Source organism: Wolffia australiana, chromosome 5 (assembly GCF_029677425.1).
Source record: "Wolffia australiana isolate 7733 chromosome 5, ASM2967742v1".
NCBI lineage: Eukaryota > Viridiplantae > Streptophyta > Magnoliopsida > Alismatales > Araceae > Wolffia > Wolffia australiana.
The window spans coordinates 22694439-22764512 of NC_135839.1; the positions used below are offsets into that span (position 1 = coordinate 22694439).

The 70074-nt window shown below is 42.6% G+C and overlaps 7 protein-coding genes across 8 annotated transcripts; 4 read left to right on the forward strand and 3 right to left on the reverse strand.

Moving 5' to 3' along the window:
- Positions 1 to 1745: 1745 nt before the first annotated feature.
- Positions 1746 to 6711, forward strand: ABCC3 (multidrug resistance-associated protein 3). Its single transcript, XM_078576243.1, has 6 exons — positions 1746 to 4189; positions 4276 to 4902; positions 4990 to 5154; positions 5237 to 5531; positions 5618 to 6442; positions 6514 to 6711. The coding sequence occupies exons 1-6, from the start codon at positions 1835 to 1837 to the stop codon at positions 6624 to 6626; spliced, it is 4380 nt and encodes a 1459-aa protein (XP_078432369.1). The 5' UTR covers positions 1746 to 1834; the 3' UTR covers positions 6627 to 6711.
- Positions 6712 to 6764: 53 nt separating this feature from the next.
- Positions 6765 to 7749, reverse strand: LOC144703938 (transcription factor HY5-like). Of its 2 annotated transcripts, none has more exons than XM_078576244.1 (4): positions 7556 to 7749; positions 7294 to 7474; positions 7064 to 7220; positions 6765 to 6933 (listed from the first exon to the last, which is right to left on the reverse strand). In XM_078576244.1, exons 1-4 carry the CDS (start codon positions 7632 to 7634, stop codon positions 6865 to 6867), a joined length of 486 nt encoding a protein of 161 aa, XP_078432370.1. In that variant the 5' UTR covers positions 7635 to 7749; the 3' UTR covers positions 6765 to 6864. The 2 variants fall into 2 exon arrangements, with proteins under 2 accessions (XP_078432370.1, XP_078432371.1); XM_078576245.1 differs by having other exon boundaries at positions 7294 to 7477; positions 7556 to 7744.
- A 15087-nt stretch (positions 7750 to 22836) lies between these two features.
- Positions 22837 to 24632, reverse strand: OCP3 (overexpressor of cationic peroxidase 3). The gene is made up of 4 exons (XM_078576246.1): positions 24134 to 24632; positions 23598 to 23924; positions 23136 to 23444; positions 22837 to 23067 (listed from the first exon to the last, which is right to left on the reverse strand). The coding sequence occupies exons 1-4, from the start codon at positions 24587 to 24589 to the stop codon at positions 22921 to 22923; spliced, it is 1239 nt and encodes a 412-aa protein (XP_078432372.1). The 5' UTR covers positions 24590 to 24632; the 3' UTR covers positions 22837 to 22920.
- Positions 24608 to 25566, reverse strand: LOC144703446 (uncharacterized). The gene is made up of 2 exons (XM_078575608.1): positions 24666 to 25566; positions 24608 to 24615 (listed from the first exon to the last, which is right to left on the reverse strand). Exons 1-2 carry the CDS (start codon positions 25564 to 25566, stop codon positions 24608 to 24610), a joined length of 909 nt encoding a protein of 302 aa, XP_078431734.1.
- Positions 25567 to 42701: 17135 nt separating this feature from the next.
- On the forward strand, positions 42702 to 44521 carry PID2 (AGC (cAMP-dependent, cGMP-dependent and protein kinase C) kinase family protein). Its single transcript, XM_078576247.1, has 2 exons — positions 42702 to 43443; positions 43527 to 44521. The coding sequence occupies exons 1-2, from the start codon at positions 42866 to 42868 to the stop codon at positions 44335 to 44337; spliced, it is 1389 nt and encodes a 462-aa protein (XP_078432373.1). The 5' UTR covers positions 42702 to 42865; the 3' UTR covers positions 44338 to 44521.
- Positions 44522 to 44864: 343 nt separating this feature from the next.
- On the forward strand, positions 44865 to 47683 carry LOC144703943 (uncharacterized). Its single transcript, XM_078576248.1, has 8 exons — positions 44865 to 45977; positions 46082 to 46168; positions 46266 to 46418; positions 46505 to 46668; positions 46741 to 46888; positions 46945 to 47067; positions 47152 to 47239; positions 47363 to 47683. The coding sequence occupies exons 1-8, from the start codon at positions 44925 to 44927 to the stop codon at positions 47527 to 47529; spliced, it is 1983 nt and encodes a 660-aa protein (XP_078432374.1). The 5' UTR covers positions 44865 to 44924; the 3' UTR covers positions 47530 to 47683.
- Positions 47684 to 47694: 11 nt separating this feature from the next.
- LOC144703944 (uncharacterized) lies at positions 47695 to 49398 on the forward strand. The gene is made up of 6 exons (XM_078576249.1): positions 47695 to 47836; positions 48120 to 48468; positions 48562 to 48644; positions 48728 to 48839; positions 48909 to 48983; positions 49064 to 49398. Exons 2-6 carry the CDS (start codon positions 48124 to 48126, stop codon positions 49280 to 49282), a joined length of 834 nt encoding a protein of 277 aa, XP_078432375.1. The 5' UTR covers positions 47695 to 47836; positions 48120 to 48123; the 3' UTR covers positions 49283 to 49398.
- The last annotated feature ends 20676 nt before the right edge of the window (positions 49399 to 70074 follow it).

A 70074-nucleotide genomic window follows, 5' to 3' on the forward strand; every position in this document is an offset into this window, starting at 1 on the left:
TGCCAATGAAGGTCTCAAATTCCCAACAAGTTGATCATTGTTGCATTGAAGATTCTTACTTCTCAACTTTATGAGTTACTTTAGGAGAAGCCAGCTTCATTCAGATATCCCATATAGCTCATCGGTCAAACCAACACATCATGGGGGCTCGTCTCTTCTTGTTGTGTAAATATCCCATGGTGTGCAAATATCCCTTATAGCTCGTCTCTTCTCAAAGTCACAGAGATAGCCTTTTGGTATGAAACTCTGTGAGCTAAGAACGCATCATGGGGGCATGTTTTCTGATGGTTACGAAGGCACTACTTTAGGAGCAAGAGTTCTTAAATAAGTCAATCAATAATGGCGTGAGATTATGAGAGGGAACGAAGCAGAAGCAACGCTAGTACATAGTAATGCAACAAAGGTTCTGATCTAAATTAGAGTCATGAGCGTACCACCTTTGATTTTAGTCACACTGTAGTCAGTCCTAAAAGGTCCTTCAACTTAAAGAATGTAACCAGAAAAATTAGAATGAAACTGCTTCTTCAACTTGACATGTGTAGAATGGAAAGGGCAAGGCTGACTCTCTGTGCGGCTTGGGTTCACTCCCTTCCTGCATGACTAGAAAATTTATAATCTCAAGAACATTTCCTACCATGGGTCGATTTAAGAAAGGAGTATTTCTTACCTAGCAATAACCATGAAAGAATATCTTCAGAGTTTAATGAGATTAAGAGAAGATGCTTCCTTGGTCGTGAGGAACATGGAAGAGCATTAATACACTATTTGAGACAGAGTAGGGGCTCTTCTCACCTCTTCATCTGGCAAAAAATAGTGTCCTTGTGGGACAGAAGAACTTATGCAAGGGTTTGCTGTCTTCAATTTTCCCCTCTAAGTCTAAATCAAAACTTTATTTACTACCACATTAGCTTTTATGGCTATGATTTTTGAACCTGAAGAAATTATATAAGGCTTACAATCCAATCTAAATTTGTTCGCTAAATTATACTAATTTTGCGTCATTATTATTATAATGGTGTCCAAGAACATATCCAATGATTAGAAAACTTATGATGAGATGATAATATATTCATCACTCATCACCAAGCATTACTTTTCTTAGGACATTCAAGAAGGACATCTAAATATCTTAAACAAAATAACTTGTGCTCAAAAGTCATAGTGCTAGCTTTAACAAGAAGTATGGCTCGACCCATTTAAACCATTGGTGCTGACTTTCTAAATATTCATAGAGGGTGCACTTTAGAGAAAATTGATTCACATATGAATCAAATCCTAGGGCAGTATTCTACTTGGCAAACAATCAGGTTGGCATCTTGCGATGATTGTTTAGCTAGTCTTCAGACTGGCAGTCGTAGAGTGACTGAGTGGCCAGGGTGTGGGGGGGGGTTTTGTGGGTGGGGGGAGACCCCCACGTGTCATTCAAGGAACAGAGAGTGGCAAGCTCCTCGCCGAGGAAGAAACCAACATCCAACAGTGTAACCTTGTCGGCATCCCTGTGGTTTGCGGTGGGCCTCTGGTCAAGAAAGGCGGGGCCATGGAATAGAATCGCGACGGCGTCGGATCTGCCGAACGACCGAGGAGGAGCTCTCCACCCTCCGTCTTTCTCCACGCCCAGACTCCTGCGAATATTCGGGCCTTCTGTAGTGGCCCCCGTGACTCTCCCCCGCAGAGACTCACGTCCTCATCTTTCTCCTTTTTCCACTGTTTCTCTTTCTTGTCTCCTCTCCGCCGTCGTGCGGCTCAAGAAGCCGCCAGCCCCATAAAACTGTCCCCACTACGGTCACCCGGAACAACGCCGCTCGCCTGCAACTCTCCCAATCAGAAGCAAGGCATGGGCTTCTTCTTCTACCTGCGGGCTCTCTCGGCCTCCTTCCACCTCGCGCTGCTTCTTCTCCTGTCAGCAGTCTGGTTTCGCCGGGTTTGCCGCCGCGGGAGTTCTTGCAAGAGCGATCACGGAAGAAGATTCAGGCTCTACCCGGCGGCGCTGTTATCGTCCACGTCGCTGGCGCTTCTCAGCCTCCCCCTCGCGGCGTTCAACCTTCTCCGCGTCCCGCCGGCGAGATGGTCGCGAGAGGAGCTCGCCATGGGGGGGGACTTAGCCGCCAGGGCTCTGTCTTGGACTGCGATAAGCGCCTACTCGTGGGTCGAGCTCCCGCGCCGGGAGGGGAGGAGATTCCCCGCGTTTCTCAGGGTCTGGTGGCTCTTCTTCCTCTTCATGTCCGCTTCCTTCCTCCTCCTCGACGTTATTCAGCTCGACCAGAACGACGTTCCTATCCACGTCTGGGCGGAGGACATCGGGTCGCTGCTCTTCGGCGTTATCCTGGCCTACGCCGCGCTGCGAGGCGGGAGAGAGGAAGCCCACGACGGCGGTGAGTCCCGCGAGCCTCTCTTGAACGGCGGCGCCGTCGCGGCGGAGTCGCCGTTCTCGAGCGCCGGAGTTTGGAGCCTGGTCACCTTCTCGTGGATGAATCCTCTATTCTCGGTGGGATACCGGACGACGCTGGACCTGAACGACGTCCCCTCGCTGGCGGCCAATGACACGGTGGACGGCGTCTTCCCCGTCTTCTCGGAGAAGCTCGACGCCTACGCCGGCGGATCGTCGGAGGGCGTGAGGACGGTCCATCTGACGAAGGCGCTGGTCTTCTCTTCGTGGCCGCTGGTGCTGTGGACGGCGTTCTGCGCGCTGGTGTACACGGGCTCGAGCTACGTTGGGCCCTGGCTCATCGACTCGTTCGTGCAGTTTCTGAACGGGCGGGGGAGGACGGCGGGGCAGGGGTATTTTCTGGTGGGTGGGTTCATCGCGGCGAAGATCTTGGAAGGGCTGTCGCAGAGGTACTGGTTCTTCAGCTTGCAGCAGGCGGGGATAAGGGTGAGAGCGTGCCTGGCGGCGGGGATTTATCAGAAGGGCATCTCCCTGTCGAACAGCGCGCGCCAGGGCCGCACGAGCGGGGAGATTATCAACCTCATGAGCGTGGACGCGGACCGAGTCGGGATGTTCACCTGGTACATGCACGACCTGTGGATGGTCCCGATCCAGGTGGGCTTGGCGCTCGCGATACTGTACGCGAATCTGGGGACGGCGGCGCTGGCGGCGCTGGCCGCGACGGTGGTGGTCATGCTGGCGAACCTCCCGCTGGGGAAGATGCAGGAGAGGTACCAGGAGAGGCTGATGGCGGCCAAGGACACGAGGATGAAGACCATGGCGGAGATTCTGAGGAACATGAGGATACTCAAGCTGCAGGCGTGGGAGATGAAGTTTCTGTCGAGGGTGACGGAGCTGAGGGAGAAGGAGGCCTCCTGGCTGAAGCGGTACGTTTACACGTCGGCCATGATCACGTTCGCGTTCTGGGGTGCTCCGACCGTCGTCTCCGTGGCGACCTTCGCGACGTGCATGCTGATGGGCGTGCCGCTGGAGTCGGGGAAGGTCCTGTCGGCGCTCGCCACCTTTAGAGTGCTGCAGGAGCCCATCTACAATCTCCCGGACACGGTCTCCATGGTTATCCAGACCAAGGTCTCGCTGGACCGGCTCGCGGAATTCCTCCGCCTGGAGGAGCTGCGGGACGACGTCGTCGAGAAGCTGCCGGCGGGCGGCGGCGCCGCCGTGGAGGTGGAAGAGGCGGCCTTCTCCTGGGACCCTTCCGCCGAGGAGCCCACGCTCAAAGACTTGAACTTTGAGATTCGACGGGGGATGACCGTGGCGGTGTGCGGCGGAGTGGGGGCTGGCAAGTCTACCCTGCTGGCCGGCATCTTGGGAGAGGTGCCCAAGACGTCGGGGTGTATCCGGCTGCATGGGACGACGGCGTACGTGTCGCAGTCGCCATGGATTCAGAGCGGGAAAATTGAGGAGAACATACTCTTCGGGAAGGCGATGGAGAGGAGCAGGTACGAGCGCGTGCTGGAGGCCTGCTCGCTGAACAAGGACCTCGAGATTTTGCCGTTTGGCGACCAGACGGTGATCGGCGAGCGCGGGATAAACCTCAGCGGCGGCCAGAAGCAGAGGATTCAAATCGCCCGCGCGCTGTACCACGACGCCGACGTCTTCCTCTTCGACGATCCCTTCAGCGCCGTGGATGCCCACACCGGGTCCCATCTCTTCAAGGAATGCTTGCTGGGTATGCTCGCTACCAAGACCGTCATCTTCGTCACGCACCAAGTGGAGTTCTTGCCGTCGGCAGATCTCATTCTGGTGAGCGGCAGATCTCTTTCAAAGCTCTCTCTCATTCCTCTACGGCCTGTTCATGCTCCTCCTCTTCTCGCGCGGGGTTTTCGCAGGTCATGAAGAATGGGAGGATCACGCAAGCGGGCAAGTACCAGGAAATTCTCCGCTCGGGCACTGAATTCATGGAGCTCGTCAGCGCCCACAGGGAAGCCCTGTCGGCGCTCGACTCCGTGGACATCTCCGGCGAAGGCGAAGTCGCCGCCTCCGGGGACGCAGAGACCCATCTCAAGAAGAAGAAGAAGACCCAGAGCGAGGACATCAGAGTCGAGCAGGGCGGCAAGTCGCAGCAGCTGGTGCAAGATGAGGAGAGAGAGAAGGGAAGAGTCGAGTTCGCCGTCTACTGGAAATACCTCACGACGGCTTACAAAGGGGCCCTCGTGCCCTTCATTCTCGGAGCGCAGATCCTCTTCCAAGGCCTGCAGATCGCCAGCAACTACTGGATGGCGTGGGCGGCGCCGCCGGCCGCGGACGCGCCGCCGCCGGTGAGCTCTCTGGTTCTGATCGTCGTCTACGTGGGCTTGGCCATGGGGAGCTCGCTCTTCGTCCTTTGCAGGGCGATGCTCGTGGCCACGGCCGGCTACAAGACCGCCACCTTGCTGTTCCACAAGATGCATGCGTGCATCTTCCGGGCTCCCATGGCCTTCTTCGACGCGACGCCCAGCGGCCGTATCCTAAACCGGGTGACAATTATAAACTAGAACTATAAAACTAGACGAATTCTAGACAATTATAAACTAGATTAGCTGAGGTTATCGCTGTTTCCGCAGGCGTCGACGGACCAGAGCGAGGTGGACACCTCCTTCGCGCCCCAGATCGGGTCCTTCGCCTTCTCGGTGATCCAGCTGCTCGGCATCGTCGCGGTCATGTCGCAGGTGGCGTGGCAGGTCTTCATCGTCTTTATCCCCGCCATCGCCGTGTGCGTCTGGTACCAGGTAATCCTTCTTTCGAGCCCGACCCCGCCGCCTCGCGCTTTGTATATCACTCACTGAGTCACTATCGGCGGCGCGCGCGCAGCAATACTACATCGCGACAGCGCGGGAGCTGGCGCGGCTGGTGGGCGTGTGCAAGGCGCCCATCATACAGCACTTTGCGGAGTCGCTGTCCGGGTCCACGACGATCCGTAGCTTCGACCAGAGGGCGAGGTTCGTGGAGACCAACTTCCATCTCAACGACAAGTACTCGAGGCCCAAGTTCCACAACGCGGCGGCCATGGAGTGGCTCTGCCTGCGCCTGGACGCGCTCGCCACGGCCGCCTTCGCCTTCTCCCTCGTCTTCCTCGTCTCCATCCCCGTCGGATCCATCAGCCCAGGCAACTCCCTCTTCCTCCTCTTCCTCCTCCTCTTCCCCCGCCTCTCTCTCTCTCCTGGGCTGACTCTCGTATCATCGCCATGGCAGCCATCGCGGGGGTGGCGGTGACGTACGGGCTGAACCTGAACATGATCCAGTCCTGGGTCATCTGGAACCTCTGCAACCTCGAGAACAAGATAATCTCCGTGGAGAGGATTCTGCAGTACACGAGCATCCCAAGCGAGCCGCCGCTCGCCGTGGAAGGCAGCCCGGCGGAGACGAGCTGGCCGTCGCGCGGCGAGGTGGACTTGCGCGGGCTGCAGGTGAGGTACGCGCCGCGGCTGCCGCTGGTGCTGAGAGGGCTGACCTGCGTGCTGCCCGGCGGGAAGAAGACGGGCATCGTCGGAAGAACGGGGAGCGGGAAGTCGACGCTGATCCAGGCCCTGTTCAGGATAGTGGAGGCCGCCGCGGGGGAGATCTTGATCGACGGCAGAAACATCGCGACCGTCGGTCTCCACGATCTGAGATCCCGGCTGGGCATCATCCCCCAGGACCCGACCATGTTCGAGGGCACTCTCCGGAGCAACCTCGACCCTCTCGAGGAGCACTCGGACGAGGCGGTCTGGCAGGCGCTGGACCGGTGCCAGCTCGGCGACCAAGCCCGGAAGCGGGGGGCGCTGCTCGACTCGGCGGTGACGGAGAACGGGGAGAACTGGAGCGTCGGGCAGCGGCAGCTGGTCTGCCTGGGCCGAGTCATACTGAAAAAGAGCAAGATCCTGGTGCTCGACGAGGCCACCGCGTCCGTCGATACCGCGACGGACGGCCTGATTCAGCGGACGCTGCGGCTCCACTTCTCCGGCTCCACCGTGCTCACCATCGCCCACAGGATAACCTCCGTCCTCGACAGCGACATGGTCCTCGTCCTCGACAACGGTAACCCTCTTCCCTCTTCCTTCTTCCCTCTTCCTCTGTTTCTGAGCTTCTGACCGTCGCGGGTTGCGCAGGCGCCATTGCCGAGTTCGATTCCCCCGCCCGCTTGCTCGAGAACAAGTCTTCCATGTTCGCCAAGCTCGTCGCCGAGTACAGCGCCAGATCAAGCTCCAGCTTTCAGTTTTGACCTTCCTTTCCCCCTGTCGGCAGTAGCTTCTCCCTCCTTCTCCAGTATTCTCTCTTGCTCAACGAGATCAACAATTTTGTGTTCAGTCGATACCTGCCTGAGTTATGAGACTTGGCCGGGCAGTTGAGATCTCCGCCATGGAAGAGAAGACGCGGACTCAACTTCCGCGGAGACGAGAGCGAGAGCGAGAGCGAGAGAGAGGAGAGGAAGAAGCAGAGTGCAGAAGTATGAAGCTCTCTCAAACGGATCCCTCGCCGTGAGCGTTGGTCGGCGCTCCCCGCCGCCCAGCGGAAGCGTTCTTCAGTATCTGCCGATAAAAGCGAAGAAAAGATGGAGTCTTTAGAGACGGCAGAAGCAGACAGAAGAAGAAAGACCCCGGATAATCTCGGATCCGCCGGCTCGAATAGGACAGGTTCAGACATGGGGAGAGCACCTACGTGTCTTAGCATCTGGTTCTCGTTCTGCAGGGTGGAGAGGCGCTCCTCCAGCTCCGAGTTGCGCTTCTCGATCTCGCTCACCTTGGCCTCGAGCTCGGTCAAATAGGCCTTCTTCCTCTCTCTTGCCTGCTGCGCCGATACCCTGTTCCGCAGCAACCTACTCTCCCATCGGAAGAGAATAGAGAATTTCAGACGATATTCTACCGCAGGGGCAAGGCTTTCATTCTCACCGCTTCAGGCGCTTGTGCTCCTTGTCCGCCGGGTCTCTCCCCCTCTTCCGCAGGGCAGCGGCCTCGCTCGAAGAAGCCTGCCGCCGCGCCACCGAAGAGACCTCCCTCCCGGAAACCGAGGTCCCCGCCGGCAGCTCCCCCCCGAAATCCGGCACTTTCCTGATCTCCTCGTCGCTCTCCCCTCCTTCGCCGATTCCCAAGTCAGCCGCAAAGAAGAAGCGATCTGCGAGCAATAATCCTCGAAATCGAACGGGGATTTTACCTTCTCTCAGCTGGTGCACCGCCGAACTGGACGATCTCTCGCTGCTCGACGGTATCGAGCTCGTCGCCTGATCCTGCATTCTTCTTCCCCCGAGATCCAATTTCGATGCCGGCCGCTGGCAGTGCACGAGCGAGGTAGAGACAAAGTCCAGCAGCAAGACAGAGAGAAGGAATGGGATTCTACTTGCATCTCCGTGCCCTTTTTGAAGATATGTACTTTAGGAGCGTTGAACAGATACAGAGACTTGTCCAAAAGACGAAATTGCACCGGCCGTTGCGCCAGATCAAAGGGCAAAACCAGACATTTCTTTTAGAAATTTCTTCTCGCGCGGGGTTCTTCCTCTCACTGGCTACCGTCCCCCCCAGCGGGTAAAGCGTCCATCTGTACGTTTTCTGGCGGATTTTGAACCGTCCGATCATATCGCATCTGACGGTGAGGAAGCGTCCGCGTGGAATCATAATGTCCACCAGTCGCCTCTTGATCCAAGACTGTAGAATGAGAAGCGTGGAGCTATCTTATCCGTCCGCTTGAGTCGGTATATCCCACGGGATCCAGCCGATCCGGGGGTATCATACTTTCCAAAATGAATCCAACTTTGGATTTATTTACGCTTCGCCCTTCCCGACTTCTTCGGAAGTTTAGAATGTGAATTTGCTACTGGGCCCGATATCGGAATCAACTGTCCATTAAAGAAAATGAGGGACTTGTCCCTAGAGAGCTAGAGTAAATGCCAAGCGACCAAGTGGCGTGTCACTACTACAAAGAAAAACTAGGGGGCAATAAAAACCGGTTACGGGCCCACCGATGGGAGAAAATAGCTCATACCCTTCAGCTCAGGGCTCTTCATGCTGGCCCGATCCAGGACATGTAGCTGTCACTAGGCCCAAACAAAATGGAGAAAGAGGTTTCCACTTGGGTGCTACTGTTCAGATAATGCTTCCAAACACGGATATCTGATATCGATTATGATAAGGATTTTGTGCAAAACTTGTCTGCTACCAGGGACGCCATTATTGATGTCTGATGCCCGTTATCGGTTAATGGATACAGACAACGCTTAATTGTCATTACGATATCTGATATTAAATCTGTTATATGTTAGTGTTTCTCCATAAAATTGATTTTCGTGTGTATATATACCATATTGTTAAACAGCCATCAGATGTAGGATATTTTAACTTATTCAATAGATTTAAATATAATATTCTATTTTGACTTGGAGATATGATAAAGAGGGATGCATCCTTTGCATTTAAAGGACAGTAATCCCTTGCAAAGAGTGAGAGGTGCTCAAGGAGTTCGCCTTCATGTTCACATTTACAACATATCAAGTAAAATACAATTGACTGAGTCAATTGATGAAGACATCCTCCTCGTATGGGCACTACGATTTGACTGTCCCGATAGAGTCCCAGTTTTTAGCAAAGGCCTAAAACTTATCTACAGTCTGGACACGGTGTGGTCCCGTCCCATCATATTGACTAGTCCATGTCAAAGTCAAAGATGAAAAAGTAAAAAACAGCATGGACGAAGACACAAAAAAGGAAGAAGAAAATTAGAAGGAATAAGAAATATGAATAAAAGATGGATAAATGGAAAAAGGGAGAATATAAAAAGAAGAAGGGGAAACAAAAATATTAATAAAAGAGGGAGACAAGAAGAAGAAAACAAAAAGATAAGAATATAAAAAGTAAAACAAGGGAAAATGAAACTTTTAATAAAATAGGAAGAAGAGAAGAATAATAAAAGATGAAGAAAAGAAAAAGAGAAGAATATAAAAAGTAGAAGATGGGAACATGAAAATATTAATAAAAGAGCAAAGAAAAATGTAGTGAAGAAGAGAAAAATAAGAAAGCAAGATGAACATACTAATTAAAAGAACGAGAGGAGAAGAAAAAAAGAAGATGAAGTCAATAATAAAAGAAGAAGAAAAGAATAATAACACAAGAAGAGACGAATAAGAGAAGAACAAGAAGAAGAAAAAAAGGAATTGAGAAGAATAAGAAAAGGAAGAAAACAAAACACAACAAAGAAAAGAAAAGGAGAAAAGGAGGGGGTGGAGAGACAGACATTGCAGCCCCTCTGGAGGGTTTCTACACTGGAAGGGTCTTCCTGATTGACTGACAGATACACCACTAGTCCTTGTGGAATTTGTCACCCAAAGCATTGTGCACGTTGATATATGGTCGTGTGTGTTGGTTCTAGTCCTTAATTGAATTCTTGTAGAGAAAAATGTTCATGTAACTGAAGGTGGAAATGAATTCTCAATTTATCTCTAAATATAGTAAACCTAGAGGCGTTCATGTGCCCGCTCTCTAGAAGTATCCATGCGATCAAGGGACCGTTGAATCTCCTCTTTTTCGTCTCCAATTCCATGTAAAGATCTGGTTGATCTTCTCACCATTAATACATTCTAATGGAGTGAGTGGAGACTCAGAGATAGAATAAAAGGGGTCCATATTTAGCTAGCATGGGCACCTACAATGGGTGACACCACCAGTGGTTATCGTATGTGTATAATCCTTTCTCCTCTTGAGACGCTCAAAGGACTCAAGTATGGTTAGTTATCAAACCCTAATCTGTCATTCTGTTGGTGTTGATGCTTAATGGGGATTATTGAATACCTCCAATATCCCTATTACCCTGCCCATGTATTTGATGCATCTTCTTCCTTGATTCAATATCCTCTTATATTGAGGGCAGACGATCCCATTTTGATCACTCCATCACTTTCGTGTATTAGTTACTATGCATGAGCTAAGAAATATTTAAATACTATGATCAGGGACTTGTGTGTCTTAGTCAAAATATGATTATTTAAACACATGATTTACTTGATATTTCCTTCTACAACTTTGAGATGAATCAATGTAATTGACATTTAGGTATAATATAATTTAGGGATTCATACAGATCACTTTTGTGCACTTTGTCTCAAAAGAGAACCCATTGTATGTCCTTAATATCTCTACACTAATGGCCACATGATTAGCCATACTTAATTGTATAAGTAGGACCAGATAGTGGTATTTTATTTGGATATCTCGACTTTTTGTCTCGAGTATCAAAAAATAGGAATATTCAAAATACCTTTTAGTGATTGATGTATTATGATCTAATAATAATAGTTCATTAGATCACTGCACATACTCCTGTAACTTCATTATAGAAGTCACACCCTATTAATAATGAGTAAATATTAATTTCAAATAACTTAAATAAATCATGGAAGTGTGATTTGCTTGACCACCATATAATATCCATCAATCCACCACTTGGACTAAAGCCAATCACCCATATGCAACAATCCCATTATTTTATAGTGATGCTTAGAAACATCGTGAGCTAGGGCCTTCATTAGTGGGTCTGAAATGTTTTTAGTTAATGGAACTCTTTTCATCACAATGTGCTTTGACTTTTAATTAGGTCCGTGGCTCTTTCGCTTGTGCTATTGATCCATTTTTTTCACACAACAATGGTATAAGCTCTGAGATCTAAAGAAAAATACCAAGCTCATAGATGACTTTATTCAACCATTTTGCTCCTTTTTCAGCTTTGAATATTGAAAAAAATAGCCAAATAGTGAGAGTGAACAAAAAACACTTGATGCAATCTATCGAATTATGGCCACATTCCTATGGTCCAATTATGAGGGTGAATAAAAAAAGATACATTGGATATAATTGAAAATTTTATGATTTTCGAAAGAACCAATGTCTTGGGAATTAGAAACCTAGAGGATATTATGAAATTATACAGACAAAAAGAGCATGAAATTTCCACAAAAATGAAGCTCCTTGGGCCAAACTAATAAGACCCAAAATTGGGCATTGGGATCTAGAATTAATAACTAGACATTTGCCACAAATAATTCAAAAAATCACAGACATGTGATAGGAAATGTTGAATATTATTCATAGGAATATTGTACAAGGCCAAGTGATTGTTTGGAAGACATATTAGATGGCTCTAGGATGCATAGGAAAACTACCTAATATGTTGATCCGAGAACCAGCTCTTATAGTCCAACAACTCCTAGATCAGGATTGGGGAAACGTTGAGACAATCTATTATACCAGAAATCTTCATTGAAGAAATTAGAAAAAAATGCTCAACTTGATAATCACTTAGACTTCATTGTATGGTCTTACACCACCAAGAGAGTTTACAACAAAATGAGTTATGGAGTATTTTTTATTGATAAAACCAAGTACATGATATCCGTTGGCATATGGAAAACTGTTGTCCTAGAAAAGATAACATTCTTCCTATGGAAGATGCTTAGGAATAGGTCGCCACAGAAAATAAAAAAACAAAACTTATCACACTTTACACCATACTTGAAACATTTGATGTAATAGATTCAAACACACTTTTGTATAAACACTCGAGTGCATTAATTCTGACTATGTATTATTAACTATATATTCCATCAAAATTTTCTATTTCAAATTTATAGAGTGTTTGGCCAACAACCAAAGTTAAGATGAGTTCAAGAAATGTCTTTCATCAAGGGGTAGTGGTAAAATTGATTTAGCCATCAGAATTCCTTCAATGGTGATTGTTTAAGTCACCCATTCAGTTTTTTGTCATTATCTCACTATGCGTCTACGAATTTTTTTCATCCATATAATTACTCATTTTAATGTATTTCCATAAAGACTACCTCATTATATTTTGTTGTAGACCTGCTGAGAGAAATTCACAAATAACAGATTAAAATGTAGCTGGGGAAAACAAATCCCACTATGAAGAAGTATGTGTGTGTTGTCATAAACATTCGATCCAAGGTACCAGACCATAAAACTGAATTTGGTAGTATAATTTATGTTTATATGAATTGAATGGAGTACAGAGGATTATTATAACTTTCAATAGGTGAGTTACTATATGCATCCTAGAAAATGCAGATAATATCTCTATGTATCTCTAAGATGAGTAGGATTTTTCTCGTTTGCAACTCTAGGAGATGGAACCGCTTGAATTGAAGATGGGTTATAGGCGTGAAAAACACTTGTCATGTGTCACCTCAAAGATATGATAAAATGTTGTTGTAAGAAAAGTCATGCTATTAGTATTATTATTTCCTTCTGCTGTCCACGAATGAAAAAATCATCATATCCTTAGACCGACAAATGATTCTACGTCATGTAATTAGTTTGAACCCCCTGAGCGGATGATTCTTTTGTCCACCTCAAAGATATGATAAAATGTTGTTGTAAGAAAAGTCATGCTATTAGTATTATTATTTCCTTCTGCTGTCCACGAATGAAAAAATCATCATATCCTTAGACCGACAAATGATTCTACGTCATGTAATTAGTTTGAACCCCGTTCCGTCAACGTTCATGCACTATAACCAGAACCACTTCCACATAAAGCTCTCTATTTTAGTCCTCACCAACCATAGCAGCAAGAAGGTAGATATTGAAGAAGAGGATACATCCAAATCAGAAAATGCACGTTTCTCAATGTTGGAGCATTCTTCGATGCCAAAATTATATATCTCACCTTTGTGGTATTTGCCATTGTGGCCTCCTACAGAATGTATCAACATGTTCACATCATTGAAATGTTACCTTAAAAAGAGGTAAATATACAGATACACATATGGAAAAATATACAGACATACATATTGAAGATGAAGGCAAAGTACGGTGTTAATTTTAAAATGTATTTTTGAATAAAGAATCTTGCTCAAATATATATTTTAGGAGTGAGGTTGTTCCCATAGTATCTGGCCTATAGAGATGGATCTAATAGTTGACTCAGTGTTAGGGAAACTAAGATGATAATAAGTATAATAAAATAGATTAGTTATATAGTTGAGTAAGAGAAGGGATAAGGTCATGTAAGGAGAAGACAGTAAAAATGTAGAGGGTTAGTAGTAAGTGGAAGGAAGGTAGGGAGAACTAGGGAAAGGAAGGTATGCCTTAAGTTTAGACGAGCTTACTTAATCAAATAAAAAGGGAGAGAATAATACAAGATAATAGGAATTAATAGGAATGATTAAAGGATCAATGTTTATACTATGCTACAGTTAATAAGTATTTGTAAATATTTTTATATGATTAAATTGGGAGGAAATAAGATAAATTGGTTGTATCCATGATGTGTTTGTCAAAATGCCACAAGAGACCCTACTAGAAAACAATATTCAAAATTAGATTTCTAACAAATTATAGATTTATAGACAGACAGACAGACAAACAAACAAACATACATACATATATATATATATATATATATATAAAGATAGACAAACACAGACAGATAGATAGATATAAAAGAAAAAAGCCAGTATTTGATTCATTCTCTTGTTATTTTGATAGGATTCATAAAACATTGAAGTCATACATTATAGCTTCACTTTATTCTCTATCATGGTTTTCAAAATTTACCATATTCAGAATCCAAAGAATAAGCTGGAAATGAGTTATAGAGGAAGGAGGAGGAGAACATGGGGTCTCTTATGTTCACATTGGGAGTGGCATGCACTTGCCACTCAAGGAAGTAGAGCATGGTTTGCACCAATTATTATTCACCATGGTCAACTAATCAGGGAACCTAAATCAGCATGGAAAAATAGGAGAGCACTACTCATTCAAGTGAGGGAAATTATGAGAAGGCATGAAAAAAAGTATAAGTAAAAGGCTATCAAAAAGGAAAGAAATGGCCAAACCCAGGTATCAACACAAACAAAGAAGCAGAAACACATATGAGAAGGCACAAGCAAAATAATAAATCAAGCTGGCATCAACAAGGTGGAAAAGGCCTGAAAGAACGAGCTGCAAACTGCAAAGTGTTTCCTTCTGATCACACCAACATAGCCAGCTCATCCATCAAATATTGAAGCTAAACTCCTACAGTGACTATGGTCTCTAGACCTGAAGCTAGGGTGAAAGGAGTACACAATGAGTGATTATTTGATGCAAACCATGCACTACCATGTGGATGACAAAATATGGGCCTCTCCTCAAGAGACCATGGGTGGTATCTTCTTCTCTACCTTCAATAATCGGCCTAGCTAAATCTCTGAGGTCTTTACTGGTGGATGTGATATTAAATCATTCTAACTTATTAATATCTACAGATATCATGGGATCTGTTTGAACAATATCATGCATTTCTGTTTCGATCAAAATCTGGAAAAATACATGAGTATACTCATACATAAAAATCTTTTCATATTTTCACTTGACATTGAAGTTATCTTTCTTTTTTTAAACTATTGATACAACAACAAGAAGAGACTGGTGAATTAGCAAATCAGGCTCTGCACACAAGGTAACAATCTAGAGAGGCAAAGAAAAACCTAGGAAGATGAGTACTAGAAGAAAGGAAACATGTAGCAACATTAAATGGATGGACAGAAATGGTAGAAAAGCTTCTCCTACAAGAGGAAACCAAGTAGGAATGAAGGAGAATCAACCAAGCAATCATAATTGATACCCACAACAATGATCCCTAGGAGCTTGCGAATTTCATATTCACAACTCCGTTTCCGCTAGAAATCTCATATGAATGGTTCTTGGAAACAAAGCATGTTAAACAATGTATTATTACGTTCCTATTAATGACTAATTTATTTGAAAAAAGATAGATAGATATATAAATAAATACACAAAACAAATAGAAAGATATTTCTACATTCATAAAAACATTATCGAAAGATAGAGAGATAGATAGGACATATAGATAGATATATTGATAAACAGGTGGATAGAGGGATTCACAGACACACAAACAAATAGACAGATGGATAGATAGATAGATGAACTTTACAAACCAGGCATGCAGACTTCTTTTAATTCCATAGATGGTTTGTTGATGCAAATGAACATTTGAAGACTCCCCTTACGTGATATAACTAAAGGTTTATTAATAAAGACTTGTTCTTCTAAGTTATCATAAAAGGAAACAGTTATTCCTATTAATGAAATTATTTATTGTGATGCATGACAAATGACACCATGGTGTGAATAGAGTTTAACAAAATGATGAGTGAGAATATATTTACGTAGTCAGTTCTTTAAGCTTGATTGAAGCAATGAGCAACTGTATGATCCTTATGACGAGTGATGGAGGCATCCAAATTATACCATAATGTGAAGAGACACTTTTATGCCACAATAGTGCCATCAGTGGGGCCAGGATCCACTGTCCAAATGGCACGGGCAATCTAGCAATAATCTATAATCTCTATTGCTGCTTTCTATTCAAGAGCTTTGTGCAATGCAATGGGAAGGTGAAGATCATCCATACACGGTGCAGATGGAGAGTTTGAGGGCAATATTGATTCAAATGGAGAATATGGGAACGAATCTACCACTAGTACCAAATCATTGGCAGATGATGTAAGAGGTTGCAATGTCAACAATGAAGGTGTAGGAGAAATATGAGGTGGAAGTCTAGGAATCACAGAAACAGATGCATGAGTGGCCCATGATGGTAGACAGGCATAAGGAGACGCCTCATGGAAAGTAATCCAACTGATGTAACACAGTCACAAGTATAAGAAAAAACATGATGAAAAAGTTTTTAAAACGAAGCTTACTGATTTTGAACAAAAGCATTGCATTGAAGAACTCAAGGGGGTACGAGGAAAAGTGAAGCATTGGAGAAAATATGATAACTGGGATTCAAATTCCTTAAAGGAGCTTACTGAAGGTTACCACTATTTGATGGTTCTCCAACAATTCTACTATGAGAACAAAATCTCACAGTAACCTGCCAGAATGGAAGGAGAGTTATACACACACACATATATGTATGTTTATATATTTGTATATAGATGTACATATATATATATATATTTATATATATAAACTTCGCTTAAGTCCATAGATGGTTTGTTGAAGCAAATAAACCTTTGAAGACTCCCCCTAAATATTATACCCTGAGGTTTCTGAATACGGACTTGTTCTTCTAAGTTACCATCAAGAAAGGCAACACTTATTCCTAGTAATAAATATATTTATCATGATGCAGGAAAAATGAGAGCAGAGTGTGAATAGAGTTCAACAAAATGATGATAGAGAATGTATTTATGTAGTAAATGCCATAAGCTTGGGCAAAGCAACGAGCAATTGAACGAGGCTCATGACAAGCGATGGAGCCATATAAATTGTACTATGAGTTGAAGACCTACCTGTATGGCATTATGTTTCCATCAGCGGGGCTAGGAAACAATTTTCCAAATGTCACAGGTTATGTGGCACCAATCTCCAACTCTATTGTTGACTTACGGTCAAGATGTTTGTGCAACGCGATGGGATGGCAAGTTTGAGGGCAATGTGGATTGAAATGTAGAATGTGGGAATAAATCTGCTACTAGTACCAAGTCATTTGCGTAAGAGATAAGAGGTAGTGATGCCAATGATGGAGGAACAGGAATAATAATGACATGAGGAGAATTATAAGTAACAATAAAAGGTAGAAGTCTAGGAGGCAGAGAAAAAGATGCATGAGTGGACCAGGATGGCAAAGAGTAGAAAGGAGATCCCTCATGGGAAGTAACTTCAGCTGATGTGACAGTCACAAGTAAAAGTTAAAAAACCTGATAATCCTTTTGTGTGCACAAGTAATCCACAAGAATGTATTTTAGGGCATGAGGAAAATTTTATTGAAGATAAGCTTAGGGATCATGATCAAAAACGTTGCATCAAAGAATATGAGGGAGTTAGGGGAAAAGTGGAGCATTGGAAAAAAGTGATAAATAAGATTCGTATCCCCTAAAGGGGTGAAATGAAGGTCCATCACTCTTTGATGATTCTCAAATAATTATATTATGAGAAGAAAATCTCACAATACCTGACAGGGTTGAGCAAGACAGGAGAGTGCTATAGAGGAGAGTCAAAGATATGTATGTGCATAATATACACAGGGAAGAGAGATAAAACATAACAAATTGATCTTTATACCGTCAATAAATTATACGCAAAAGTTAGGTAGCTTAGTTTTCGTAAGCAAAGTATTATTGTTTCACTCTTCTCAAATAAGTAGCCTGTGAAAACAAAATCTCACAATAACATGATACATAAATCATTAATAATTAATAAGATCTATTTTTTCATAATTAATAAGAAAATATCCACATCATATTTTAATAACTTAAGAAGAAAATTTTAAAGAGAAGTCATGATATTAAAGTAAGAGTGGTTGTTTTAAACTAATTAGAAATCAGTATATAGTCTTGAATCCCAATTCATTAGTTGGAAACAGATATCCTGAATGGGAGGTAAATGTGCTAATTCAATTTTCATTGTCCTTAATGAACCTTTAAGACATACTTATTTTTATTTATCAGAATCTTACATGATTAAATTTATTGTCACGGGTTTTAAGATCAGTTTTATTAAACAAAATAATAACATAAAGTACCCTTCAGATAATCAGTTATCCATTTGATACTAATTTCAATATAGATAGAACTACAGAAGGACGTGTTCTTACTGAAATTCAGTCAGACCAGACTGAACCGGATCGACAGTCAGCCTCTTTAGGGCTCACTGAAGGTCCGGTCCTGGTTCTGGTTTGCATATTGAACCAGACTGAAGACCGCATGCTCTCTATCTTTCCCTCTCTCCCTCTCGCACTCTTGATCTTGTTCTCTCTCCCTCTCTAGGTCGTCCTCTCTCTCTCACTCTCTCCCACTCTTCCTCTTTCCCTCTTTCTCTCACCCCCTCTCCCAGTCTTTCCCTTTCCCTCTTTCTCTCACCCCCTCTCCCAGTCTTTCCCTTTCCCTCTTTATCTCGCCCTCTCACCCGCTCTTCCTCTTTCCTTCTCTCTCTCTCTCTCCCTCTCTCCCTCTCTCCCGCTCACTCTCTCTCCCCTCTTCCTCTCCATCTTTCCCTCTGGTTCTTTCTCACTCCCCCCCTCTTGTTCTCTCTCCCCCTCTATCCTGCTCTCCCACTCTCCATCTCTCCTCTCCCTCTCTTCGCTGTCCCTCTTTCCCTCTTTCTCTCACACTCTCTCCCAGTCTTTCCCTTTCCCTCTTTATCTCGCCCTATCACCTGCTCTTCCTCTTTCCTTCTCTCTCTCTCTCTCTCCCTCTCTCTCGCTCACTCTCTCTCCTCCTCTCTTCCTCTCCATCTTTCCCTCTGGTTCTTTCTCACTCTCCCCCTCTTGTTCTCTCTCCCCCTCTATCCTGCTCTCCCACTCTCCCCCTCTCCTCTCCCTCTCTCCCGCTATCCCTCTCTCTCTCTCTCACACTTTTTTCTGCTCTCACTCTCTCCCTCTCTCCCTCTCTCACCCTCTCTCTATCTCATTCTCTTCCTCTCCCTCTTGATGAAGATAGAGGTTCTACCGAAGTAGAAAGATGAATGCAGAAAGAGGAAGTAAAAAGAGAATAACTAAAAAGATACTTGAGTTAAACAAGAAAGAAGTATTTAAAGATGATCAATATGAGGATCAAACTGTTCTGTATTTATAGGCATCGAAGATGGGTTAACCTCACCATAGTTAAACTTAACCATGGTAAGGTAACTTGTGTCTGGAAAATTGTAGCGCTATCATGCCTTCGTAGAGCCGTCTCAAGTGTCAGGAGATGCCTTGTCAGGAGGTTGCGTAACATCCCCCGGCAAGCTCATTAGGGGAGTGAGGTTGAGCTTGGATCTGAGACGAAGAAATGTTTGCTTTAGAAGACATTTAGTCAGGAGATCAGCCAGTTGATGTTGGCTAGGCGTAAATCAAACTTGAAGTAGCTTAGCAGCAATCCGCTCTTGGACGAATTGAAAGTCAATCTCAACATGTTTAGTCCGTGCATGAAAAACTGGATTTCTGGCCAAGTATGTAGCTCTGAGATTGTCACACCAAAGAATTGGTGTGTTGGTGGATTGTAGGTGGAGTTCTTTCCTAAGAGATTCAATCCAATTGAGTTTAGAAGTCACATTTTCCATGGCCTTGTATTCTACTTCCATGCTTGACCGAGAGACTGTTGCTTGATTTTTGGAGTTCCATGAAATGAGGTTGGTGCCGAGATAAATTAAGTATCCTCTAGTAGAGCGTTGATCATCAGCATCACTTACCAAATTTGCATCACTAAATATACTCAAGGTAGAGTGAGTGTTAGAATAAAAAGTAAGGTCATAATTCATGGTACCCTGGAGGTAACGAAGAATATGTTTGACTTCTTTCCGGTGGATAGGTTGGGGATTCTGCATGTGTTGACATGCTTTATTTACGGCATAGCAAATGTTGGGACAAGATAAGGTCAAGTACTGAAGAGAGCCAACAATCTGGCGATACGTCGTGGTATCACACTAATCAGAGGCGGTTGACGATGTTGCAGTGGAGGCGGAAGTAGCTGTAGGCTTGCAATGAAGCATGTTTGCCCGTTGAAGAATTGTGGAGAGATACTAAGCTTGAGAAAGGACAAGACCGTAAGGTTGAGAGATTAGTTGGATACCTAAAAAATGGCGAGCAGGGCCGAGATTGCGAATAGCAAATGCCTGAAGAAGAGAGGCGAGCATAGCTTGAACCCCCTGGCGATCCGATCCCATGAAGAGAAAATCATCTACATAAATAAGAAGATAGAGACACGAAGTAGGGGTAATTTTTTATTTTTTAAATAAGATCAAGTGCGTGAGCCAATAAAACCAATGGAAATTAGATCAGTAGACAGCTTTAGAAACCAAGCATGTGGAGCTGGTTTGAGGCGGTAGAGAGATTTGTGAAGAGGACACATGTGATGAGGAAAATGAGGATTATAGAAACCTGGTGGTTGTTTCATGTAGACAGTTTCTTGAAGATCTATGTCAAGAAAGGCATTAGAGACATCCAATTGATGGATGATCCAATTACGATAGACAATAATGGAGAGGATGAGAAGAATAGAGAATACTTTGACAACATGGCTGAATGTCTCTTAGTAATCAAGACTGGTGGTGTGACGGAAACCTTGAGCCACGAGATGTGCCTTGTAGCGGTCAATGGAGCCATCATGATGTGTCTTGAGGTCGTATACCCACTTGCAGCCTAAAACACGAATGTTGGGATGCGGAGCGACCAGAGTCCAGGTGTTATTGCAAAGCAAGGCTTGATATTTAGCAATCATAGCTTGATGCCAAGCGGGATGACAAGCCACAACAGTGAAATAAGTGGGTTCAGCTGGAAATGACGTTATGACATGTAGGAGAAATAGAAGATGAGGACAAGTGAAGGGGAAGGGTGCAGGCGTGCAGGTCAGTGAGAGTACGAGTGGGTCAAAGGTGTGAGTGCGAAGAGAGAGTCGAAGTGGTATCCAAAGATAGTGGAGAGGGATAAATTGGAGTGGACATGTGGGGAGGGCCATTGAGGGGTGAAGACGGTAGGATGTCAAGAGTAGCATATGTGGAAGCAGCGGAGGTTGAGTCGACCATCCAAGATGAAGACGAGGAAGAGAATGAGGGTGTAGCAGAATGGCTCCCAGAGGGAGGAATGGGAAGAGGATAATGATGAGATGGTCTTGGTTCGAGAAGGCCTGATGTAGTGGAATGTGGAGAGGAGATTGTTCCAAGAAGAGTTGGAAAATGATAGACATGCTCGTTTAAAATAACGTCATGTGAGATGTAGAATTTACATGTGCGTGGAGATAGAGTCCGGTAACCATGATGATGAGGACTGTAGCCAATGAAGATGCACCGTTCAGAGTAAAGACTGAATTTGGTGGAGGCATAAGGACGTAGGTTGGGAAAGCAGAGGCAGCCAAACGATTTTAAAAAAGTGTAATGCGGTGTTTGCTGAAAAAGAACCTCGTATGGTGACTCATGAGAGAGAGTAGGCATACGATTTATGAGGTACGTGGCGGTTGAGGTAGCTTCATCCCAATAAGATTGCAGCATGGATACGTGATGAAGTAATGCGAGGGCACTCTCGATGATATGGTCATGCTTTCTCTTGGTCGTGCCATTTTGCTGAGTGCGGACAGGAGATCTGGTGGGAAATGCCATGGGACCGAAGATACTTGTTGAGAGCCTAAAACTCACCACCCCAGTCAGACTGGAGAGCACAGATCTTGGAAGAGAACTGGTGTTCGACTAGTAAGAGGAACTGAGCAAATACAATCAGGATGTTGCTTTTGGCCTTGAGAGGATATAACCATGTGAATCTGCTATAATCATCAACAAAAATAATGTAATAGAGATGTTGAGGATGAGAGCGCATACGAGAAGGACCCTAGAGATCAGAGTGAAAAAGTTGGAAAGGTTTAGTGGCACGGTGGCCAAAAGACGTGAAGGGAAGCCGATGTGATTTAGAAAGACAACAAGAATCGCAAAAGTATTGTTTGGGTAAATGCAAAGTCGGTAAACCAAAATGTTTAATCGTTTGATGCAAAAGACAGAAGGACAGGTGCCCGAGCCAGTGATGTCAAATTTCAGGAATGCTGCATTCTCCGATGTAGGCACAAGGGGGCAGTAGTGAGTTGAGATGATACATCTCAGCCTCAATCCTGCCCTAAAGAAGAACCTGGCCAGTAGAACGATCCTTCACAAAATAATTGTTAGGAAGGAATTCCAAAAAAACATTGTTATCCTATGTGAATTGGCTAACAAAAAGGAGATTGCATGTATTTTGCGGGACATAATAATGTTCTTGAGGTGAAGATGATGAGATGCAGAGTTAATTGTTGAGTGATCAGTGGAATTAATTGACAAACTTGTGCCATCGCTGATGAAGATTTTGTCATTTCCAGATTACGCTTGGGGGTAGATGATGAAGTTAGGGTCCGAGGTGACGTGGTGAGTCACGGCACTGTCTGGATACCAATAGGATGATGGCAAAGTTGAGGAGGTAGTGCTGTAAGCTTGAGTGTGAGGTCTGATTGTGGGATCAAACAGAGAGGATGGCCTGGAGTAGAAGCCTCATTTATCTGATAGGTTGATGTTTGGATTCTTAGATCTCGAGGAGCTTATGAGTGATTGAATCGCTCATAACATTTGAGTGCTCGATGACCTAGGCGAGAGCAAATTTAACATCGTCGAACAGGTCGATTGTTCTGATTCCCGTTCAGTCGCCTATTTCCTCGCCCATTGGACCTGCCAAAACTGCCGCGTCCACAATTAGAATTCTCATGCTTACCTTGATTTTGATTTGTGTTGCTTACTCTCCCTCTATCCTTCTCACCCTCTTTCACTCTCTAATTATAGTCCTGTCGCCGAGTCAACCTAACATTGACTTTCACATTGACTAGTCAACATTGACTTTCACACTGATTAATACCAGACAGAGACCAGACTGTGTTCTTCCCTAGGTAGAACCCTAGTTTTACTAACCACTGCTTAAAATTGGAAAAGAAAAAAGAAGCAAAAAGTGGGCTTAGACAATGGCAAGTAATAAAAAGATTTAAGCGCATCGCACACGTAGAAACTCGGAAGGGAGAAGAATCAGGAGAAGACGGTGGTCTGTTCAGAGCGACGGAACGGTCGGCGGGGCTCGGGCTCGCCAACCTGGAGCCGCTTCTCCTCGAACCACTTGACCACCGTCTTCCGCGGAAGGTTCGTCGTGTGCACAATGCTACTGATCATCGCGTTCTGCAAGAAAAAAATTCACGAATTAGGAGACGAACCTTAACTCAATTTCCCCAAGTTTTAAGATTTACCGTGGGCCGCTTGCTACGCGCGTAGACCCGCTCAAGAGTTTCCAACTGGACCTTCTTCAACCTCTTGTTCGCCGACCACTGCGCCTTCATGGCGTGAACCGGCGCCGCCTTCGCTGCCGGCTCCGGCGCTTCCTCCGGCGCCGAGGACGGCTCCACATGAGCGTCTTCTTTGATGGGTTTAGGGGTTTCTTCCTCCGCCTTCTTGTCCGGCAATGTCGCCGCCATTAGAAGAAGATCCGGCGGCGGTTCCCGCAGGCATTCCAGGACTACTGCCCTCTCGAGGCCCAGTTCCGCTGACAGCGCTTTGATCTGAAAAATTGTTGACAGAATCTTAGTCGTGAACACCCATCTCAAGATTTAAGAGAAAATTCCGCCTTTACATCGAACTGGTTGTGTATCCGGTGGAAGGATAAGCATAAGTTGAAGATCATGGTTAAGTAGATTTCTGGGCAAGCCGCTTACATTGGTTTTCCGTCGACCAGTCTTTAGAGCGGTGGCGAGCCTCCGAAGCTGCCAGTTTCGCAGCTTTGGCATCCTGATCTCTTCTTCGTCTTCGCTGTCTTCGTCGTCATCATCAACATCATCGTCTTCGTCACCGTCGTCATCACCAAGTGCAGCTGCCAACTCCCGCTCGAGTTCCTCTAATTCTTCCACTGATATCTCGTCATCCAAGTCGTCAAAGGATAGATTTTCGTTCTTCAGGTCTTCCTCGAGCTGGGCGAAGAGCTTCTCGAATGCGTCTTCATCCATGCCGTTCTCGTCGATCTCACCATCTGCGGGCGCCGATTTCTGCCGCGAGAAAGCAGGATAAAATCAATTCCACGTTGCGAGCAAAACAGTAGCATCCAATCAGGAAAAACCTAATTGGAACCATTCCCGCGAAAATCGAAGAAACTCGTCTTGCAGTCATCAGACCCATCGGAGGACTGATCAATAAACTCGGTTCCCAAATTTGAATTCCGCGAAAAAGGGGAGGTTTAGGGGGAAATTCTTCTCACCTTATCCTTCTTCTTGGTCCGATTCTCCGCCGGCGGGGAAGCCTTCTTCCCACGGCGGGCACGCGCGACCAACCTCGGAAAGCGTCGAATCGAGAGCGAAGCAGCAAATCTCGAAGAAGGGCATACACTAGACGTCGCCAAGCGTAGCCCTGAACTGCACAATCTCCCCTCGAGAAGACCTAAACCCCGCGGCAGGACGACTCTCGACGCCATGGCCGACGACACGAGCTCTTGGTTCTCCGGATAAAAGTCCTCTGATAGTTCAATAAATATAAATACATTCTCGAATTTCGAACTCCGTGATCTGGGCCTTAGTCGGCCCATTAGCCAGTTCCGTCGAGTCCAAGCCCATGCAAGAGGAACGGGGACGGGGAGAGACTGGGGTGGAATAGGAAGCCTCTGAGAGGAGGAAGGATAGTCTTCGAAGGAAGAGCAGAACGGAAGCCGTCGACCCATTCCCAGCTCCACCGCCCGTCAAGCTCCTTCCCCACCGCCATCCCCTTCCCGACCTCCCCGTAGAGATAAACTTCGCCGTCGCTGCCCACCCCCCTGGCGGCGCCGCCGCCGGAGATTCGTTCCGCCGCCGCCGACGGAATCTCCGCCACTGCGACCCACTCGTCCTCCTCGCGGAGCTCCCACACTCGGCCTTCCCCGCCTCGGCAACCCCCGACGAGCCCCAGCCGGCCGCGCGGCCGCACCACCAGCGCCGCCCACTGCAGCCGCTCCGCCGCCGGCGCCTTCACCTCGCGCCAGGCCCCGGCGGCCAGGTCGAGCCCCATCACGCAGTAGGCGCGCGCCGCGGTCATCCAGTAGACCGCGCCGCCGGCGACCACGCCGTAGTCCTGCGTCCAGACCGTCAGCCGCGCCGCAAAGCCCGCCGGGGTGGCCCCGGCGAGCTGCCAGCGGCCGGCTCGGGAGTCGTACAGCTCCACCGTGGGCTCGTACCCGCCGGGCGTGGCGCCGCCGGCGACGAGGACTTGGAAGGAGGCGGCGCCGCCGTTGGCCACCACCGCGACGGCGGGGCTGGAGCGCGGGGTGATGAGGCGGGGCAGAAGCGCGTGCTGCCGGGTGAAGGGGTTGCAGAGGGCGAGGCGGGCGGCGCCGCCGGTTCCCAGGCGGCAGAGGAGTAGCCCGCCGACGACGGGAGACACGACGCGGGCGGAGGAGCGGAGGAAGTCGAGGGGAAGCGCGCTCCACCGGCGGAGCTCGGGGGCGTAGGCGAGGCAGGCCGGGCAGCCGGCGGCGCCGCCGGGCGGGCGGCTGCGCGCGGCGAGGAACCAAGGCCGGATTTCGCCTCGTGGGGGGGCGGGGCGGGGATGGGAGGTGGCGTATGCTCGCCATTGGCGACAGGTCGCCATGGCTCGGGCCAGAGCGGCCGGCGAGAGGAAGGAGAAGACGTGGCCCACGAGATCCATCGGCAGAGTTTCCCACATCGCTCTTCTCCTCTCTATCTTCTTCTCCAGAATTCAAGATGATGATTGATGAGAGAGAGAGATGGAGAGATATAGAGAGAGAGAGCGTTGTACATGATTGGATATGATTGAATCTTCGGGAAAAGCGGCTTCTTTTTCCGCTCCCGAAGCCACGTCATCCGCACGGGGTATGATTGATGGGTCGCCGCCTCCGCCTTGGCCGGGAAGCGCCGCCTGTCGGCTTTCTTGCCACGGCGGCCGGCGCTCTTCTCCGCCTGTCTTCTTCGCGTGGAGTCCATGCGAAGAACGCCGGTGAGGTGTTGCGGTTGTTGTCTCTCCTGCCACGCTGCCGCCGGATGGGAGTTCTATTCTAATGGATAGCCACCTCAGCTGGTATTAAATAAAGAAATAGTTTGTTATCACTGATTATATATTTTATTATAAAACATACCAGTTTAACCCAATGGACAAGTTGGATCTCCAGCAGGTGGGGTCCCAAACTAATCGGTCATGGTCCCCTGTCTCCAAGGACAACTTAGGGTATAGTAAACCCATCAACCTTAATTGGTCATCTAACCTAGTACTGATATGTTCTGAAATAATTGGATAACTCTTATCAGATATTTCACTTTATTGACCAACGACTTCATCTCTTGACAACTCAATCATCTTCATAAACTTCTTGATGAACTTGAGCTAAGATTATTTAGAATTCTATAATTAGGAACTCGTAGGTCATAGTCAAAATACAACCATCCATTGACAAAACATCTTTAGTGTCTCATGTCTAAAGATTGTTTACACAACTGTGATATGAAAAAACTATGACGTCTTGGTATAATATTATTCCAGAGTTTGTAATAATCAATTCAGTGAACTCTTTATCCTAAAGAACACCCAATATCTATTCTTAATGCCTCCACACCAAAGGCTACGAAACTAGCCATACTCATCATATGATTGAGACTAGATAGTGATATTCTATCCAAATACTTTAATATCCTTCTGGAATATTCTTCGAATAAGAATAATTTAGAACGTATGCTTAAATACCAGTGAGCTATGTATTATAGTCAAAATCATAATTAATAAAAGTCAAATCATGCATTTTTGGACTTGATCATAAGCATCACGCTTGCATTATAATGAATAGATTGTATCAATAAATGTTGAATGAGACATTGAATGTCTAATTGGTTTGCTGGCCACATATATTTTTCATCATGCGTCACCCATTATTTTTATCATCCAGGGGCAAAGTCTTTATGTCATGTTGGTCCTCACACACTCTAGTATCATCATTTAACTGAGACTAGATAGTAATATTCTGTCTAGATACTTTGATGTACTTCTTAAGTATCCTTCAAACATTAATATTAAAAAACATACTTGACAGACTAGTGATATTAATTTGATGATCTTAGCATAATGCACTAATCATATCTTGTACTCATGGGATTTATTTTAAGCATCACCCAAGCCCTATAATGAATACATTGTGTTAACGAACATGGAACAAGATATGGAATGTGTGATTGGTTCACCAACCACATATATTTCTATCAACATCTTTTCTTAGTTTGGACATAGAGAAAGGGAATGTTATAAATATTTCCTAGAAGTCATCAAGGTTATAAACCTATTGAGCAATACGGTTTTGCAAAGAGCGCCAACACCACAACCTCAACCTCAATCTTATACAGTAAATTATTATTGACTCATAAGTCAATGTGTCATTGTTCCCGTATAATCAACAAACAAAGCATGTTGCGTTAAATTGAAGTATTATCCATCCACTAACAAACTATAAAGGGAATGATTATCTTCAGTTGGTAATGGTGTAGGTTTCAATATTTTATCTATTCATTCTACTAAAATTGTTTCTAATGATAGAAATCTTTATCTGAAGAATGTGCTTCATATTCCTGAAATTACTACAAATATGTTGTCAAGTCACAAATTAACCGTGGATAAATAGTTCTATATTGAATTGTATTCTTCTTATTGACTTATGTGGGACAAGAAAATCAAAACTCTGCTTCAAGGCTCAATTAAAGGATATAATATTGCTTTGAATCTCAATTATGCAAGCTCAAAACCTGCAATGGAGAAAGCGGTTAATTAATAACTTGGCACACGTGTCTTGGACATCCCAATTTTTATTTACACAACATGTGATCAATAAACTTGATCAACATGTTTCTCATCTTAGAAAAAATTATAATTCATAAATCATAATTCACAAAACCTCTTGAAATAGTTAATGCTGATTTGTGAGGCCATCACCTATTTTGTAACATTCTGGTTTCTCATCTTATGTTTTTTTATGTTGATGATTTTAGTAACCTTACCTGGACTTATCCACAAAAAATGCAAAACTGATCTACTTTCACTATTTACTGAATATTATATAGGAGGAGAAAATAGTTCTATACTAAATTGAGTGTTTTCAGTCTAAGAGGAGCGTGGTGTGCATCAATCTATTCACCCATTCTTCAAACATATAAGATTCTTCATATGGTTCCTGGTCCACACACCTCACGTCAAAATGGTATTGCTGATACTTACAAATAACATGATAATTTTAATAATTATTTCATATATCTTCAATAAAATGATAAAAAATACATTTTATTTAATCTTAAAATAATTTATTATATTTTTAGAATGATATATTTTTCTTTGACTCATCAAGCTTGCCAAATGTCAAAATACGATTCCTTAGGATTACTACCAATTATTACACCTTATTCCTCATTGCATTTTTTATAATTACTTTTGCATGAAAAATCATACAGAAAAAAATAGAGTTTTCTTGCATTGAATGGTTGCTGAAGAACAGGAAAAATGGAGAATGAAGAAAATCTAACCAATTATTTTGTAATAAATGTACCAAAAAAAATTTTATTTTGAATATTCATAGGGGATAACAGCTTTTGACAAAGGGAAAATTTTTTTTAAATGCCAAATACTTTTATTTTTTTATCTTTTCACGCATATGAGTCTATATATTATTGGACACATTGTTTAAGCTTGAATTTCATGCCAAACATTGTTTATTTTTTAAAATTTTCAAGGGGCACAAGTCAGCATGTGATTAAAAGGGCTAAATTACTGCAATGATTGATGCTTTTTATGAATTCAAGGGCAGATGTTAGAGCATCATTGAGGCTTATGACATAATACAAGATTACAGAAATGTGTGTAATCCATGATAAGTATCAAGAGGAGAGAGAAATGATCAAGGGCCCCAAATTCTCTAGCTTCAGAAAGTAGTATGGATGATCCCAAAATGAGTTTTGGAATGAAATTTTAAGGGTAGTTTCATCTCTGTCTCCTCTATCCATTCATAGCATCTGATCAATAATATACCCTCGTCCATGTAAAAAAGGAAACCTTGGAATTTGTTCCTAATTATGATTAGTAGAGCCACTTGTTTGTTCATAATCTTGTTTGTGTTCGTTCTTGTATTTTGAGAATGAGAAATTAGGGGAGCAGTGATATAATCTACTGTCATGAAGAAAAAGCACTACTTTTCTAGTTGGGCATGTGATGATGAGTTTAGTGTAATATTTGATCTTTTTTAGACTCATTTCTTTGTCCTTTTTCCTTCATTATCAACAAGAATGATATCCTATATTTTTTACCTATTGGTATTCACCATTGGACTACTGCTCACCAAAGAATATAAGTCATCATATGAGCTATTATTAATGACAGTAAATCGGCATCACTTGGCCCATTAAAACACCCACTAGCATGTATTCGTAACCATTCCTGCTTCATTCCATGATGGTAAAAAAACTCCACTCCACTCACTTTGCACTAATGCTCATTGCAATTCCCTATATATCAACTATACCAAAAGGCAAGTTAAAGTAATTTAATTGGAACTAGTTAAAATTCTCCATAGAAAAGTCCATAAACATTCCTAAAGTTATTCCATTAATTTTTGGTCAGTTAGAATAAAGAGAATTTATGATTATTCTAACTATTTGAACATAATTTAATTAGATTCTATTGTTAAACTAAATATAAAATCATAATATATATATATATAAACTTAAAAAATCCTTTTTAATATTTCCTCACATTCTAATCATTAGTAAAACTAAAATTATTGTTATATAAATAAGAAAGTAGCAGACTTGGAGCTGAGCTGACCTGGCCCAGAGCCTAGGTCATATCCGCAGTATTAAAGTGTGCCAATATAATCTATGTCATCTGGTCTTCTTAAGGAAGATGGGACAATGAGATTTAAACCATATTATTTATTCATTTTATTTCTTTTTAGGCCTCTTATTTGACGAAAAATGTGGATGAGGACAGTGGGCCCACTTAGACAAGAAATGAAAGCACAAAATGGTGATGGGCTCATAACTAGGCAGCTTACAAGGTTGGAAACATGGCTCATGGGTGCATCATGATTAAGTGTGATCCATAGCTACAATTTAATCATAGTCTTTGGATCCTCTCCAAAGGAAATCAGATAGCTAGGGGAAGATCTGTCCATCTCAGACCCTAGAAGGCAACTTTGTTGGCCAAACAATGATTTCTAGCTGTGGGAGACTACCATTGGTGATTGATGAGATACCTTATGTGATAGAAATATATGTGTCCGGCAAGCCAATCATACATTCTATATCTTGTTCCATGTTAACTAATAGAACATATTCATTTTATTGCACATATGATGCTTATAATGAAGTCCATGACTACATGGTCAGAATTAGTGAATTATGATGAGATCAAAATATGGACATCACTAGTCTTTAAGCCTGTATTCTAAATATTCATATTCGACGGATACTAGAGAAGGACATTAAAGTATCCGAATAAAACATCACTATCTAGTCTCACTCATAAGATGACTATGACCAGTCCCATAGCCATTAGTGTGGAGACACTAAGGATAGATAGTGGGTGCTCGTTAGTAGAAAGAGTTCACTAAATTGATCTTGTATTATACCAAACTTTCAATCAAGTAGATTTACATCACAGTTGTGTAAGTTGTCCTTAGAGTTGAGACACAAAAGACGTCTCATGGTAGAACAATTGTACTTTGACTATATCGTATGAGTATCTATTCATTGGATTCTAAACAATCTTAGTTTGGGTGCATTAAGAAGTTTACGAAGATGATTGAGTGGTGAAGATCTGATCCTCCACCCTTGTAATAAGAGGAGACTGTTCAAAGAAGATGATGTGATCAAGTTCTTGGTGAAGGAAATGAAATATTGGAGAAGAAATCTCTGATGATTTCTGAACACATCAATACTAACTCGGATGACTGATTAGGGTTTGATAGTTGACCAAATAATCCTAGGAATGTCAAGTGGATGAGCGAGTGTAGGTGCATGGTAACCAATAATAAATGGGTTCCATGAGTGAGTCAAAACACACTCATTTTTATCTTTTTGAGCTTGACGTGTAGCTTATCATCCCATGGCTTGGAGACTCAACCTATTGATTGGGTTAAATCAATCTAACATTAATTAATCTATTTAACGATATATTTAATAATGTTGGAAGGCCATTAAAGGTTATTGGGCTACTAAAGTTGCTAACTAGACTGATACATGGGCCTAGAGGGTTACATGCAAATGATCTTTTGTACGTTGGAAGATATAATTAAGTTTTGGGGGTTTTATAAAAATACCACTTAGTATAAATAAAAAAGGTCTAGAATGCAATTCATCCAGGCCAGAATTTTTCAGGGGCTTACCCCTTCTTCTCCCTTCTCTCCACACCTCTAGTCAACTCTTAATGTGATTGGAATGGCATAATGATGATGACGATGATTGAACGAAGCTCATCAAAGTGAATAAGGAGATTGAATGTGCCATGGACCCCACACATGAGCAGAGGCTGCATACATGAGCATCTCAATTCATCTCGCTTCATGATCCACGAAATCACAATTCCTATCCATGTCGAGGTTATTCATTTCAATGTTTTATTGATGTCATTATGATTCTATCAAAGTCTTCTACTGTAAATCTTGTTGAGTTCTTCATCCAGATCAAAACCTTCAGAACCCAACAGTGGGATCAAAGCTATGTTCTGCCTTGATTTGAATGAAGAACAATATCAAAATCATCCAAAACAAAGTGTAAAAAGATGGTTTTTGCACTATTTTGGGATTCTTGAGCTTGAACAAACCCCATTGAGTGTTTGAACAGAGTATGTTTAGGATGTAAAGAGGCCTCGTTCAGCCTACACAGGGGTCGTTCAGAAGCGGCAGGCCCCGACAGCTCAGCGGCAGCCTGAGCCAGCCCAATAAGTGCCGGCTAATGGCAATGCCCACCCATGGCTGAGCCGGCGCCACCTAGGACTGACTAGGTCAGACCAGATCTGCTATAGGCAGGCCCACCCACGCTCAATCATTGGCTTACGCCATTGGTGTCACCTTGGGGGCATCCCGCATGGCACAAGCTACCTCGACAGGTGTCCCGCACGGTAGGCACCGCCTAGGTGGTGTCTAGCAGGACCCGTGCCACAAGGTTTCATAAATAAACCCATTTTATGGGCATCACCTAGTAGGATTGGTCGTAGAGGAAAGCCCATAAAGAATGGGCTAGTGATAATTTCCTAAAAGGAAGTATAATTAAACTCTATTTATTTTCGTGAAAAGTGAAACATTACTTTGATCTTAAAAATATTATTAATAAATTAGTTAAGAAATTTCTGAGATTTTTCTACAAAAAATTATGTTATTTATTTCTTTACATGAATAATTTAAAATTTTAATTATTTTTGCCAAAAAAACCATAAATATAATTTGGAAATGTACATTTCCCTTTATTTGAGTTGAATAATTTAAAATTTAAATTATTTAATGTCAAATAAATCATAAATGTAATTTTGAAATGTATATTTCCCTTTATTTGAGTTGAATAATTTAAATTTTAAATTATTTAATGTCAAATAAATCATAAATGTAATTTTGAAATGTAGATTTTCCTTTATTTGATTTGAATAATTTAAAAGTTAAATAATTTAATGTCAAATAAATTCCAAAAAATCAGGAAAAATGTGTATTACTTTTAGGTATCAAAATATGCATTAAGGGTTAATTTATTAGATGACAGGAAAATTACTTTACTTAGGGGAGGCATATTATTTTGGAATAATTGAATGGAATTATTTAAGAATTAAATTGTTAAATTCAATCAAACGCATATAACCATTTAGAAATGTTTAAATGGTTGTTTCTTGATTTTTTTTCATGTTTGCCATGTTTTAAAATTTTGTAATGATTTAATGTGATTTTATTTTCCAAAGATTTAATGCAACAAGGACGGGGTTGAGGAACCATGTAGTTTGGTGGGGTATACTCCAGGATTACACAAACATTTTTTTCAGGTAATGAAGGTATTGCTCTCACCAAACTCAATGGTTGGTGGGGTATACTCCACGCCACATCAGCATTGGGGACCAAACTACGATCGGATATTGTAATTGGTTGCAACTCCCATGATATATGAATCATACCTATCATGATTGGTGGGCCTATACTCCAGGTCATAATATGTATTTTGAGATTCTGATCCCCACTAGGAGAATGTCAGTTTCTCTACTTGCGTAAATGTGAGGGTTGTGTTGAATGATAACTATTAGTGGGGCCTCTTATTGATAATTATAATATATGATAAAACATACTAGGTCTTGGTTAACCTAATATCCTGCGAATGCTTGTCATCAAGTAGTCCACTCCATTGCACGTTTGATGCAACTCATTGAAAAGTTGATAATTTATGATGCGCTCAAGAACTTGATGATTGTCTTTAAGTATGAAAATTGAGCTTACATGCTTACAAATGATGCCCATGTTGAGTTGACATTAGATGTGAGTGATGGGAAACAAGTAACTAGTTAGAAGTGAAGAGTTCACTATGACATGGTTCAATGTTAATGCACTATCAAAGAGTTGTTAGCTATTGAGAAAGCATGAAGACAGAGAACCAAAGACCATGTAACACTATATGATAGTTGTTTGAAGAGAAAAATAGGACTTATGGATATGGAGTCCTAAGAGTCTATTCAAGGATCACATGGTCAAGGGATGTTCTGCATATGAGGATGTGCTGAATATGATTTAAGTTACAAGAAAGTGATACCTACTCAAGGAATGGTTCTAGGTTCAATTCAGGGTAATCTTGTCATTCAATTCATTCATGACTTTTACTTTAACTTTCATAATAATGTCAAAGACAAACCTTTATAACAAAATATACTAAGACACCTTGCTTGGTATGACCAGTGAAAAAGTGTTTTATGTCCTTGAGAAGGACAAGTGAACAAAGCACGTTAAGGTATCCCTATCACCGAAGGATATTTCCAATAACAAATATTTACACTATGGTCTGAAAGGTCACTAGAAGAGGAACTACACATAGTACCTCGTTAAGATAGCTTGAAGCAAGGTGAAACATAGGGATGTTTTAATTGCTAAAGGAATTTGAGAAAAGGGAACATGAACTTGAAGCTAGGAAACACTGTAAAGGCTACGATGATCACTGTATGGATAGTGAATTTCAAGCTTCACTTGGGAGATATGTGATAACTCAGATTTTGGGGTATATTAGTGATAAAATATTCACTGATCATAGTCGTTTAGGTAATATGAATTAGAACAATAATATTTATAAACCTTACTAGCCTAGGGTGATGGGGGACCATCTTGACAATTGTGCCAAGGGACGTCCACAACCTCTCCGAGCAGGCCAAGCCTACATCCGTGACCCCAACTTCAAGTACTCAGCCTAATGATGGGTCGAAAGATATGTTCATTATTTCCATGTAATTTGGTTTCTTCTTGGATTTGGCTACCGTGTTTGGGCCTCAACCTTGGTTATTTTTGTTATGTTGTTTGATGTACATTAAGGGGAATCCTCATCACGAGACGGTTTTCCCCTATGTCGGCCCACTTGGGCATCTTCTCTCTCCTATATAAAGGGACGACATGCCAAAGGAAGCTTTGGAGTTTATTGAATTTGAAAGGTTTCTTTAATCGTTTCTTGCCTCCTCCCTTTGGGAGTTATCTTTACAATTTTTTTTCTACTGTAGATGTGGGAGACACCCACGAATACGTCGCCGCCCTTCCATGTCGAGACCATTGTGTGAGGGAACCGTCATCATCGTTGATATCGCCTTCATCGCGATTCTTGAACGCCAACTCAGAGGAACATAGATCTTGGCTACCTCATCAATCTCAATGCCTTGGCCCTCCCCAACTCGGACGGGTCTAGCTCCGACCTCCATCCATCAAGAAACCGGCTTCTTAAAGCAGCCTGGACTATTTCATCCATCAAGATTCAATAGGTTCTTGACTTCTTGGAAACTTTGTCGGCACCCAAGATTACCGCCTCGACCGCCACTCACTCGTGTGCCTCTCCCATCACTCCAGGCCATGCTCCCTCGTGCTTGCTCCCACGTGCCAGCGGCTACCGCGCTCGCGCCCCGCGCGTCAGTGACGTGCATTGCGCGTGCCGCGCCCCCACTTTGCATGGTCACGCCCTGCGCACTTGCGCCCAGCGTGCCATCGCCCAATGTGCCCTCACATCCATTCCGTTCATCGGTACCCGTGCACTAGCATCCACTCACTTGCCCCACGTGTGCATGTGCCCACATGTCCACCTCCTCGCATCTGTGTGCCTGAGTACATTGGTCTGCCCCCACGTGTGCTCTTTCTCACACATTTGCCCACCACAACCACGTGTGCTCATTCCGATCGGCCTCGTCACAGACTTCGACATCGACCCAATCAAGTTCCACCGACCCCCTCTCTACTTGTAGTCAAATTATTCCTTTCAGTGCTGTCGTCATGTGTTCCTCTACCTAAGATCGAGCAACTGTGATAGGATTAGCCACTCGTTGTCGAGAGATAGGATATTATTGTGATACAACTAGGCATTAACGGTAGAGGACGTAGACGTCTATGGGCATTAAGTGCCCCTCTCTGCTTACACGTCTAGTTGATCTAAAGGGATGTTGGGAGTCTGAGTTTGATTAGTCAAACTCTGGATCTTTAACTTGCTATCAGATTAAACATCACTGCCAAATATTTTCTCATTGATTTTACTTGCATTGTCAACTCAACAACTTGCATTATGGAATTAAAATTGTATCTTGTAACTGTGTTGTAACACAAGCCGACAGATCTTGACGCTCATCGTGTTGCATCATAGGGAGAGTAAACGATCCTTGGAGAGCAAAGTAATAGTTAGTGAATTCTCAGTTTAAAATATTTTTTGGTAGATTTGTACTTATAATTTATTACCTATAAATCAAAGTAACTAGATTAACTAAAATTATAATTAAAAATTATCTATATTAATCCTGAAAGGAAACATTAGATAATTTATGATTTTTGGGAAATTTTTAGGATTTTTAAAGGTTTTTTTTGGAATTATTTTAAATTTAAAGTAAAATAAAGGAAATTTAATCGTCTAGATGTTAGAGGCGTTGGAACTGTTTGGATGTTGGCTAGCTGCTCCAAAACTAACTTGCAGACAAAGGTGAACATATAGGGATGATGGGAAGAAACAGTAATGGAACCTCTTTGTCACACCAGCCAAGGCCCACGGTGATCAAGACTCTTCCACTTCTCCAACAGCTCTTGCTCTAGAATGCCCTTGCTCTATCCAAACTTCACTAAAGGTAAGAGGACTCAAGAAAAATTTCACACATTTCACTAAATCTTTGAATTTAGATTGAAACAAGAGTGAGTATTACATTAGATTGTGAGGGAATGATGACCTTTGGATCTCCCAAGGTCTTTAATGGTCCAGATATTTTCTACAGCCTCAATCCTCGTGAAGAGGTGTCCTCCAATCATGTTTGAGTCCTCTGACTACCCCTCATTATGGTTGCTCACTTGGCTTGCTTTTTTTTGAATATTTGACCTTGATAAGATTAAAGGCTCATTAAAGTCAAGCAAGCTGCAAATATGGACCACTCTTGGAGATCTGAACATGGTTGGGCCTTCTTGGACCTCTTTTACTTAGCCATAACCCTCAAATGAGACCTAAACATGAAAATGGCAAAAACTCTAAAAGAGAAGCAAGATTAATTCCACTTGACTCTATGAGTCAAGTGGGGTTAGCCTAAAAAACACTTATAATACTCAATTACTAATTTAGTATAATTTAATGAATTAAGTGCTAAATGATGTTTAAATAATAAATTTAACAATTAATAGTCATTAAACAGTTGCCTCAAATATGTCATTTAGCACCTACTATTTGATTCATCAATATAGTATCTTTGGAAGATTACTATGTTCCTAACATAGTAAAGAACATCACATCTGTTATGAACAAAACTGAATATTCCCTAAACATTGCGAACACTGATTGTTCCATTTATGTTTACAAATAAATTGATTTCTTTAACGTCAATATTAAGGGAATAATTCGATGGGATGCTTCTTACCACTCTCTCAAAGTGATATTGATCCTAAGATGAGCAAGAAATATGTGAAGAAAGTTCAGTCTTTATGAGCATACATAGCACTGACAAAAGGTAGAACACTTAATATGCATGTGATGCATAGTTAGTGCATTTGATTTTGAACCATATGCTAGCTTCTAATCATACCTTATGGGTAAAGTACCCACACCTCTAAACTTATGAAGTGGAGCACTTAATATGCATGCATGCGTCTACTTTATTGAAAGAGCATTAAAACATTTTGATGAGATCGAAGAGAAAAACACTTATGGAGTTCAAATATTTCATGAAGGATAATGTTATCCTATCTCAACCAACTCGTCGACCTACATCTCATATGAATGGTTTACCAAAAAGGTGGAGTCAGAATTTGTTGGACAAAGTGGAATCCATGATGAGCAACATAAGACTTCTAGTGAACCCAAGGGTAGATGCACTCATTGCAGTTGCATTCATGTTGAACGTGTTACCTAATAAATCTGTGGATTCTAGTTCATAAGAGTTGTGGAAAGAGATGAAGCCCAACTTTAAGAATGGGAAGTCTATCCCATAAGATGAGGCTTGACTCAAATAAACAAGACTCATGTACTATGAAGTATGTATCTTATGGATATACAAATTAGAAATTTTGGATACTACTTTTACATCCTACATAATAAAAGTGTTCTGTTGGCTAGAGATTTTCTTGTCGGAAGACACATATCTTCTATGAGATGATAGTGGGAGCCAAAGTAGTCTCGGAAGGAATTCAAGACCCAAAAATATCATTACCTCATTTGATGAGGACTAACTCCTAAACATTTTCAGAAGGTTATCGAAGAAGTTTGTATGTTTGGTAGAGAGGACTAGATAACTTGATCACAATGTTGGACATCATGATTTGAGTAAATGTCAAGATACTCTATCTTAGACATGGGTATCTCTAACATATGAAGGGGCTATTATAACTTTTGGAACGAGTGAGAACTTATAGATTCTGAAAATTTTGGCCCACGCACGTCAACCATGTTTGGATCCTTGCAAAACTTGGTTGACATGGCCAAATCCTTGCCATGCAACCCCTTAAAGGATCGATTGGATGGTCAGAAATGGTCGTTGATGACACACACCATCAAGGATCGTCAACGATGCCGTTCGCGCCACCCACCACCATCATCGAAGACCGGGAGAAGGAGATGCTCGATTATCTCGTTTTGATTTTTGTTGTTTTTCTTAGTTGTGTCTCGTGTTTTCTTTGCCATCTTCTTGTTTTCATCGCACTGGGATGCTGATGTAACACGATCGGGTTCTCAGATAGAACGACTCGTGTTACACCAAAGGAGGGCTAGTGCAGTCATATCGTAGATCGGGGACGAGTAATGACGATGTCATGTAATGATGATGCGACAATAAAATCTATGAGAAGTATGAATTTGGTGCCGTCACGTACCAACACCCACTAGGCTACGTCAAGCAGGACTTAGTAATGCCACTAGGCTCCCGATGATCCGGTTGTCAGGTCGAAGGCCGACAGTGCGAGCTTGGCTACTGCCGCTTTTGCACACACCCTCGACAGTCCCAACCAAGGTCATCCCGGAGGAAATCCTAACCCTCAGAATGTGAGTCCTATCTATCACTATTCTAACCCCGGCGGTGGAGAAGACGTTCGGAGGTACTAAAAGCTTCTATTAAATGCTTCTATTAATTATCCTTCCTAAATTATTTTCATTTACTTACCATATGTACCTAACCTATCTTACATATAAAATAAATCATAAAATACAAATATCTTCTCCTAAGGATAGTATCTTATTAGTCTATCTAGCTTATTACTCTTATATATACATATATATTTATATATTCCATGACCTATCTAAATATTTTTCTTTATCAAAATAATAGAAATCAATTTTCATCGTATCATTTACGTACTATCTCCAATATCTATAAAAAAATAACTCTAAAAATAAAATATTTAATATATTATCTTATAAATATCTTTCCTCTGCCTTTGCATATTTCTTTATATCTCTTACTATTTATTATTTCTCCCTAGCCATGGCAATTTAGAATAACACAAACCAAGATTAATGAAGAAAGAAACTGAAAATCAAATACAGTAACAGGATAAAATTTGATCCAAGGAGACCTCCCCTCTTAGTGCAGATCTTTTTAATTTTTATTTATTTTTAGGACTCTTCTATTCAATCCATCCATACAGATGGAAATATGATACAATGAAGAATTAATCATTTTGGCCTTCTCTCTCTCCATGAAATGTGCAGAAAAACCCCTCTGCTCTTGTGAAATTTTATTTTGACACTGGTCATATAAATATTTGGATTTCTGTCCCTATACTCCTATTTCACCTGAAAAATTGTGAAAAAACTCTCAATTCTTAAAAAACAAGTTAAAATACCCAAAATTTTACTCAAATTGGAGATTTATGCCTTCAAAAACTACTGCGAGCAGTTTTAGAGCCCTTTTCTCAATCTTATCCCCTCAATAATTTCCAAAAAAATCAAGACAAATCACTAAAAATCAGAAAAATTCAGGAGAATATACTAAAAACAAATTTATTTCATTTTTATTATGAAAACATGCAATTATGGTCATTTCAGTTCAAATATAAATACAATATGTGTGAAATTTATACTATATATTGCATGTTATCATGTTTCAAACATGCAGCTTCACTCATCTCCAAGAGTTTTAACCCTCCTACTCGTACAAAATATGTCAGCCAACTGATCTGAAAAATGTAAATTAACTTCACATTCACCAATATATGACGTGATATAATGAAACCTTGTGTTGATACGCTTTGAGAGAGTAATGTAGACATGATTCTTGCCAAAGGTTGTAGGAAATTTTTTGCACACCATTAGTCTCATATGCTTTTAGATTCCTCCTTTGAATTCAGCTATGAACCTAGACGACCATGATCCCGAGCACGCCGGCGTTATCATAGATATGTACTCATCCTCGCATGAAGAGAGAGCTATGATCTTATGTCTCTACAAAGCCCAACTTATTATGTCTAAGCTGAGGAAGAATGCCATTCTAGTGGTGCTCTTGTTGTCTTGAAGGTCTTTGGCATGGTCACTATCACAAAAGCCAATAAATTCTAGTTCTCGCAGTATATTCTCATAGCATGTATAAAGTTGTAATATTCCCTTGATGTATGCTAAGAGCCTCTTCATCCCTGTCAAATGTTCAATCATTGGTCTCTCAATGTACATACTTAAAATATGAATATCATTATTTAAGCGAGGCCTAGCTTTTATATTACCTCAGGCAACCAATTAAAATTCCAAACTCCACGGAGTCATCCAGGGGGATGAGCCTTGTATCATATTTTTTTCTTACATTCAAGGGTTGGACAGACTTGCCAGTAATTCATACCTTCGTTTTGCTTTAGTCTATGAACCATTCCAAGTTTCATAAGGTGTTGATGTTTCTAGAGTCTTGTTGGAGCTCAATTCATAAGAGATATGGCAGTGTCAGCTGCCTCTCCCCCTACGTCATTCATTTATCTTTTTCTATTCAACACACATCTGATCATAGGCCTAGTTTCTCTCAATGAGATCATTTTGTTGTGGAGAGTACGGGGCCACTAACTGTCTCTTCATCAGGTGCATGCCACAATAAGTTGAAAATTATTTTGAAGCAAACTTTCCTCCTCTATCTGTCCTTAGAGCTAATAACTTCATGTTCATCTCTCCTTATACAATCTCCTTGAATTTCATGAAAGTACCACGAGCTTCTGACTTTTTATTTATCAAGGCAAAATGAATAAGTTGGTTAAATCATCAACATTCAACCAAAAAATAAGAATTACCACCTTAGGTTAATGGGATGATATGACCACACAAGTCAACATGCAGCAACTCAAGTGATCTCTAAGCTCTATATGTCGATGAAGATGGAAATGGAGCTCTAGAATATTAGTTTTCTATGCAGCTTTGACATATCTGATATGGAGAGGGTAGTGAGGGAAATCTGTGTAGAATCTCTTGATCAGTCAAGAACTCCAATACTGGGTAGTTGAGATGAGAATAATATTCATTCCAAACTCAATATGAATAATCAATTAAGACTAGAAACCCCCTCCCCTCCATATTGTTTAGCTTCAACAAATACAAACTACCATTCATCTTCTTAACACAAGACAACAGCCTCCCATGCTCATTGTAGATGGCTATGCTATGATGCTCCATCATGATGCCTAAGACTCAAAATGTTAGAGCACAATCTCAGTATAAAGATACCATTAATTTGTGTCATTTCTCCTCCACTCTAAAACTGCAGTCTTATGCTTCCTTCCCCTCATATATCCAACCTTTGCCCATCACCAAAGTGAACACTAGAAAGGTAAGCTTCGACTAGCCAATGATAAAAAAATTTATACTAGTCCTGTGGTTTCTGGCCCAGTATCGGGGTATCACATGTCAGGCAATGGATAATTTCCCTCCCTTCCCTGGAGTAATGCAAGATCCAAATATTATGTCATAGGCATCAGCGTTGACCGAGTTTGCCTTCACATTTTCTTCTTATTGCAGCATTCATAAGAAAAATGCCAAAGTTGTCATAATTTTAATTCCTAACTCTTGACTTATCTCGAGGCTTGCAGGCTTCATCCTTCATCTGTTGCCTTTGTTAATACAATCTCTTCCTCTACTACACTCACGTCCACCTTCAGAGTAGTTTTTCTTCTCTCTCTTGTTGACTTTTCTGATAGTTCTAGCTTGAAGAACTTGCTTCTCCCTCCTGGACTGAAGATCCCTCAATGTCATCATGAATTTTTATGGATCCCACTATTTCTTCCAATGCCATGGACTCCATCTCCCCAAACTGTTCAACGGAAGACGAAATGGAATCGAACTTTATTGGAGTAGCTTGGAGGAGCTTGGCCACCACATCTTCTATGCTTTCTCCCATGGTCCTTAGCCAGGTGGCGTTTCTGGACATCTTTCAAACGAAGTCAGAGACAGGTGCATCTACTTCCACGAAACAACTCAAACTTCTGTTTGAGGGACTAAACTCTAGCCTCATGAACATGAACAGTTGCCAAATTCTTCACCGTCAAGATCATCCAAGCCTCTTTGGCCGTCGATTTTTTTATCTTGATGTGCCAATACCTTGAATCTGCTCCTCCTCCCACCTTGGATCAGATACCCAGATGTTGGGAAAGAATCCCAGCTGGCACTCCTTGGCAGCATAAAGAGAACAACGCCCGTTCGACAAAACGAGAGGAGAAGAGGAAAAAACCCTTTGACTTGGCGTCAAGATAACCCTCACATTCAGGACTCTGTCTTCTTCATCTTTGTCTTCTCCGTCACTCTCTCTCTGTCTCTTTATAAGCTCTCGTATAGGGGTGAGAAACTTGGGCCGCGTTTCTCCTTCTGTGGCGGGATATCTTCCTCGCCATGGCGATGGCACGTTTTCTCCCTCGGTGCACTCGCGTGGCCCAATGCATGGAGAGAGGGATACGCAGTCTCCGAGCCACTTGTATCAGTTTATTGGTTTCACATGCCGCACCGAGCTAACCCATCACGGAAAGCTCCGACAAGAGAGAGAGAGAGAGAGAGGATATGGCTTGGCACTTGGCACGTCATCGCTACCCCTTGCGCGGCGTCTTAACTGAGGCATGCGTCTTGCGTGCAGAGAGAAAGAGGAGGGGGGCCACCTCGTCTCATACCCACCACTGCCCTTCCTGGGGAGGAGGCACGACGCTCTTCACACCGATGGTTTTTACCTAGCGCAATGAAACTCTTACGGGGCGTTTTAGGAATATCTAAGGTCCGTGGGAGGATAATAGTTGCGGGACGAGGACGCGGATTGAAGATGGTTTCTGCGATGATCCGGCGAGATCGGGCTTAGATTCATGGCGGCGACTTCCAGCAGTCGAGAAGAGTCCGACGTAGAGAGCAGCTGCTCCTCCTCCGTCGCGGCTCGAGGTTCCTGCCGGGGTAGGATAAGCGACGCGAGCCTGAGCAGCGCCAGCTCGCTTTCCGTTCGCTCCTTGGGCGGCGAAAGCGCCGCCAGCTCCGCCCACAAGCCACACAAGGCGAACCAGGCGGAGTGGGTGGCCATTCGGAGGCTCCGCGCGGCGGCTGGACACGTAGGCCTCGAGCATTTCAGGCTGGTCCGGCGGCTCGGCGGCGGCGACCTGGGCAATGTGTACCTTTGCCGCCTCACCGAGCCGCGGTTCGGCGGTGCGGGCTGCGCCTACGCCATGAAGGTGGTGGACAAGGAGGCGCTCGCCGCGAGGAAGAAGCTCCAGAGAGCGGAGACTGAGAAGGAGATACTCGCCTCCCTCGACCACCCTTTTCTCCCCACGCTCTACGCCAGCTTTGAGGCGGCCAACTACTCCTGCCTCGTCATGGAGTTCTGCCCCGGCGGCGACCTCCACGCCCTCCGCCAGCGCCAGCCCGGCCGCCGCTTCTCCGTCTCCTCCGCCAAGTACGCTGTCATAAAAAAAAGAAAAAAAAAACTCTCTTTCTCGGTCTTTCGTCGGAGGTCCTCTAATGGCGGACGGAGTGCAGGTTCTACGTAGCGGAGGTCCTGCTCGCGCTGGAGTACCTTCACATGATGGGGGTGATCTACCGTGACCTGAAACCAGAGAACGTTCTCGTTCGGGGGGACGGCCACGTCATGCTCTCCGACTTCGACCTCTCCCTTTTGTGCGACGTCGTCCCCCACCTGCTCCGCCACCGCCGCCGCCCCCCGCGGGCCTCGGCGCCCGGCTCGTGCGTGCCGCCGCGCATGCAGCCCGTGCTTTCCTGCCTCTACGGCCGGAAGAGGACGACGGCGCCGCCGCCGCCGGACGACGCGGACGACGGGCTCGAGGGGACCGAGCCGGAGCTGGTGGCCGAGCCGGTAAACGCGCGGTCCAGGTCCTTCGTCGGTACCCACGAGTACCTGGCGCCGGAGGTCATCTCCGGGACCGGCCATGGCGGGGCCGTGGACTGGTGGACCGTCGGGGTGTTTCTCTACGAGCTTCTCTTCGGACGGACTCCGTTCAAGGGCGAGACCAACGAGAAAACGCTGTGTAACATCCTCAAGCAGCCTCTCAGCTTCCCTCGCGTGGCCGTCAACGCCAAGGATAAGGAGGACATGGCCGGCGCGCAGGACCTCATCGCCAAGCTCCTGATCAAGAACCCCAAGAAGAGAATCGGGAGCGTCAGAGGCTCCGTCGAGATCAAGCGCCACGACTTCTTCCGCGGCGTCAACTGGGCGCTGATCCGATCCGTCCGGCCGCCGGGAACGCCACGGCCGAAGCCATCTCCGCCGACCGCCGGCCCGCCGGAGAAGAAGCCCGACGACGCCGGCGGCCATCACTTTGACTACTTCTGAACCGCCTCTGACCTTCACCTCCAGAGAAGAGGAGAGAGGGTCAAAAGGAGGAACTAACTCGCCGTGTGTCTCGCTTCGTTCTCTCCTCTTCGCCCCCTCTCTGATGCCTCTGTCATTACTGCATCCCCGTCCTCCGGCGATGCAAAAAAAAGCTCAGTCATTTCTATTCGATTCACGATTCTTTCGCCCTGAAGCAGGCGGGCAAAGAGAAAGTCGCCCATCGCGTCTCAGAAAAGTTCAGAAGAACTCGACGAAGAAAGACCCTCTCGACCCGTGCTGGACGGGGACAAGGGGATAAAATAAACGGAAAAAGAGGCCACGCACCGCCGTGCGGGCTCCTCGTGACGGGTCCTATCGTTCGAGGGAGGGCCCAAACAGAGACGGCCCGCTAAGGCAGTTTGACCCAATAAACGCGTTCCCGCAATTCTATCAAACGGTTTACATGGAGCGTCGGCTACGTGGCTCCCAAACTATGGGACCGAACCCTATATAAGCTCCTAACCCTCCACTTCTCTGTCTGTCTCACTCTCTCTCTCTCTCTGATACTGCATTGCCTATCACTCTGGGGAGGTCGAGTGGAGGAGAGAATGGCGAGGGAAGAAGCGCACCAGATGAAGATGCTGATCAGCTATGGCGGATCGTTCAAGGAGGCGACAGCGTGGGAGAAGGAACAAAGAGAGAAGGTGAGATACGCCGGAGGAGAGTCGAAGATCATCTCCGTCGACCGGGGGGGAATCGATCTTCGCAGTCTCCTGGCGAGAATCTCCGAGCTCATCCCCGGAGCGCTCCTGTCCGTGCCCGCCGACCCGCCGGGGCTCTGGCTCAGCCACCTGCTCGTCTGGGCGGCGGCCGGCCCGGACGACGCCGGCGGCCAGATTCTCGTCCCCGTCTTGGAGGACGGCGACGTGGCGCGGATGACGGCCGAGCACGACCGCCTGGCGGCCCTGGGGAGGCCGGCGCGGCTGCGGGTGTTCCTCTGCGACAGCGCGCCGTCTCCGGCGTGGCGGCTCGGAGAGGCGGATGTGCCGGCGACGACGATGACGAACGCGTTCTTGGGAGAGGGCGGTTATTTCTCGGGGCTTCTTTCCGACGACGGCGTCAACGTGTGGAAGACGGGAAGGGCGGGGGAGAAGAAGGTGCGGGCCGGCGGACCGCATCTCGTTGGGCAAGCGGAGAACAAGGAGCCGCGCGGCCGGACCGCCGGCGCGAGCCGCCGCTGCGCCCCCAGACCGCCGCCGCTTCCTCAGCCGATCAAGCCGGTCCAGGCCCGGCGGAAGGCGGCGAGCAGAGCCGGGAACGCGGCGGAGTGGCCGGGGTTGGTTGTCAAGAAGGGCGAGACCCAAATCCCCATGCACGCAAGAAAGCCCGCCTTTCTCCCCACGCAGCAGGTTCTCTTGAAAAGCGAGGGAATTCAGGCGCTCTCAACCTGTTTCATGCAACTTCTCCAGAGAGAGATCGATTCCAGAAGCAGCCTTACAAAGCATGGGAGAAGAACGGCGGCCTTGGGCGGCGCTTATCGTCTCCACACCCCTCTGGCTTGCAGCGACTCCGACGCTCTTCCTCCGCTCGATTGGACGGTGGAGAGATGGACGGAACGGACGGAAGAGGGACGAAGCCGAGGCGAGGCTGTAGCGCAGAAGGTAAGCTAAATAAAAAAAAAAATGGTTGTTGAGTTCCTGCCTGCGCAGAGGGTTGTAGAGATTTCCTTTCTCTGTCGGCTTCACGACTGAAATCCCGCCGCCAGGCCGATGCCAAGGTGCAGTCTGAGTCCATCGAAGCCCGCGGCAAGCTCCAGCCGGCCTTCCCTCAGCTGGCCACGGGACAGTTGCAGGTTAGATCATCATCATCATCATCATCATCATCATCATCATCATCATCATCATCAATTCATCATATGGGTGGATGTTCACTTTGGCGTCTGTGTGCAGACGATAAGGAGTAGAGACTTGGAGGAAATCCGAGAGCTGGGCTCGGGCTCGTTCGGGACAGTCTTCCATGGAAAGTGGAAGGGCTCCGACGTCGCCATCAAGCGTTTAAAACCGAGCTGCTTTGCCGGGGGTGGCTCTGTCAGTGACCGCCTGGTAGTATCCTTTGCCGCGCCCTTTACATGGGTTTCATGTCGATCATCTCTGTAAAAAACACGGGTCTTTTCGATATCATTCTTCAGATTGCAGAATTCTGGAAGGAGGCTCATCTGCTGGCTCAACTTCATCACCCCAACTTGGTGGCCTTTTACGGAGTGGTCACCGACGGACGGCGAACGAGTCTTGCGACCGTCACCGAGTTCATGGTGAACGGCTCTCTGAAGCAGGTTCTCGGACGGAAAGACAGGTGCTCTTTAAACTCCGTCCGGCGAACTGATCCATCGCTGTTCTGACCGTCATCTCCACCGCCTTGATGCAGAACGATAGATCGAAGGAAGAGGCTGATCATCGCCATGGACGCGGCGTTCGGCATGGAGTACCTTCACGAGAAGGGCGTCGTCCACTTCGACCTCAAGTCCCACAATTTCCTGGTAAACATGAGGGACTCTCATCGACCCGTTTGCAAGGTGATCAACCCTTCTTTCTTTGCATCTTCGCGTCTTTCTCCTCTAACGCAACCCAGATAGGGGACCTGGGTTTGTCCAAGGTCAAGAGAAGAACCCTCGTCTCCGGCGGCGTCCGAGGAACCATTCCCTGGATGGCCCCCGAGCTTCTCAATTCCCACACCAACATGGTCACTGAGAAGGTGCTCTTGCATCCTTTCCCCAACCATCACCATCATCATCATCATCATCATCATCATCATCATCATCATCATCATCATCTACAGGTCGACGTTTACTCGTTCGGGATTGTGATGTGGGAGCTGCTGACGGGAGAAGAACCTTACGAATACATGTCCAGCGAGGAAGTAATTGGTAAGAGTCCCTGCCGCTAGAGTCGATTTCAGCTTCAGAACATCAACTAGCGACCATCGGCTGCGCGGATTGAGCTTCGTCGCTCTTATTTTGGGCCATTTTGGGCCATTTTTCCTATGTTAGCGGGAATAATCAGGGGAGATCTACGACCGGAGATCCCGAGCTGGTGCGAGCCGAATTGGCGATCGCTGATGGAGAGGTGCTGGGCTGGAGAGCCGTCTTCGCGGCCGCCCTTCTCCGCCATCGCCAAGGAGCTCCGCGCCATGGCCGCCGGCATGAACATTCTCTGACGAGTGGCGACCTCGCCCCGTTCCTTGTTCCGGCTTTCATGGACATCGCGCGGTTTATCAATCGAATGGAAATGAAGAACAAATATTCTTTCCAATCTTTTGTTGTGTATTCTGTAAAAAACATGTTTTTTTTAGAAGGCCTTCTTTTTGAAATAAAATAAAATATTAAATAGCGGAAGTAGTTTAAACCCTACCTCGAGTGGTTTACGGGGACACTCTTTCGCGGGCGAGTTGTGCCGTCGGCGTTTGCTTCGCCGGATTCCTGCCTTCACCGTTCTTCCCCGATCTCCAGACTCGGAATTCGCAGGTTTGATTTCCATCTCTCGTGCCTTGTAATCCGTTGTTGTTTCGTATTTCTCGCGATTTGTTTTAATCTTCGTATCTTCCTCATCGGCTTATGATTTCATAGTCCTATGCTTCGGAATCCTTCCTCTCGTCCTCGCTGATCGAAATTTGGTATGAATTTTCTCTATTCCGTGAGGGCTCGACCTGGAACTTTGAGGAATTAACTCTCCATGTCGCTCTTTTGATGCGTCTTCTTCGTTCATCCGACGTGACAAAAATTCCCCCTTTTCCCCCTTTTATTTTAGGCGAATGGACGCCTCGAGCGGGCGGAAGAGGAAGGCGAAGAAGCGATCCTCTGTTCAGCGCGGTGAAGATGATGATGCCCTCGTCGCGACGATGGAGAAGGACACAAGTCTGGTAGATATAGACGGGACAGATGGCACGTTCGATCCGAATGAACCGACGATGGGAGAAAAACTCGCGGGACTGAGCCCTGTGGGCGATGATCAGCTTCAATCATCTGCGCAGGATAAAGATGCTTCGGCGATTATCAAGCCCCCGAGCGCAGATTCGGTCTACCTGCTGCTGAAGCAGGCGTTGCGCGCCGAAGATCACGCCCTGCTGCTCAATTGTCTCTACACCAAGGATGAACAGGTGCGACAGAACCTATTGAATCATAGCTGTTTTTTCCCTGATTATGATGGTATCATGGAAATTGAGTTAATTTTTTTTCAATTTCCTACTCAGTTGATTAAAAATTCGGTCTCCTCTCTGAATCCATCGGATGCATTGAAGCTGCTAGACTCCCTCCTCTCCATGGTCCAGTCAAGGTTACCCAAGCTCCTCCATGATTCGATTGGAGTATGATATATTGTAATGCCACTCTTAACATAATTGTTGTTGGAAAGAACAGGGGGGCGGTGCTGGTCTGCTGCATCCCATGGCTGAGGACCCTCCTTGTCCACCATGCCAGCAGCATAATCTCACATCCTTCCTCCCCCTCCACTCTCAACACTCTTTACCAGGTTAGCCAACTTTATCCCCGAAATGCTCATTGTGTTACTCTGATTTTTACTTCTTTTCTTACTCTGCAGCTCATAGATTCAAGAGTTTCGACGTTCGGATCAGCGCTGCGGCTGTCTGCCTGCCTGGACGACGTCTTCGCCGGCGTAAGAGTCTTTGTCAGACTCTTCTTGGCGCTCTGAGGTTTGGATTCAGATGGGTGCTGATCTTTTTCTTTTATTGGTAGGTTATGGACCTGGATGATGGTGATGAAGAGGAAGAGCCACAGCCTGTGATCTTCCAAGATTGGGATAGTGAGGAGGAAGGCTCAGCCGGAAGCGGCGGTGAGGACGATGACAATGGTGATGATAATGACGATGATGAGGATTTGGGGGATGTTATTGACCTTCCCCGCAGCTCACATGATGATGATGATGATGATGAAGATGATGACTTTGATGTCTAGAAGACCAGAGTTCATATGTTTTTTCCTATTTTCTTCTCTTCGTATCTATACATCTTTATCTCCTCTGCGGAAATTAATTTTGCAATTTTAAAATTTTTTTGAAGATTTGGGGTGTTGACCTCATGTCAAAAATGGATTTTTTCAACTCCAGATGGGAAATTTCTGGATGAGGGCCTTGAACTCTAGTGTCTGTTTCTTGGGGCTCTAGATTGAAATTGGGCCTTTTGAAGTGAATGTATGATCCTTGAACTCTGGTTTTCTTGCGAAATAACAAACAGAAAGAAAAAGAACAAATGAATAGCTTACCAGCTTTGGTCTTAATACAATCCCCATAGGGGAATGTATCCAGCAGGAAGAGGAGGTGACCCTGGCAGGATGTCAATGCCGAGGGAGATGAGGGCGGCAGAGGAATGGCAGAGTGGGCGTTGCCGGAGGGGAAGAGCACCGACGGATTGGATGTCATCCAGTGAGATAGCAGCTACCAAGGGGAAACACAAGATTAGTTCCGTTACTTTCTGGCCTCCAACAAGGAGGGCTACATATTTAAAGGGAAGTTCAAGATAAGAATGCCCCTAATGGGCTTACTAGAGGGAATAGATCGTAACAGGTATTTATTGACCATCATTTAAACAAGAACTTGCCCCAACAGATATATGAACCTGATTTTAATAGTGTGAACCTAATTATCATATTACAAGTTTAAAATGAAAATTGGTGAAGAAAATAATGGAAACATGAAACATTAGTATCTTCTGAATTTCTGATATCCCTCCCTCTCTAGCTAGTGACTGTATGTCACTTGGTCTCCCATCTTTCTCATGATCTTCAGTGTAGTACCACTAAATTCTTTACTAAAAGCATGTGTGTTGCTCCTATGACCTGAGATACAAGAGGCCCCATTCCTTTACTTCACCTTGATGAAATGCAGGTCCATTCAGACATGTTTAGTTATAGTTGCCAAAAAAAGTTCTGTAGGTATGTTGCATGGGAATCTTCAGCGCTGCTTGGATGCCTCTAATCCAAACTGCTTCATTATTCCCAAGTATTTGGGTCTTCCCTTGACAAGGTTGATGATACATCAACGTTTTTAGGACTCCAACTTGAGTCAGAGGCTGTGTTGACTGTTAGGAGTAAAACAAGGGCCCAAGATAGTTCTGATCAAAAGAAACCAGATGATAAATACTGATTGTTCAAAAGCGGAATGAAAGATAACCAAATGAAGACTGAGATTATGTTGAAAGGGTCCCAGGTGAGTACCCAAAGGCCACAGACTTGCACCAGAAGTAGATAAAACAAATGGAGAAGTTGAATCAGACTTCTCATTATTGGATCTCAAAAGGATGATCAGATCGGGCTCCTCTTGCAGGCGAAGACGTAGAGAATCTCCCCGTCCCCTTTTGTTGAAAATTTTATTGAAAGGCCCAAACTGTCAAGGTCTCTTCCCTTATATAGAGCATACACCCTCTTTGTATTCAAACTCATAGGCAGGTGTAGGTAACACACACCTTCGACACCATTTTTGCACCTCCTCTTCCTTTAATAAGTCATCGTCAAGGGCTTATCATTACTCTAGGGCCAAAGACCACTTGGTCCTCGAGTGGAAAGTTGAGAAATTGATGTTCAATGAGATCGACATCATCCTAGGTGACTTCGTTATTAACCATGTTCTTCCATGACCAACTCTTGCATGTAGTCCCTAGTAAAGTTGATGGCGACGACGTCAACACGACTTCTGCGGACACACCGCCACCATCAATCGACCAAGACAACGCACCGGCATCAAGCACGTCTCCATCTACGCATGCCCCATCAAGCACGTCTCCACCTACGCATGCCCCGTCATGCATCATGACACGTCGTCAATGCCAGATCAAGAACTGCCCTTTGACGTGACATGATATCACATCGCCTATCTTTACTTTTATTTTTATCTCTCGCATTTTCTCTTTCCTCCAAGGCCTATATATATAGGCCAATGCTGCAAGAAACATTTGGGAAAGTTATATTCAAGAATTGAGTTTTTTCTCTTCTTGGAGGACTCGTCACCAACCGCCGCCCTCTCTCTCTCTTTCTCTCTGCCTGTTCGTGCCCAGCCCCAAGCACCCGGCCGTCCTAGCGCCAAGTCGCCCACGTTAGGGCCGCCCCCGCCAGGGCTTCCCAACGCTTGGCCGCCTAAGCACTAGGCCACCCCATTAGGGCTGCCCAGCGCTTAGGCCGCCAAGCGCCAGGGCCGGCCGCCCCTGCGCAGGCAGTCAAACCGGCCACCCGCATGAGCGCCGTCCCCGCAGGCTGCCAAGCCGGCCGGCCGCGCAAGCTGCCAAGCCGGCCGCCCACGCAAGCAACATAGCGCCGGCTGCCACGCCGACCACCCACGCCCCGGATGCCCTCACAACCACAGGTCGTCGTGCATACCATTTTGGTGTCGGGGCTGCCCGCACCCGCAAGGCGACTCCCCTTGACCCCACTGACCGCGCAATTGGATCCGCGACACCCTGTCGAAGCGCACGTCAATCATCCTGCCAACGACACGTCGAGAATTTCTCGCAGCCTCGTCACGCACTCCTAGTGCAGAGGTACCCCTCAAACTCTTTGGTGTCCGTGTTCTTCGTCTAGTGTTCCGCGAGAAGTTCTTCCACAGCCGTCGGATTTGTTTTAGGTTTTCTGAAATTTTCAACGACTAGTGGATTAGGTATTTCTTGAGTTTTCCCGTGAGCGTGAATTCGATAGTATTGATTTTGGTGCTTGGCATCATCGCGGTGGTTGAAGACAGTACTCCCGCCCTCAACGAGGAAAGGGGATGCACCACCATTATTTCATCAGATTTAAATCTCTCGAGATCGACCGTGTGAATTTGTGGTCTGTTTTATCCACCTCCTCCCAAAACCAACCCTCACATATAGCACCTCATCATTCTTTTCCCAATCTCATCAGTCGTCTACACTCCTCCCCACCCGTCGTCCCCTTTACGGTCACCATAGTCGTCCTGCATTAGTCGTCCTGCATTAGTTGTCCTGCATCAAAAGTGATACGAGAGTATACATTCAGAATAGAACTATAATTCCAAACTTTTGGATACATTAGATGGAATATAAAAAGTATAAATATTGTCACTGATGGCCTTTCTTTGTTGAGATGTTTGAAAATGGAATGCAGTTTACAGGTCCCTGGTAGATCAAGCTTATCAGCTTATAGTTATATGTTTTAAGATTTTGTAAGGACTGAAATATCTAGAAGAGAGCTCTTCAGAGCTCTTCTTCGCAAGAGATCCCATTTGGTATGGTCAGTGTCTCAAGTAGGCTTTGTTTTGTGCATTTGTTAACTTGATGCTTCATGCTTTTTTACCTTTGGCTAGATATGTTTTTTCACCTTTAGTTTATGATCCCTCTCTTGGAGTAGAGTATTTAACAAATCCGGAGGGATGATAGAGCATTCATAACGAAGAAGTTGAGGAGGGACCCTTCCATACGCTACCATAAAAAATGTAATCCTTATAGTTGAGTGTAGATAAGTATCACAATTACAATTTTCCCACAACAAACATTTGGTCCACTCTTTAGGTTGTTCTGAAGGAAAACACCATAAGTAGCAGTCAAGACTTTCACTAGTGACTTTCGTCTAACCATCTATCTCAAGACTATAGGAAGAACAAAGCCTTAATGAAGTACCTTCTAACTTGTGTAATTCCTTCCAAAATGAACTTGTGAAACAAAATCCTTCTGACATAAACAATGTACCTTGGTACTCTATGCACTCTCAGAATTTGTTTGATGAATACATGAGCTATGTCTTTAGCAGAAAACAGATATTTAGTTGGAATAAAACACACAAATTTACTCATCTGTCAACTACCACTAGTATGGAATTTTACCCATGAGAGTTATGTAGTCCTTCAATAAAATCTAAGGGTATACCTTCACGTATCCAAGGATAAATCCACCGTGGTCCCTAATTTGGCATCAATGTCTTAAAAATCAACAAAGAAAAACTCGGAACAACCAATTTCTTCTTACAGAGTAGAAAATTGTGATAGAGTGTAAATAGTATATTTTCTATAAAGGTGGTGTCTTGTTAAATTTCTTGCTCTGGCTGTGACTTTTCCAGCCAATGATTAACCAATATTAATTGCCACATCACTCATGGAACAAGATAACACATCTGCCACAATGTTTTGCACTTTTTTTCAAAATCGTACCCCAATATGTTAGAAATTCATTTGTGTTATTGATGAGGGATCCTTATCAGTCATGAAGGCAACATAATGAAACTTGATATGTTAAAATGAAGGATTTTTGAAATAAAAGTGGCATTTTCACAAATAATTACCAAACATTTGTCATTAATTCCCTCTCATATGTAAATTTTTCATGGGATCTAAAAGAAATGGCCTTACTATAGTTGATGGTAATATATGAACAGACTTGGTGAATTATGATGATAGAGTAATACATATATCACTAGTCTTTAAGTATGTATTCTAAATATTCCTATTCGAAGGATACTAGAGAAGGACATCGAAGTATCGAGATAGAATAGAAATATCTAGCCTATATCATATGATGAGTATGGCCGGTCCCGTAGCCATTCATGTGGAGACACAAAATAGATAGTGGGTGCTCTTTAGTGGAAAGAGTTCATTGAATTGATCCATACGAACCCTTGAATGGTAACATATCAAACTGTTAATCAGCTTGATTCATGTCACGGTTGTGTAAATGGTCCTTACACCAGAGACACCAAAGAGGTATTGTGGACAAACAGTTTTACTTTGAATATGACTTATGTGTCTCTAATCTTGGGATTCTAAATAGTCTTAGTTCGGGTGCATCAAGAAGTTTGTGAAGACGATTGAGTTGTCAAGATGGGCTCGCCCACCCTTGGTATAAGAGATGAAAACTCAAGGAAGATGATGCGATGAAGTCTTTGGCCAAGGCAATGAAATATCAGAGAAGAGTTCTTCGATGATTTCCAAGCGCATCAGAACTAACTCGCATGACCGATTTGGATTTGACAATTGACCATATCCTAAGTCATCCTAGGAGTTTCACGTGAATGAGGAACTATATGTACATGGTAACTGATAATCTCAATTTTTGGGGTTCAATTCATTGTTGGTAATTGAGATTATTCAATAAAAATATATTTGACCGTACTTAAGAATACTTAGTTAGTGATGAGTATGTACCATCTCCATAGAGAATGATGATTAAGGAATTAATTTCTTATGATAGTGATGATTAATGAGAGAAGAGATGAACACAAGTGTAGAGGATATGAGCCAGTGATATTGGTGGCGATAGCGTCAACACATCGACACCGGAAGCGCCACCACCGTCATTCGAAGTCAACGCCACTACTAAGGGCACGCCGCCATCGTCACTGGACAAAGTCAACACGCCAGCATCAGGCACGTCTCCACCCATGCATGCCCCTTTACGCGTCCTGACACGTTGCCAAATACAGATCAAGAACTGCCCCCTGACGTGACACAAAACCACGTCGCTCATCTTTATTTTTATTAACTGTATTTTCATTTTCCTCCAAGGCCTATATGTATAGGCCAATGTTCCAAGAAACAGTCAGGCAAGTCATAATTCAGGAATTGAGTTTCTTTAACTCTTCTTGGAGGACTTGCCCTAGCCTCCCCTTCTCCCAGCCGTCGCCGTCCGCGCCATCATCGCCGCCACCAGCTACCCCCCCTCTCCTCTCTCTCTCTCTCTCTCTCTCTCTCTCTCTCTCTCTCTCTCTCTCTCTCCCATCCTCTCCCATCCTCTCCCCTCCTCTCCCTCTACCCTCCTCTTTCCTTCTCTCTCTCTCTTTCCTTCTACCTCTTTGCCAGCACCCGTTTCTCTAGCTCAGGCCGTTCTTGCCCAGGGCCGCCCGCGCCAACGCCCAACGCAGGCCGCCCCTGCCAAGGCCGCCCGCGCCAAATGCCAGCACCGACTGCCTTGCCCAGAGCTATCCATGCCAACGTCCAACGCAGGCCGCCCACCCAAGGCTGCTCGCGCCAGAGGCCAGCGTCGGACGCCTGCCCAGGGCTGCCCGCGCCAAAGCCCAGCGCAGGCCACCTGGCCTAAGGCCGCCTGCGCCAGACGCCAGCGCCGGCTGGCCCTACCCAGGGCCTCCCACGTTAGACGCCCAGCGCCGGCCGCCCCGCTCACGGTCGCCTGCACACGTCGGTGTCACCTGCACCTACAATCACCTGCATCCGCTGGCTTCTTCTCTTCGTCCACATGCCCTCACATGTCAAGCAACCCTGCCAGCGCAGACGACTCAATACTAGGGTCATTCAACACCCGGAACGCCCAAATATTTTTGTGCAGTGTGCCATACAACGCCCGGATCACCCAATCACGTCACGACCTGAATTACCCGTAGCCTCGTCACGCACTACGATGCTGAGGTATGCCTGAACTCTTTGGTGTCGAGTGTTCTTTGTCCAGTGTTCCATGAGGATTCTTCCACCGCCGTCAGATTTGATTTGATTTTCTTGGAACTTCCACATAGTCGTCTTTCGTGAGACTTCCTGCGGACGTGAATTCATAGTATTGCATTTGGTGCTTCGTCATCGTCGCGGTGGTTGAAGACAGTACTCCCGCCCTCGACGAGGAACAGGGTTGCACCACCATTATTTCATCGATTTTAGGTTTTTGGATTCGATCGTGTGGATTCTGCGATCTTTTTAATCCCTCCCTCCAAACCCGTTTTGCATCCTCCACCCGTCGTTGTCATACCCGTCCCCATGGTCGTCTTTTTCCCCAGTTGTCCTGCATCAGATATCCAGTAAGAGGATGTAAGTTATATGTTAATTTAACAACGAGTAAGTGAACGTTAAGGATATGTGATGGCCGAGTGTGTGAACAATGATAGAGGTTGAATGTAGACGGTGTGATGGAGAGGATAGAGAGACAATATAAGAGAGTATAAAGGAGTAAAATGAGAGTGAAAATATAATGATGAACACTAATTAAGCGAATTATGATGTCGGAAAAGAAACAATGTAAGGCGTAGATGCTTACCTTATATCCTTACGTTCCACTAGAATCACGACAATTTACGAGTTCTGGTAAGCTCCCCCTCTTCTCCTATAATTCTCTCAACACACCCAGGACACAAGAACACAATTGATGGATCTCAAAACTCACTATCTTTCAATCAGCCCACACAAGTGGGAAGCGAGTTCAAGATGAATTTCACAATGATCCAGGGCCTCTTTTATAGATCAGAGGGTATGAATAGAAAGAGGAGTGGAAGATGAAGCAATGCTTAAAATTTCAGCTCAATCAGAATTGTAGGTCAAAACTTATGGCCGTTTGAAGTTGAGCCACTCCTAGCCCTTGATTTCCTTCTCTCTCCTCATCAGCGTCCTCATTTTCTGTGTCCCCTGAGAAGTCAAAGCGCTTGAGATTCCGTGCTTTTCATATTCTGTGTGGGCGCTTTTAGTATTCTGCGCCACATATACCTGAAAAAAGCACAAGGAAAAACAAAAGAAAAAGCATACAAAAACTCTTTCTCCAGGCTGACATGGCGGCGCGCGCCACATCACCCTCTTTCTTTTTTCTTCTTCCTTCTTTTGTTTTAAATGAGTGGACTTGAGCGCGCCACACCGCCCTGCGCCAAAAAAAGCCAAAAATACTTTATAATTTCTTATTAAATAAAATAAATACCCAACAAATATATATGTTTTGACTTAGAAAAATCATATCTTTCCAAATTCAATGACAAAAAATTGCAGAAAAATCATATTCTGTCTCTAAAATTATATTCTTTTAGAATATAATTTTAGAAAAATCCCAAAAAAATTCAGAAGATTCAGAAAATCATTCTAAAAATAGATTTAATCATTGTTAAGCTTGATAACATGCAAATATGAGTGATTAATGTAAATATAAATGTAAATATGATCATATTAAAGCACTAAAAATGACGAATAGGTTCTGTGAGTGAGTAGATACATACTCCTTTGTAACTTCTAGAGCACGATGTGTAGCTTGGTACCCCATGTGTTGAAGACTCTACCTATTGATTGGGTTAAATTGATTCAACATTAATTAATCTACATGATGATAGAGTTAATTAATTTGGAAGTCCAATAGATTATTGGGCCACTTGAGTCATTACCTAGACTGATACATGGGCCTAGAGGGTCCCACGCAAAAGTTCTTTGGATTTCAAAAGATACACTTAAGTTTAGGGGGTTTTATGGAAAATACCCACATAGTATAAATAGGGTAAGGCCCTGAAAAAAATTCACTAAGGCCAGAATTGTTCAGGGGCCTTCCCTTCTTCTCCCTTATACCCACACCTCCTCTCTACGTGATTGTGACGGTGTAATGATGATGACAGAGGGTGTACAGAGTCTGCAAGGGTGAAGGAGAAGATTTGACCTATCAAGGATCGCAAGGATACATCTAGAGGCTGCACATTTGAGCATCTCGACTCGTCTTACTCCAAGATCTATGAAATCACGGATGTGATCCTTGCATATGTGCTTCATTTTATATTTTAGTGATGCCGTTACAATTCCATTTAAGTCTTCCACGACAGATGGTTTAGAATTCTTATCTTTTCTGACATAATAGTGCTCTGTGCAACTCTTCTATAGTTCCTCCACTATGTGTATAGAAAATATATTTGGTATGGTAATCTTGTTTAATTCTCGATAGCAAATAAAAATCCTCCACCCACCGTCCTTTTTAATAAACAAAACTAGGCTTGAAAAGGGGATGGTTAACAGTCTAATGATTTTGGCATCCAATAATTATTGTGTCAATGGTTCTCTTTCATTCACGTACATGAAGGAATATTTATTAGAAAATTCATATCTTTTCTGACTCAGAAAAGTATATTATTTCAGAATTTGAAGTCAGAAAAATCCCCAAAATACATAAAAATACTAAAAATTCAGAATGCCATTATTAAAATAAATTTAATCTTTCTAAGCTTGATAACATGCATATATAATTAGTTAACACAAATAAACATGTAAATATGGTCATATTAAGCTACTAAAATACTTATTATCACCAATCACAGGCCTGGTTAACATGTGTGGAACGCTCCAAGTTATATCATATGGCTGATCAGAACAAGCTAAATCTCATTGCATTACATCTTGATCATTTGGCTATATTTTATGAATTTCTTTGAAGGTAGATATGCATTATCAGCCCATGTTTTACATCATAAATTGTTTGAGGCTCAATAGTGCGGATTAGTGCAAGAATTCCACTCTGAGTTTGAGTCAATTGTGATTCAATTACCTTTGATAGAACTAGAAAGTAAAGAAAGTGCTTACTTGAGGGGTGGGATCTTGATCCTGATATAAGGACAGAAGTCCCAAATTACAAACCTAATACTCTACGGGAAGTTATGGATTTATCTCTCAGAGACAGAACTAACTTGGGAATCTTATATAAAGTCTGAAAAATAGCACCACTTTATGTTGATTGTACTTCATACAGTGCTCAGCATGTGTCTACGACTCCCATGGTACATCCTGCTGGGTGCTAGATACCTAGGTCTAGATGAAGACGAGGATTACACGCAGCCAAAAACTCATAATGAAATCCTAACGGCATCGATAAAATCATTGAAACGAAGTACCTTGCCATGGATTGCATCCGTGACTTCTTGGGTCCGCGTGTGAGGCGAGTCGAGTTGCTCAAGTGTGCAGCCTCTAGACGTATCCACGCAGTCCTCACCACGTTGGATCTCCTCCTCCTCTTGACGAGCCCCATTCTACCTCCATCGTCGTCATTACATCATCCCGATCGCATTGGGAGTGGAGAGGGGGATTTGGGGAGAAGGGAGAGGAAGGGAAAGGCTTATAAGAGGAGTTTTCCATTATACTAAGCAAGGGGAAGGCCTAGAATAATTTTGGCTTGGGTGAATTTTTTTCAGGGCCTTCCCCTATTTATACTAAGTGGGTATTTTTCATAAAACCCCCAAAACTTAAGTATATCTTCTGTCGTCCAAAAGACCATTTGCGTGTGAGCCTCTAGGCCTATGTATCAGTCTAGTTAACAACTCGAGCGGCCCAATACCCTTTATTGGCAAGTCCAAAGTAATTAAGCATATGACTGAGGCTAGATAATGTTATTCTATATGGATGCTTCAATGTCCTTCTCCTGTATCCTTCGAATATGAATATTTAGAACACGTGCTTCAAGACTAGGGAACTTTGCAGTACGATCTCATCATCATTCACTAAGTCAGATCATGTATTCATGGATTTTATTATAAGCATCACACGTGCATTATAATGAATATGTTCTTTTAATGAATATGGAACGAGATGTGGAATGTGTGATTGGCTTTTTGGCCACATATATTTCCATTACATCCAACTCAATATGTTCATAACAATAACAAGCCTCATAGTAACATCAAATTAGGAGTTACTACTAGGGTACAATGAGATTTGTATCATCATCCTTATAATAGGAGCAATTGAAGTAGGAATTTGAGAATGATGGAATATGATCATCAACGAGAAAAGAAAAAGAACTATGTTACTACAATGATAAATTTACCCCTAGCCACTACATAAATATGATATTTTTTGCATTGTTGAGATTTTATTTTATTAAATATGAATTTTAAAACTTATTATAAATCTTTTATTTTGCGACGCCACGTGTCGCTATTAGATTTGTCGAACGGCGACAGAAACAAAGTTGGCGACAACCAATCATTAACTCGCTAAATTATTAGCATCAGCCAATCATTTAGCTATGCAGTTATGGCATCGCGATGCGCCATGCCATAAGTGCATTTAATGCAAACATAATTATATTTTGATTTTTCCCGGCGCAGGTGACGTGGATCAATCAGAAAAATGTATTTTTTTTGCAAGAAATGCGTTCTCGGGACCGAGGCAAAGTAGATTAAAAATTATTTCTTCTCTCCATCTCTCCCCTTGGAATAATAAAAAAGTGTGGCGACGCTTACGTATCATGCAACACATGGCACCACATGCACAATTGGTGTGCACATGTATATGTGGTGTGCACTTGTACATGTGATGTACATGTGTACAAGCGGTGCACATGTGTTGCATCCTCATTCAATTTAAAAGGAAGGGCCGCTGATGTGGCGCATGCTTCTGGTTGATTTATGACATATTTAAATTATATGCTATGATTATTCCCTTTTTTCTCTTTTTCCCAAGGTGATAAGTGGTGCGATGGGAGCCATCGAGTGCAGATGACAAGATAGAATCTCAACCAATTATTGTATTTAATGCTCAGACAAGACAAAACCCTAATAAATGATGTGAGTGCGCTAACAAGGATTAGGAGAGAGAAATATTTGAATTAAATTGATGGCTACGAATGCCCAAACTTTCAGGTTTGATATCTGACGATCCAGAACTCGGATTGAGCTGACATTTTAATAACAATGTCATTTCTTCGTCCTCTATCTATCTATATAGTTGTATCTATAAATTGGGTGCCCAATATTTATAGAAAATATTTTTAAGCTCACTTCCTCCTAGAGAGGCAGCGTGAAAGAAAGTAAAGTATTTAAGGTCCATGAAGTGTTCTTTGGTGTCTCTAGTGCTCGGAGAGGTTCAACAGAGAAGTGGGGAGGTTGATCTATTGTTGGATGATGCCTTCATCCCAACAAAATATGGGGATTTAAGGTTAGCCTCTTTCCTTACATTGAGTTTTCTCCAACACATTTATTTAGTTTAACTATCTTCTCCTTCCACAACCTTCACCAATCATATTCATCCATCGTATTCATCCATCGCCATCATTCATCCACCTCTTTCATCATCCATCCTCATCCACTCTCATCCATTTCACGTCTTCTAATACATTGTGGTGATCTCGTCACCTTCCTCTATCTTCCCAATTTAAGCCAACATACATTACTACCTCTTTGATTTACTCATCATCCTATCTCAATATCACCACCTTCATCATCATATCCACTACCTACCATGCCATTGTCACGACCCCATCTCATCTCTTCATCTTCTTCTATCTTAAACCGTTACTAATAACACCCTAGTTAGCCATCTCTCATCTTACTGCTCATTCCCATCATATCTCACAACCTCATTTTATGCTACCACTCACATCTACCTTCATCCTCTTGTCTTGCTCTACCTTTTACTACAAGTACTAACATGTCAGTCGTCTTTCTTCTTGAATGCCTCCTATCTCCTCATCGTTACCATTATCGATACAAATTCACAAGCTCATACACTAAATGTAACTATTCTCATCTTCTTAAATTCACCCAATCGAGAGATTTTCTTCCCTAACATCCGTTACCTGTGGAGATGACCCTTACTCATCACTAGATATGTAATTATTTTAAAAGTATAGGTTTATAAATATGATTGAATAAACTCAATTTCACACTGATGTAATTTTACCTTAATATTGTATTTATCAATTGGTAAATGCTGAAAATCGGTATATCTCCTCCCTTAAAGGTACAATCAAATTCTAGTATTTGATCAGGTGTAGGGAGAGGTGCACTCGCGAAATCGTTAGAAGCTGCAACCATTGGATTCTTGTTATTCATATTAGCATTGATATTTGCCATTTCTTGGTTCAACTGCTCCAAGACATTGGTGACTCGCCTCTGATTCACTTGTACCTTGTCAGTGAATGCTTCCAAATATCATTTTTTCCATGCCACAGCCAAAGAATTGAGGAAGCACAGATGGAAAACTTTTAGGAGGAATTAAAGATAAAAAAATAATGACCGAGATTTTGTTGATAGTGTCTCAGATGAGTACACAAAGACTACATACTAGTAGATGTTGCAATCTTATGAAGGAAGTAAAAAAGGAAGAAAATGGGAAAAAAATTGAGCTTCTAAAGCATTTATATTTCAGGAAATAAATACTACTAAGATTTATAGGGGAAACATCCAAAATAGAATGTATATCAAAAAAGAGCTGTGCAAACGATCCCAACTGAAGATAACATGCAATATAGAGAAGGAAGTTACTTTGGGAAATTAAAAAAACAACTCTGATGAAAAATAACATAATGGTATTTGTGGAGTGAGATTGACATTTTCCTTATGTTGGGGATGTGTATACTCTATCTAAAATACTACAAAATTACAAAAAAACTCAGCCCCATAAGCTCGAAAGCATCCATGTGACACCATCCACATGGTGACTTATTGGGTCTGGTAAACGAGGGTCAGTCCAACTGGTTGAGTGACATCTTACCAGCTTGAAAGATACAATAAGAAATAAATGTTAAATAAAAGGTGGTGGTAAGGGGGGAGGGGGTTGAGGTAGTCTTAGCCCATGAAAAGTTGCAAATCTTGTCATTAAATCTAGAAAACATTAATTTTGAGACCCTTTTTATGGAAGACAGATCTGAAAGGACTGCTGCAAAGAAATCTTGATAAAGGAAATTTCAGATTGATAGGATATTTCTGATATCATCTTATACCAAAGAAAATGTGTCCAAAACACCTATAGCATCTCTGATAATCTTGATAATGTCCCAATAAAAGTGTAACGATGACATATCTAAATGTCCAGCTGATGGAAAAAATGTGTACCAAAACTCATTAATTTCTTTTATATAGCTTCAACCAAAACATCCATCATGTAATTTTCATATTAAAATATACCCTTCCCCCATTTTTGAATAAAATTTAATTTAAATATTCAATCCAAGTGGAGTAATTATGGTAAGGTCGAACATGCAGAAATAGGTCATGTTCTTGCCATTTGTAGGACACATTAGGTGGAAAGACATTTTAAAATAATGGTGAGGTTCTTGGCGGATTTGTTTTGAAAGTGATGTGGCTAGATACAGCTCGGCCTATGGAAGAAAAAAATATTATCTATAAATTTGCGTGAATTGAAGGAAGTAGAATTTGAATTAAATTACTGGTCCTATTTTTAAGAGATATTTCTTTTTTTGTTCGAAGTGATCTTTCTTTAGGGCATTGCATATGAAAGACGGTTCTTATCTACCTCTTAAGACCTAAAGTATAATATCTTTCACGACATATTCGTCAAAGAGGATTTATGAGTTTGAATTGAGCTTTATCGTGATGATCCCTGCACAACATTTGGTGAAGCTAGACAAAACAATAATCCAAAAGATACGATGAAAGGGCCAGGGATCTGTTGTTTTAAAAAGTTATGTTATAAACCTTCAACTTTGTTCTTCTGAATGGTCTGAAATTATGGTGATATTTATGATTTAATGAATTAAGTAATAATACATATGATTCTATAACCCTTTCACCATTCTCGTTCATAGAATATCATGTAACTGAAATTAAATCATGAATAATAAAATTATCTTTTTATTTATCATTTTTATTAAGAATCCATGATTCTAAATGATATCAATGAAAATAACCAAATCATTAATAAATAAAGTCCAGGATATGATTTATTTTTATCCCTAATACATTTAAATATTGTTCCATGCATTTTGGCTAACCCTGATTAACTTCTTTGAATTCAATTACTAATGATTGGTGATTACTAATGATTATATAAAAATATTTCTCAAGTGAAGGAATAGTGTGAATGAATTTCTTGAATTAATAGAGGGGCTCGAAGGTTTTTGGGGTTGAGGAAGTTGCTCATTGGGAGCAGAGTGCTTTGGTATAACAAATCGATGAGCTCAATTTGGAGTTTTGAATTTTTTGTTGATTAATGATTTAATAAAAAAACCTTGAATTTAAAAATAAAAGTCATCTCCACATGGAATATGGTAAGGTGAGATTAATTTATTTTAAAATGTTGACTAGTGGATGAGAACATAAACTTTATAAGATAAGAAGTATGGTGACGTGAGAAGGTAATAAGAAAGGATATCTATGTTATAATTGCTATATAAAAATATTTATAAATATTGAATGAGTGGACATGTTGGACAATGATGATGATAGGTGATATTGGTTAGATATAGATGGATGGATGGGTGGATGTGGATATATCAACGTGTATGGAAGGCTGTTAAGAAGGAGAAAAAAACATAAGTATGAGCAACTCACCATGGATCCTTATACTCTACCAGGATCAAAGAAAAATTCAAAAGAGTAGATCCCATCCATTAATCTTTCACCTTCTCACTTGAATAACTGATGCGCACCAAGAAGAATTGATATTGTCAAAAATAATTAATTGATCTCAAAAATAATTTCTTTCACTCAGCCTACCAAAATTAATTAAAGTCCATTATGATTTTAAATGGATAGAGGGGTATATTCATAAAGCATAGGGTATGGATGCATAGAATAGGCTGACGAAGGTAAGTTAAATATTTTAAACCAATAATCTTTTGGATCATTAGATATCGTATTTTGAATCGAGATGATTTTAAGTCATTGGATTTTTTCTCTCCGCACTGATTCGTATTCTGATCACCATTCTGTCAGACTAATCCTCATATTTACCAAAGATTTCACCGCATTTTTTGATGTTTTAACTGCCAATTGGAATCACTCTCAAATTCCCAATATATTCATCATTTATTGCTATTGACCACTCCCATCTAATCACATGTACGCCATTTGTTTCCTTTGAGGCTGCATTTGATGTGAGTTTAATCACCATATTTTTTCCTGTTGATACATGTCCTTGATCCCTTCTCGCACTTATTACTATTAAAATCCCAGAATTTAGTACCATCGGCAGACTTCTAACATGTACAAATAAATGGTGTACCATCTGAGTGTAAATGTTTTGTGTACGGGTATGTGTATTGTACTAATTCAATCATAACTTTTATTGAAAAAAACATTTTTTAGCATGTTTAAAACCTCTAGACCTTGGCTATTGATAACACACCAATTATTGGGTTATTTCTATTTAATTTAATAATTCACGCGGTTTAATAACTACTATGTCTGTTATCAAGCTTAAAATGATTAAATCTAGTAGTCAAATCCTAATTTTTACGGGTTTAATTGTACTTTTAACGATTTTCTGCCATCATATTCTTAATGAAATTAAATTTTGATTCAGAGTATTTTTACAATTTTTGTCATTATATTCATGGAAGTATTAATTTTCTAATTTTAATACATATTTATGATTTTGGCTTAGGATTTATTTCATAAACATTAATCAATATATTTTTATCTAAAAATTGTGCCCTGCCACATATCACCATTCAATCCAATCAAATGGTGACTAATCAAGAGTTTTGACAATGATTACCGCAGCTTATCGTTGTGAAAATGTGGTATTATAGCATCACAAATTACAATGTCGTAATGCCAACCATTGATTGATGCCTTTTCTTAATGCAGGGACAACATAGACCAAAGGAAAAAATGATATTATTTAAATCAAAATAAATGTGGCACAAATAAATGGTAAAAAAACTATTTTTAAAAAATATTGAAATGTATAAGTTGCGGCATTACACAGGGTGTGCATGTGTAATGCTGCCAATATGTTTAAAAGCTAGATTGATGCTGATGTGGCACATGGAAACATGTCACGATCTCTTATCTTTTCTGATTCCAGGGCATACATATATGTTTCATTTAACATAATTAAAAAATAAAAGTGTGTTGACATCAGGTGCAGCGACGTATTGCCATGCCCCACAATGATTAATTAATAAAAAATATATTACTATCTTCTTTTTCAGTGTAAGACACATGGCACTCTCAAAAGATCTCAATGTGGGCGAGGATTAGTAATGATTTTTAGCTTCCAATGGAAAGTAAGGAAATGAAAGTGCCCCATGATGAGGAGAGTGAAAAAATGGACGTCCAGGATTTATTCATATTTAAAGTGTGATATCTTACGATCTGGAAGGCCGCTTAAGCTGAAATTTTGAGGTTAGTTTTGGCTTTACCCTATCTTTCCATCCATGACATATGCTCTACAAATTTAGGCATAAATACTTGTATCTTGTTCAAAACTTAGGATGATACACCCTGAAATTTCAACTCCATATTTCTTAGGAAAAATAATGGATTTTAAGAAAAAAAAATTCATTTGACCAACAACTTTTGGGTCACAAATTTGATGATGGGATACAAAGAGGGGAAACAGAATTTCAAACAAAGGACCTATGTAGTTCTTGGAAATTAGGTGCCAGTTATGTATTTAAATTATGCCTGGATCCACAATTTCATCCATCATCCACTGCTTCCAAAATCATATGTTGGAATTAGTTCCACAAATCACGTATCCTTTAAACATGGCCTCTATAATGAATATTATGTGGCCTTCAAGTCAATAACACTTTTTATGCATCATCTAAGTTCATTAATAAAAGTTTATCCATGAATGGCATTACGCCTTAGCAAAGATCTATTATGGATGAGCATGTGTTTTGACTACAAATAATGAATTCCCAAATCACATTATTTGAATTATTATTAGCTCACATACAGAAACAACAATATGAAGATGGTCGGATGGTCAAGAGGGGATTGTCTGCCATCGATATAAGAAGAGATTGGCTCAGGGAAGAAGATAAATATAATTTCATGGCTCAATGAACATCAAATAGATAGTGATAATTATGTATGTTTATGAATTATGTAACTTCGTTATTTTTATTTATACATACATATTATATAAAAATATAAAAACTGAGAGTACTAATTATGTCCAATTTTTTAAATTTATTGGTTCAGGAGACTTAACCCTTTTATCCTGGACTTACTACCATAACATTTTATATTGTATGCAAAAAATTTGGGATTATAAATGTTAATGGTGTTTGGATATTCCATGTAATGAAGTTCAGTGAAATCTACCGTAATAGGCCTCTCTTATCGATTTCAATCCTATCAATTTTTTGCTTGAATTAGGTGTGAGTATCCTATTTTAAGATTTTTTGGACTTAATTGACAAGATTCCATTAAAATATTTGATATCATGAATATGGGATAATTTTTAGGAAAAAATATTTATGGGATCTAAAATATGGATGTCCCAAAATGTTGATGAATAAAATATATTATTCTAACCCATAATATAGTAATGGGTTTTCTCATTTTGGCAAAATTTATTTGAAAAGGAGTGGTTTGCTGTCTAGTTCTTGGAACTAACCTAGTGAAAAAATAGTCATTTGGATAAGATTACCCTTATTGGATACATGAAAATGGCATAATTTACAAAGTATTATCTAGTCAATATTTATTGGTAAGAGTATAGATTCTAGCTTATATAATCAAGATAAGAATCACCCAAGAAGGCATTAGATAAAGACATTGATCATGGATCAACTAATGTATTACTTGTAGAATTAAATATCCTTTCCGTTAGGATTTTGATTTTTCCATCTCTTTATTACAAATAGTGGAAGAACTAGCATCTAAACCTACTAAGACACTACATAAAGATATATACTAGGCTTGTGATCGACCTAGACAAGAGCCAAAGATAATTTTTTAACATGTTTCTACATGACCACATGATAATCTCAAATTTTAGGGCCTAATTTGTCAGTATTCTCTATTTTAATCAATAAAAATATAAAGGTGTACTTACTTAAGAAAATTAACTTGTGATGAGTATGTATTATCTCCTCAAGAAATGGCTATTGAGGATTTAACATTCTTTAATTAATGATTGTTGTGATGAGATGAGATACAATGAGAAAATGGGAGGCGAGACAGTGATAAGTAGTACTCTAATTAAGATGATCATGGTAGATAGTAAATAATGATAATTAGGATTTCAGAAGATCAAGTGAGAGCAAGGATGAAATGATGATAACATGAGAAATGCATGGGAGCGACGTAAAGAAAATTTCGTATAAGGTGAATGACGAGTAATATAATGATGAGATGGTGATGTAACAATAGTAAGACGTGATTAAAGAGTATAGAGCACCATTTTGAATTTTCTGGATTGTCCTTCTCATCATTGGCTTGCTTCTTCTAATGACTCAACCATTAATGGCTTCTCATGGATGATTGAAAACTATAAGTGATCATCAAAATGAACTCCCAGTTTGACTATTGCCCAGGCTCTCTAGAGATTAAAGTTATAGAGCACATATTTTCCATGTTTAAAGTATTTAAAAATGTTGGCCCCAATTTATCATAATTTGTGTTCCCATTCTATGAACTTTGAGCATTTTAAGCAAATAGTTTATTTTCCATACCACTCTAATCTCTAGAGACCTAGAAAGTGTATCCCTTTCTTATGTATCATCAGGTCTTACCAGCTATGGGAGACCTAGAAAGTGATGTCTCTTTTTTAGGGCAGCCCATGGTACACATGGAATCATGAGGAGAGCCAAGGAATGGTTGAGGTTAGGGAATTAAAAATGTCATCTGTCACATCATTTGTCACAATGACCGATCAGTGATGGATGACATGATGGTGATAGATGATGATTTTTAGCCCTGTGATGGTGATGGATGATGTGATGAAAAACCCTTGATGGGTGTCATGATCATGATAGAGGGTCTCGGATGTGTGACATCATGGGATGGCCGTCACGAATGATGACGGGGGCGCAAATTTTAAAGCATGAAAGAAGGGAAAAAGGCATAATATTTTTGTTGTTTAGAACAAATGGATAAATATTGTGCGTAAACTTTACATTTTTAAACATTTTGAAAGTACATTATATTATGAAGAGAGGGAAAATTGAAATTATTGCTTGACTAATTTATTCCATAATTTAAAAATAATGCTATTGGTCATATTAAGTATAACATGATGCCAAAATGTATACAAGGTATTACATATAAGAGCCTATGAAATATTAAAATTTTGAATTATGGAAAAAGGAAAAAAATGTATTTACATTTATTATAAAATGAGAGATATGATGGGTGAAATTAAAAACTTAAAAACTATTGAAATATTTTTATATTTTAATGCTTATGAATACTGTGAGAGTGTGCGTGTGTGGGAGAACAGGAGAAAGATAGGATCGTAGGAAGACCGAGAGAGGTAGTCTTAGAGAGAGAGAGAGAGAGAGAGAGGAAGATCAATAGAGGGAGGGAGAGTGGGAGAGAGGAAGATCAATAGAGGGAGGGAGAGTGGGAGAACGAGAGAGAGAGAGAGAGAGAGAGAGGGAGGGAGAATGAGAGAGATAGGGAGAGTGGGAGAATGAGAGAGAGAGAGAAGGAGGAAGAGTGGTAAAATGAGAGAGCGAGGGAGGAAGATTGAGAGAGGGAGGGAGAGTGGGAGAGAGAGAGAGAAGATGTCATTTCATCTCCTAAGAGAGAGGAAGACCAAGAGAGGGTGGGAGAGTTGGAGAGCAAGAGAGAGAGGAAGATTGAGAGAGATGTCCTTGCATTCCCTGTGACGAGGATGTCTGGTGACAGGACACGGACTGGAGATGGATATGGTGAAAGGTGATGAAGAAGTGACATTTTTCTGTAAAATCATGGGACGCGTGAGGGGACCAGAGACGTGATTTTCATCCCAACACACTTCTGTCCTCCACCATTTGTCATCCTTTACGTCAAGTCCTAGACCTGTCATTTCCTAGATGAGGTGAACCCACTGTATCATGCCACCATGTGCATGTAGATGATAATCCCAAATTTTGGTGTATTTAATAATGATTTTAGACTTTGCTTATCATATCAACGTGTGAGGATTTGAGATTATTCAACAAATAAAACTACCTCACTAACCTAGGGTAAGTAAGGGTCGAACCACAAGGAGCAGGTATTTCAGCTTAATTTTTATTTCAGTTCAATCAATAGTTATTTTAATATTTAATAGATTTAAGATTTCAATTTTTAAAGTAAGAACAAAGATTTAATTATCTTGAAAATATTTAATAATTCAATAAGTTGAATTATTATCTCAGATAGATCTGGACTTAGTCCAAATCCAGTTCTATCTG

Excerpts from the sequence above, each read along its gene's own strand:
- ABCC3 (XM_078576243.1), top strand. The coding sequence starts at position 1,835 with ATGGGCTTCTTCTTCTACCTGCGGGCTCTCTCGGCCTCCTTCCACCTC. Across the intron at positions 4,903-4,989 it reads GCGGCCGTATCCTAAACCGG|GCGTCGACGGACCAGAGCGA; the intron begins GTGACAATTATA and ends CTGTTTCCGCAG. Across the intron at positions 6,443-6,513 it reads GGTCCTCGTCCTCGACAACG|GCGCCATTGCCGAGTTCGAT; the intron begins GTAACCCTCTTC and ends CGGGTTGCGCAG.
- LOC144703938 (XM_078576245.1), bottom strand. The coding sequence starts at position 7,634 with ATGCAGGATCAGGCGACGAGCTCGATACCGTCGAGCAGCGAGAGATCG. Across the intron at positions 7,478-7,555 it reads GGTGCACCAGCTGAGAGAAG|GAGGGGAGAGCGACGAGGAG; the intron begins GTAAAATCCCCG and ends GAATCGGCGAAG. Across the intron at positions 7,221-7,293 it reads GAGCACAAGCGCCTGAAGCG|GTTGCTGCGGAACAGGGTAT; the intron begins GTGAGAATGAAA and ends ATGGGAGAGTAG.
- OCP3 (XM_078576246.1), bottom strand. The coding sequence starts at position 24,589 with ATGGGTCGACGGCTTCCGTTCTGCTCTTCCTTCGAAGACTATCCTTCC. Across the intron at positions 23,925-24,133 it reads GGACCAAGAAGAAGGATAAG|AAATCGGCGCCCGCAGATGG; the intron begins GTGAGAAGAATT and ends TTCTCGCGGCAG. Across the intron at positions 23,445-23,597 it reads CTGGTCGACGGAAAACCAAT|ATCAAAGCGCTGTCAGCGGA; the intron begins GTAAGCGGCTTG and ends ACAATTTTTCAG.
- LOC144703446 (XM_078575608.1), bottom strand. The coding sequence starts at position 25,566 with ATGTGGGAAACTCTGCCGATGGATCTCGTGGGCCACGTCTTCTCCTTC.
- PID2 (XM_078576247.1), top strand. The coding sequence starts at position 42,866 with ATGGCGGCGACTTCCAGCAGTCGAGAAGAGTCCGACGTAGAGAGCAGC. Across the intron at positions 43,444-43,526 it reads TTCTCCGTCTCCTCCGCCAA|GTTCTACGTAGCGGAGGTCC; the intron begins GTACGCTGTCAT and ends GACGGAGTGCAG.
- LOC144703943 (XM_078576248.1), top strand. The coding sequence starts at position 44,925 with ATGGCGAGGGAAGAAGCGCACCAGATGAAGATGCTGATCAGCTATGGC. Across the intron at positions 45,978-46,081 it reads GCGAGGCTGTAGCGCAGAAG|GCCGATGCCAAGGTGCAGTC; the intron begins GTAAGCTAAATA and ends TCCCGCCGCCAG. Across the intron at positions 46,419-46,504 it reads GCTCTGTCAGTGACCGCCTG|ATTGCAGAATTCTGGAAGGA; the intron begins GTAGTATCCTTT and ends ATCATTCTTCAG.
- LOC144703944 (XM_078576249.1), top strand. The coding sequence starts at position 48,124 with ATGGACGCCTCGAGCGGGCGGAAGAGGAAGGCGAAGAAGCGATCCTCT. Across the intron at positions 48,469-48,561 it reads TCTACACCAAGGATGAACAG|TTGATTAAAAATTCGGTCTC; the intron begins GTGCGACAGAAC and ends TTTCCTACTCAG. Across the intron at positions 48,645-48,727 it reads CTCTCCATGGTCCAGTCAAG|GGGGGCGGTGCTGGTCTGCT; the intron begins GTTACCCAAGCT and ends TGGAAAGAACAG.